The 71,228-nt window shown below is 48.7% G+C and overlaps 1 protein-coding gene across 1 annotated transcript; it reads left to right on the forward strand.

Moving 5' to 3' along the window:
- The first annotated feature begins 924 nt into the window (after positions 1-924).
- On the forward strand, positions 925-57,616 carry SFRP1 (secreted frizzled related protein 1). The gene is made up of 5 exons (XM_077773124.1): positions 925-1,044; positions 3,264-3,420; positions 13,200-13,706; positions 18,605-18,682; positions 54,025-57,616. Exons 1-5 carry the CDS (start codon positions 925-927, stop codon positions 54,345-54,347), a joined length of 1,185 nt encoding a protein of 394 aa, XP_077629250.1. The 3' UTR covers positions 54,348-57,616.
- The last annotated feature ends 13,612 nt before the right edge of the window (positions 57,617-71,228 follow it).

Below are 71,228 nucleotides of genomic sequence, written 5' to 3' on the forward strand. Positions count from 1 at the left end.
ACACGGCTGAGGCTGCACAGGAAGAGAGAAGCTGGTCTCTCCTGGCTGCCTCTGCTTAGGCTGAGGCTTCGTGGGGGTTCTCCCGTGGGATCGTCTAAAGCATTTTGATATGGGGCAAGTGGAGGGCAGAGGAGCTGTGGGTGAGGCTGGCGACATGCTCTCCAGGGTGTCTCAGATCTGCACCCCCCTACACCGGGGCCCGGAGGTGGGGCAGGAAAGCTTTTGAGGAGAATAAGGCTCTTCACTCACAGGCTGATGCCCTCCAGTAGAGCCAAGGCTGGATCGCAATTAGAGCGAGGATTCCTGCCAGTGACGGCGGAGCTCTGCCAGGACCCTCATTAGTTTGGCAGGAAATCCTTGCAAAGCCTTTCTGGATCCTGCCACATGCCCGGACACGCTCCCCGACGTCCGAACCACCAGGCTCTCTACCTCCTCTCTCTCATTGGATGACACATGGTTTGTCCAGCATTTCCTCAGAACAAACACCCCCAGGGCTCTGCACACTCGGGTGCTCCCTGCGGTACTCAAGGAGGCATTTTCACCATCCCTCCCGTCCTGGGACAGGGTCCAGTGCAAACGGGAAAGGTGTGTTTGGTGTGGCAAGTTATTACAGGATGAATTCCAGCCGTCCGGAAAGGGCGGCTGCCAAGCACTCCCCTGGTCTGACAGGTATATGACCTTCCAAGTCTCCCCTCTTGGCATGGCCGTCTCATGGGTGGATTACCCCGGGGAGCCCTTGTTCCACACCCAGTATGGCCGCCAAGGTGGAGGGACCCGAGGCAAGTGGCCGGGCATCCGCAGATAACCCACAATGTGACCTCAAGCAGACTGTTTAACTTCTCTGAGCCTGTTTCTAACCTTCTTATGCTCCCTGATCACAGTTAAAGCAAGTGGAGGAAGCTCAGAATGTCTTCTCTTAGGGAGATGCGTGGTGCAACGATCAGATGCCCAGACAGGACCTGTGGTGCCCTGAGAGGACAGGGGGCCCAAGCAAAGCAGATTCACATGGCGCAAGATGACAGGGAGCAGCTGAGGAGGGCATGTGTAAGAGAGGGGGAGAACGCACATCAAGAACAGGCCTTTGCACATAGTAGGAGCTCATTAAATATATGCTGATTGATTGCTGGCCCAAGGGTTCTGACTCCATACTTCGCTTCTGTGTGGTCTGGAAGAAAGATGCAGAATATGACTGCAAATGCATCCCGACCTGGACAATGGGGGCAATTATCCAGAAATGTGAGCCCTCGCTCACTCCCCCTCCCACACTAAGTCTTTTGCAATAATTACCTGACATTTCAAATGAGGCAGGATTTTTAAGAACCTATGTAATTGAAGCTAGTATTAGAGACTCACATTGTTCCTTGTGCCTGAGAAAGACAGTTATGCTATCCACCCATCTTCTCTTCTTTAAAATTAATATTTATACTCTTACCTTTTTTTCTCAAAAATTATGGTTATTATATAAATTTTGGAAAGTGAAGAAAAACAAAACGAAGACAGTTCAAACTGCCTATGATCCCAACAAGCAGAGATAATTAACATTTCAGTGTACCTATCTCCAGGCTTTTAAGCTTTTTTCCTTCCTTCTTTCCTTGCCTGCCTCCCGTCTCTTCCTGCTGTTCTTTCCACAAAATCTGAATCATATTACATAAGTTTGTATTTTACAGTCTCTGACATTCCTTCCTTCCTTCCTTCCTTCCTTCCTTCATCATTCAGCAAACATTTATTAATCGAGTGCTTACCGGGTACCAGAGCACTGCTCTATGGGATACAGTTGCGAACAAAACTGATGCAAATCTCTATCCTGGGGAAGCTTACATTTTGGTAGCAGTGGTGGTAGAGGCAGACAATAAAATAAATGATCAAAACATGTGTGTTAGAAGATCATAAGAAGTAGGTAGGGAAATAAAATAGGAGAAGGGGATAGGATTTGGTGGAAAAGGGCATAGGGAGAGACTGGGTGCAATTTAACTAGGAAAGATCTCCCTGAATAGCTGATGTCTGAGTCTAAACCAGAAGGGCAATATTCTCTCCAAGGATCCCCCATTTTCAGGATCCAAACTTTGGCATGATTTTGTCAGGCGTACAAAAATCTAGGCAAAATTCTTGTATCAGCTGTACTGATAAGGCAATAGCTAGGGAGAAAAATGCCAAGAAATGCGCTCAAAGCCTGTGGCCAAGTCCTGAGTCTTCTCCTCAGGATGATCCGAGTATGTCCACGGCAGGAACGAGCACACTGTAAAGGAAGGAGGGTTTGGTTTGCGAGGGGGGTGCAGGGGGTGCGTTGCTGGTGTCACAGCTATGCCAACGTGGTGGCTCTTTCTCGCCTCCCCTCTTGGGCAAATATGGGAATAAAAAAAAAAAAAGCACATTAGAACAGCTCCCTTTTGGGTGCTGGCATTGCTTTTCTTCACATTGATTTTTGCCAACGGTCATGATTACCACTAACATTTCTATTGCACTCTACAGTTTTCCAAGTGTTGATATTTCTGGAGTTCCTGAGGCAGTATGGGATAGTAAAGCGAAGGAAGTGTGGTCAGAGTTAGCTCTCCCCATGAAATTTCAAAGTTTGAAGGGGTCTAGAGCCTGTCTGGTCCACTTCCTCATAAGTTAAGGACCTGAGGGTCAGAGAAGTGAAGAGATTGGAAACGTTGCTCAGGACCTCAGGCCGGAAAACTTTTTAGCTCCGTGTTCCATCCACGACAACAGGTGTCTCCCATAGAGTTGATGTTATTACGGCATCATTCCCTTCCAGCAGCCAAGTTGGTTTTTCTGATGCAAAATTCCAAGATTGTTTCGGAATGAGCCACTGTGCCAGGGCACTCAAATTAAAAATGAAGCTGTCTTGCCTGCTTTAAGTAGCAGTTTCTTTGCCTGCCTTTTGGGCCCATGTGGGCTCTGTCTAGGGATGGGCCTGGGTGGCTGGTGTTAGCCTCAAGTATCATTCCTGGATTACTTTGAGGGGTGGGGAGTGGGGGGTCCCGGGAAGTCACCTGGTGCTTGTGCCCCAGTGTCCATTAGCCAACCCCGTATGAAGTCCTGAATATGGACTTTGTCTGGTGAGCTCCACTGTGCTCCGAATGGACTAAAGCCAGTCATTTGGCAAAAATCAGCTCAGTTGCCGCCATTGTTCTTAAAGAGGCAGCGCTGAATGGGCTGTGGACTAATGTATTCTATTATGCCCCTCAGGCTGGCCTCTGAGTGTTGGGGAGAGGGCTGCATTCCACACACGCTCCCTCCCTCCCCTGCACTCTGCTCTCCAGCCCTGCACTGGCCCCAGGGAGGAGCTGCTCAGCCAGCCCAGGGGCCATGGGTATCTCACCTCCCAGGAAGAGCCCTTGATAATCAGCTGTGGGGAAGGTGTCCCTTCTGTAACCCTTACGGTGGGAGGAAAGGGTGTTGAGAGCGGCCAAGAGTCCGGTAAGCGAGCCAGGAATGGGCACGGAAAGGCGGGCTTGGGTGCTGAGAGGAGCAGGCATGTTGCCCTTGCCCCGCCCTCCCTCCCCCACATCCACCCATCATGCAGCCTGTGTCTGCTGCCCCCTCTACGCTACAGCCCATTGCCCATCAGGAACATCCCTCCTCTGGAGAACAGGACGGGTCATGGGATTTGTTTTGAGCAGCCTGCAGATCTTTCATTCCAGGGTCAGTTATGCCCCAACCCGGAGAAATATATGATGTGTGAAAGATAAGGGGAGAGGACTTGGAGACAGAGAGCCTGGGTTCACACACTTATCATATATACCCTGGTAAGCACAAAGGAGAGGCTTGTATGAGTCTTGCGACGCTACCTCTTATTCCTCGTGTTTTGCAAAGCTAGGTCTTCACCCAGGATTTCCCTTCCCCTTGGAGAACTAGAGGGGACCTCAGCCAGGGGAGTGAGGACAGAAGGCAGCATGTGGCCAGCTGGTTTAGCTGTCTTCCCTAAGCGGACAGAGGTTTGCGAGAGTGTCCCTCCTGGCTCTGGGGCTGGGTGACCTCATTCTTCGGAGCCTTCTCTCCTTTTTGGACTCCACACTGCCCTGCTCTTCTGCCTTGCCACCTTCGTTAATCTGCTGCAAGTGTACTTATGCTCATCGACAACAGCTACCCAATCTTTGGAAAGCTACCGGAAGGCTGAGAGCCTACTTGTTTAGGATAGTTTGGGTGGGGCCAGGGCTGGGGAGGAGGACAAAATGATGGAGAGAGAGAGAGAACTGTCCTCGAGTCTGACAGAACTGTAGACTTGAGGGCTATGGGGACCTGCATGTACCTAATGTCACAATGAGGTGGGTTTCTGGTTGCTTGTTCTAGGGCTATGGCCCTAGCACGGCCGTTGGCTTCTCTGAGTGGCTGGGCAGGGAGTGGGCAGCTGAATGCTCCCAGATAAAGCATGCTGTCCTGACTGAATGTGACATCTCCTCAGCCCAGACTCTTCTCACCTCCCCTCTCCGGAACACTCCCTTCTGCACTCAATCCCACTTGGTTGCTTTGATGCGTGTCTTTCTTTCCTACCTCTATGCTTTTAGGGGTTTGGGAATACAGTAAAACCTTGGTTTGTGAGCATAATTTGTTCCAGAAACATGCTTGTAATCCAAAGCACTTGTTTGTCAAAGTGAATTTCAAGAATCATTGGCTCAGTTGTGATCATGTGATATTCAGTGTCATGTACTACTTGTATTGCAAGACATCGCTCGTTTATCAACTTAGAATTTATTAGAAATGTTTGCTCATCTTGTGGAACACTCACAGAACAAGTTACTCGCAATCCAAGGTTTTACTGTACCTCTTGGATGGCTTTTCTTTCTCATGTGACTCCGTCCAGGCAGAGGTTATAGTCAGGAGAAAAGAGAGAATGGAATAAACTCCAATCTGAAATCCCTGCTAATTGCAAGGAAGCAATTTCCTCGGGGAGGGGATGGAAGTAAAAAATCTGGGAATGTGGGTGAGTTAAAATGGTGTGGGATGGAGAACACTTCATCCTCTAGAAAGAGTAATTTATTCTCCTGTCAAGGCGCCAATGATAATGGCAATAAAAGAAAACATAAGTGATGGTGGTAAGGATTATGTGGCAATTTAGGAAGGAGCCAGTTATATATTTATGGACCGAAATGGCTGGAAACCCTTCACACCCGAGGAGTTAATGCGGAACTTGGGAAGCACTCCAAGGCTGAGTGGCTCTACTTGGGAAGTTGTTATTTATGGAGCTTTAAACTGGGTATTCAGTAATTTGGTGGTCTAGGCTCCAGTTAAAAATAAAGAACAAAGGGTTTGATGGACAAGTTATGAGGGGTGGGGGCTATGGCTTTCTTATAACACTCTGAGTGTTAGAAGGATTGATAAAAAGCAATGTTTGTACAGTGACAGATATTAAATATGATAGAGTGTGGAACTGCTAGAAGATTACAGAAGCCTCCAGATATACAGCTGCTTAAAATATGGTGCGTGGGGAAGAAGGCAGGGTCTGTTCGCTCCTGGCTGCTGTATAGTCAGCTTCAGAGAGGCCAAGGGACAGCACTTCTTTGCTGCCTAATCTTTACTTGCTAACAGCTCTGCAGCGTGGCTTCCTGAAGAAAGGGAGTTGCCCGTCCACCCTTTCTGTTAGAAAACCTAATTTCATTATTAAAGAGTTGTCTGAGGGGCCCCTGGCTGGCTCAGTTGGTTGACCGTCTGATGTTGACTCAGGTCATGATCTCGAGGTTTATGAGTTCGAGCTCTGTGTCTGGCTCTGTGCTGACAGCGCAGAGCCTGCTTCAGATTCTCTGTCTCTCTCTCTCTTTGCCCCTCCCCCGCCCACGCTCTGTCTCTCTCTCTCAGAAACAAATAAACATTAAAAAAAGAGAGAGAGAGAATTGTCTGAATGCTCTATACCTGGGGTGGCTGAGGAGCTTGTCTGTGACTTAGTCTCCTGTTCACAAAAGTGGGTCCTTCGAGCGGAATGCTAAATCGAGGGCTATAGACACAGGCAGTGCATGTTGTGAAACAAATCCCCCGACACTTGGAAATAGGGTGCTTTGCAGCTATCGGAATCCAAACAAGAGAAAAGCAGGCACCTGGAAGGATTTCTTAGGATGGTGCTTCTCAGTCTTAACTATGCATAAAATTCATCTGGGAATCTTGTTAGAATGCAGATTCTGATTGGACACGTCGGGGGAGGGGCCTGAGAGTTTGCATTTGTGACAAGTTCCCAGAAGATACTGATGCTGCTGGTCTGGAGACCAAACTTTGAAAAGTAGAGTCCTAGGGGACGAGTAAAAATTAGAACTTTAAGCCTTTGAGTTTTCTGTCTGCATGGGGAGTCCCTAAACTACAGATCTGTGCCAGTTAGGTTTGTTTGTAGCTGTGTGAAAGAGAAAACCCAAATGACTTTGGATTTCAAAAAGTGAGAGGGAGATTATAGGTCTCACCTGACAAGCATCCCAGGGCAGGCCATCCAGTCATTTCTTACAGACCAGGCTCTCTCCATCTTTCCGTTCCTCCGCCTTAGCATGTGGGCATTTATCTTCATGGGTGTGGTCTCATGGTTGGGAGCCAACTGCTGTACCTCTTGAGATCCCACCTGAATTCTAGGCAGGAAGAAGAGGGAAAGGTCAAGGTGCATGCCTTCTAAGGCTGGCTATTTTAAAATCTTTCCAGAGTGTCCCACTTACCAACCTGCACTTAATTCTCAATGCTTAGAGCTGGGTCAGAGGACCGATCTCCTTCGATGACCTCAGGCCCACTGTGCACCTGCTGTGTGGCAGGCACTGAACTAAGTCCCGGAGACGGAAGGACAAAACAGATATAGTTACTGTCCACAGGAAGCTTTTTGAGGAACTCCAGGCAAAGAGTGTTCAAGGAGAGGTGCTCAGATAGCCTTGGTCCCCAGGGGCAGACACACGCCTTCCTTGGCCCCTTCCAGCTGAGAGGCTCTGGGGAGTGGCCCGCCAAGAGAAGGTGGAGAGCTGAGTCTTGCATGATGCCGGGGGGTCAGCATGAGTTTAGGCACAGAGGCAGGAGGCAGCATGGTGCATTCTGGGAACTGCATATCCACTCACACCGCTGTTGGAATTGTCCCAGTGCTGGGAATCAGCCTGCACAGGTGTGTAAGGCTGCACAGGTGACTCTCATGTGACATGCAACCCAACTGGTCATTCCATCCCGGATTTTAAAGATTTTAAATATCACCCCTCGAATGATCATGGAGCTCTGGAAACGTGTAGGCCCTAGAGAGGACTACAGGAGGCTTCCTGCCTTACACCCTGGATCAGATTTTGTATAGTCTCTCTCTGTCTTTCTCTCACGGTTATATAGTGAGCCTTCTCTCTTGGCGTGGCTCACAGTCTTTTCTCCCTTGGAGCCTTTCTTTTGGGCATCCACATGATGGCAGCCCAGCTATGCATGCTTGTTTGTTTTTTTTTAATTTTTTTTTAAATGTTTTATTTATTTCTAGGAGAGAGAGAGAGGGAGTCACAGACTGAAACAGGCTCCAGGCTCCGAGCTGGCAGTCAGCACAGAGCCCGACGCGGGGCTCGAACCCACGAACTGCGAGATCATGACCTAAGTGAAAGTCGGACGCTTAACTGACTAAGCCACCCAGGCGCCCCCAGCTATGCATGTTTTACGGGCAGCTGCCTGCACAGAGCACTGAGGTCACCTCTGCAACCCCGGCCAAGCTAGAGCACCTGTCCTGGCAGCAGTCCCCAAACCCCCCACTTCTTTTTTTTTAATGTTTTATTTATTTATTTATTTCTGAGGGAGAGAGAGATTGAGAGAGAGAGAGAGAGAGAGAGAGCAGGGGAGGGTCAGAGAGAGAGGGAGACACAGANGGGTCACCTCTGCAACCCCGGCCAGGCTAGAGCACCTGTCCTGGCAGCAGTCCCCAAACCCCCCCACTTCTTTTTTTTTTATGTTTTATTTATTTATTTATTTCTGAGGGAGAGAGAGATTGAGAGAGAGAGAGAGAGAGAGAGCAGGGGAGGGTCAGAGAGAGAGGGAGACACAGAATCTGAAGCAGGCTCCAGGCTCTGAGCTAGCTGTCAGCACAGAGCCGGACGCGGGGCTTGAACTCACGAGCCATGAGATCATGACCTGAGCCGACGTCGGAGGCTTAACTGACTGAGCCACCCAACCCCCCACTTCTGATGTCTCTATGTACTCACTACTCTATCTTATTCTTTTTCTGTCCTGGGATCCCATAGGAAAACACCCCATGAACTTGTCCAGACCTTCAGACCTCTATCTCCACCTTCCCTCTCTTTCACTGCTATCTTTTCCTTCTAGCTGGCCTCTTGGAAGAGTCTAATAAATAAATTCATGATAAGACATTAAGGACAGCCGAAGGCTCTGCAGGTTTCTTTTGCCAGGGAAGGACATTGAGCAAAGGCAATTCAGCCTAATGCAGAGTCAACAGGATTGGAATCCAAAGATCCGAGTTCCTGATCTGTGTCTGTCCCGCGCCAGAGCGTGGTGGTGGCTAAACTGGTGGAAAGGGACCCATCACTCGGAGACTCTGGGTTTTTTTATAAAGTGGGAATAATGAACTTCTCTGACAGCTCCGAGGGTTTTTGTGAGGCTCCAAGGCGATAAGGCAGGACGGGTACAAACGGAGAAAGCCTGCAGGAAGACAGCTTACTCTACTGGGCGGGCACTGTGCCTTAGCCAGTGGAGGCAGCCTGGTACAAGAGGCAGCCCGCTGCCCAGATGCGGGCCCAGGGTGATCGCTTTCCCAGCCCTGCAGAGGAGACGGGGAGCAGGAGTGTGATGATGGCTGTCTCCTGCTCCTCCCCCCAGCACCTCAGTTTTATCCCAGCTGTTCTTGAGAAAGGTGGTGGGGCTGCCTGGTGTGCCGGCCAGGAAGGGTTAGGTCAATCCGCACAGGGCTCCTTGGGGAATGTGTCCCGCCTCTGGGCCACTGCCCTCTCTGGAGAAATCTGGGTAGATTTCTGGGCTGCGGTCATGGAAGCATGTGCCACTTCACCTTTACTTTCCAGGGAGGGGGGAGGGGTCCCTAAAGGCCTGTTTTTCCTTCCCAGGGAAGCTTTGAGCTCTGAAGCCAAAACCTGGCACTAGATGTTAAAGGGCCAGAGCCCCTACTAGCTTTTCTTGGCCACTCCACTCCCAGGTATTATCAGAAGCTTCTGGAAACCTGGACTTCTGGGTACCAGCCCCTGTTTTTAAGATGATTATCTTAAGAGCCTGGGGCTCCGTGTTCACTACAGTATCCATGCAGAATTTACCAGAAGCTCTGCTCTCTTCCTCGGATGGCCCGCTGCATTCAGCAACCCACCCGCTGCCCATCTTCTAGAAGAGCCTACTCTGTGCGTGCCCTGGGGAGAGAGAGGTGAGTCTGCGAGCATCTGTGCACCAGGTCGGGTGTGGACGTGGACCTGAGGAGGGTCAATACAAAAGCCCCACACCCTCTTTACAGTCTTTGCGTAAGGGGCTCCTGATCATTTCCTTTGGAATTCAGATCTAGGAAAGATTTTTCTTTCCTGCAGACAAGGAGAATGACGTGAGTTATTCATGCTTACTTTTTACCGTGGTTCTTGGGAAATGCAGTGCAAAATCAATGCTGAGGTATAACGCCTCCCTTAGCTTGAGTATTTCACATACCTGCCTCCCTGTACTGTGTATTGATGGCGTTGTTTGTGATGGTGGGCCTCACTGAGCTCTGGTTGTGTGCCTGGAACAGTGACAGATGCTGGGGATGCCCACGTGAGACAAAATATGACAAGATCCTGGCCTTCCAACGGCTCACAGTCATGTAGTAGAAACCCCACAACACCCATGTGAGTGTTGTAACAAAGTGCGCCCGCACACTCTGGGTGCAGGGTGGAGAGAGCAGTTCATCCGACTGAGGGTGCAGAGGCAGGTGATGGAATGAGAAGAGTTCAGGCGAGGCTGCTGGGAGGAGGCGATGCTGGAAGGATGGGTGTCGGGTTTGCCCGATGAAATACAGGACACGGAAGTTTGGTTTAGGAACACCTTATAGTATGAGTATGTCCCATGCCCTATCTGGGACATACTTATACTAAAAAACTATTAAAAAGCCGGCACTGTATTTTATTTTCTGGAGTAGCAGGACAGGCATTAATAGTTCTGTTTTACAGATGAGAACCCTAGGGCCAGAGGGATCACATGTGAGTCATGCAGCCCGTGAGGAGCTGGACCAAGGCATTAGTCCATATTTCCTGACTCTGGACCAGAATACTCTTCTCTGTTTTGCACCAGACCCACCACCACCCAGCCATAGGCAGGACACCTTCTCGGCCTGGATGATGGAGAGGATACTGAGTGTATCTTTGGGGTGTCAGAGAAATCACTGATGAATGGAACAGAAGAGGAGGAAGAGGCTGAGGCTGAAAAGCAACCCCCACTTTCTCGGCTTTTTCTAGGAATGGGCAGGAAGGAGCTCTGTGTGTAAGAAAAGGCCATCAGGCAGGCCTCTAGGAGGTCCCTGTGTGGTCCTGCTTGGCCCCAACATTTGGGTTTGGGCAATGGGAAGGTAGAAGAATGCCTCCTTCAGCTGGTGTTATGAAGCAACAGGGAACACATTTCCAATTTTCCTGTATGGGCATCTGGCAGTATGGGAAAATCAAAACTTTTTTGAGATGAAAAACACAAGTTTCAAGTTGTATTTTGCCCCTGCTCATTTAAACCGTTCAAGGAAGGGAGGTGTGCCTCCTGGCTCACAGCTCTCACATTCTAAAACCCCGGTTTCTGGGAGCTCTGTCACATCAATAGCATGTTTAAGGAATCTTTGTCCTAGAACTTTCTCCTCTACATATACAAATGCTTGTCATTAGGGAAAGGGAGACGAGACTTTGAAGTGCAAAGTTTTGATAATATGGAAAAGGACAGAAAACTGTATGCACCTCTAAAGTACAGTTTTCAGGCTTCTATGCCCGGTGACATGTGAACTGGTTGGCAGTGGGCAGTCAGTCACTCTCCAGAATCCCAGGTGCGGGTTCTGGTCTACCAGTGGTGCTGACCCCGAGTCTTTCCTTTCCAGCTGGGCCTTTGGAAGAGACAGGAGTGTACTGGGTTTAGGATTCTGGGTTCTTAGTTATACTCACACTCCCTGTCTGTCCTCAAGACAACTGTGTCCTTGGCACAGCCCAAGAGGCCTCTCTCCCAAGCAGTAAGATGGGGTGGGGGTTGGGAGTTGGGGTGATCAAAGTCCACAAGGAACAACTAGGTGCAGACTAGGTCCTCTCATGAGTGTTGACTGTGAGATTTACTCCTTGAGACCCTCCGAGACTGGTGGAATTCTACTACTGAAAGTAGCTCCTTTCCGGAATTTTCATGGTGGATAGACGCGAGGTCCCACCATTTGGGGGAAACTGCAAACATGCGTGAGAGGTCAGCTAAGCGTGCATTCAGAGGTGAGAGGATGTTATCTACAAACGCAACTCGTTCCAATGAGTGAGTAAACAGACACATTTGGTTTGGGACCTAGGGCCTGGCTGGAGGAAAGAAAAGGACCCCCTACCAAACAGCATTTTTCTCTAAATGCCCCTTGAATTGAGCCACAGTTGCCCAGGCTCCTGCAGTCTGTTCTATGTGAGGAATGTCTTCCCCAGCTTCTTGGGCTGAGTATCACCAATTGTTTTGAGGATTAACCCTTGGCCATCCAAAGTCTCGCTCCATCTCTCTCATCTCTTTCCCTTCATTCTGACTCTCTTGCTTTGGTGCACCTTTCATGAGCCGAGAAATGACAGACAGGATGACCGTATGCAGCTGCTTTCGGTGTGGATGGCCGAATCACAGTCGCTGTATGGGCATGAGTGCTTTAAGAAAAGAGCCTTGCTGCTTCATGAGCTCTGGTAGTTGCACTTGGAACCTGTCCATCAAGAAATTAGGTCTGCAGAGTCCAAAGCAAGCTCCCCAGAGCTCTACAAACAAGCTGGCCCAGCAAGGCAGCACCTCCTACAGTGCCTGCCTTGAGCTCTGAGATCTGTGGCCCGTTTGCCACATGTGGTAGTATCACACTGCTCAGAGGTGGGGTTTCGGCATCCTTGGCCTCCCTCCATCCACACTTCGAGATACAAGTGGTGTGGAGACCTAGCGAACTTCATGAGATGTTTGCTGTTGTCACCTGTCCTGGGGGTCAGTCATTGTCACTCCCAGCTCTCCCTCAGGGTAAGGTTGGAAATATACAAAAAATTCCCAGGGGCTCTGAGGGCAGGGAGACTTCTGTTTCTTTGGGGGAAGGGGGTTTGCCTACAGAGAAGGCCTGGCTGTCTATCTACTGATATACTCTTTTGCCTTCTGCCTTAATGGGGACCCTGGGTTTTGACTTGAGGTTCCTGGGCCAGCTCTGAATGTAGCATGTGTGCCGGAGTGATGGACTTGATATTTACACAAGCCACACTGATAAGTGCACATGTGTTTTTAATGTTTTGGCTTTCTACACCACAAACATGTCAATGTGCATATGTGTGCACACAGAAGACGTGCTGTCGGGCTGGGACTTGAGTAGGTCTTTTCTTTTTTCCCCTTTCCTTTCTTTTCCTGTCCTCCCAAAGCTAACACCTTAGTGAGAATTATTTCTTCCCACCCCAAGCAGCTTTGGGACAGTTACCTACTGCCTCCGGTTTTGTCTGAGGTTGGCCACGGTCACGTTGTCCCACCTGGAGAGGTGCTGCATTTTGAAACCAGCAAGCAGCCCCAACTACACCTTCGCCTTGGGTTTGCAGGAACCGAGCCTGGACGGCTGGGGATTTAAAAGCAAACCTCCCTTGGTTCAGCCGTCCTGAGCCCCGGTTTGCTTGAAACGGTCTGCCTTTGTACTGCAGCTAGGGAGGACCAAACCGGGGAGGTGGGCTGGCTGCTTGACCGGTGGGCTGCTGCCTGAAATGAGGAAAAAGCTTATTAAAAAAAATTTTTTTTTTTCATTAGGTCATGGATTCGCAAGTACTGTTAAGGTTCCTGGCTTTTCTTCAAGCCGACTCAAGTTGACCAGCGTTAACTGTGCTCTTGATCCAGCCCACACTGTTATCTCTCCCCCCTTCCTTTTCCTGTCCGTTTCTTCTTCTTTTCCTCTCCTTTCCCTACTTCTTGTGCTGTTTATTTATTTATTTATTTTTGGTTTTGTTTTTTAAGGGGTGTTGACCTGGGTTTAGTTCTAGTAAACCGAACCCTCTTGCAAGTGAAGCGATTGGTTAATTGCGCCGGTGACTGACGTGCTAAATGAGTGCGGCTCGCAGCAGCCGGGAGCTGATTGGCTGCGCGGGGAGACTCCGAGGGCTTTNTGCTGGGGCTGGCTGCCGGGCTCCTGGCCGCGGGCTCGGCCAGCGAGTACGACTACGTGAGCTTCCAGTCGGACATCGGCTCCTACCAGAGCGGGCGCTTCTACACCAAGCCGCCGCAGTGCGTGGACATCCCGGTGGACCTGCGGCTGTGCCATAACGTAGGCTACAAGAAGATGGTGCTGCCCAACCTGCTGGAGCACGAGACCATGGCCGAGGTGAAGCAGCAGGCCAGCAGCTGGGTGCCCCTGCTCAACAAGAACTGCCACATCGGCACCCAGGTCTTCCTCTGCTCGCTCTTCGCGCCCGTCTGCCTCGACCGGCCCATCTACCCGTGCCGCTGGCTCTGCGAGGCCGTGCGCGACTCGTGCGAGCCCGTCATGCAGTTCTTCGGCTTCTACTGGCCCGAGATGCTCAAGTGTGACAAGTTTCCCGAGGGCGACGTCTGCATCGCCATGACCCCGCCCAATGCCACCGAGGCCTCCAAGCCCCAAGGTCAGGCCGCCCCCTTCCCCACGCGCGCGAGCCCCCCAACCCGGGCGGGCGGGGGACCCGGGGACGGGGGGCGGGGCAGCCCCTNGCTGCCTCCTTACCTGAGACAAAGCCTTATGCTCCGCAGGGAAGGGGAGCCCTTCTCCCGCTGGGAGGGAGCCGAGTCCCCATTCGAAGTTTTTAACACCCGAGACGCGATGCCCCAGGAAGAAAGCACCCAAATCCACAGTGCAGAAAGCCCAGAAAGGCCGAGAAAATGCTGAGGCGCAGCTTCGTGTACTTTCATGGGTTCGATGAGGATTAAAAAACCCCCTAAAGCCAAACACCCCTCGCCCCCCTCCAGCTTTCCTTGGCGAGTCACGCGGCCTCGGAGCTCGGGGAAGGCTGCAGAGCTAAGCGGGCTGAGAAAAAAAGTTTAGAAACTGAGGATTTCTGTTTCTCCACCCTATTCAGGTGAACCGCTTGGGGAGGGTTGGGGGCTAGAAAGCTGCTCCTCTCACCCCTGCATACCCCCTGCTTCTCCCATTTACACAAATCTTCAGGTAATTAGAAAGATAAAAATGTAATTAGCTCATTGTTCATCTCTCCTTGGGGAGTGGGGCTCCGCAAATTGGAGACTTTTCCTAACAGCCCCAGAGGGGCCCGAGCTTCCTCTCCGAACCCCTCCCGTTTAAAGGGCAGCTCTTGAGTGGGAGAGAAAAAAATCCGGGAGAGGCCAAAAAAAAAAAAAAAAAAAAAAAAACAAAATAAACGAGCAAAAAATGCAGCGCTGTGGCCTGACTTTTATAGAAGTGAATTCTTCCGAAGCGGAGTTGAGGCTGAAAGATGGGCACATAGTCTAGGATGAGGGACACCAGGGCACGTGTCCTGAGGGGTTTCTGAGGAGGGGTTTAGGGTGGGGGACCAGCTGCTTGCTGGCTTAGCCCATCTCAAAGGGATGCCGGAGGGAAAAGTGTCCTCTGAAGGGCTTACTCTTCCAGGCTAGCATGGGGAAAGGGGGCCCCAAATTTCGGATGCTCCTGGTTATTCTAGGGAGGGAGGAGACTGGTCCAAAGAGATGGACATTAGGTGGCATGGACCCCTGCTGCGTGGGAAAGGCGGCAGCCTGGCTGCAGTGACCAGGACACCTCTGCTCCCCACTTCCTGGGTGTCTGCACAGGGTTAACCTTTGGGGAAGCGCGCCCTTTGAGAGCAAGAGCCGAGCAATTACCTAGAGCAAACAAAGCACTTTGTGTTCTGCCGGTGAGGAGCCATCCCCTGCAGCCCACAGATTTTCCTTCTCCCCTTCCTCACAGGCCAGGAGATTAGCCCAGCTCTGCCCCAGCGGCCTCTGCTCCACTCCCGGCTGCCTCTTTCTGGGACAGCCCAGGCGCATGAGATGGAGCCCGTGGGGGGAGCACTTTCAGAGGGGAAGATGGGGACTGGCTGGGTGCCTGCTTTATAAAGGGAGAAGCAAAGCCCACAAAAGGCTGGGGTGGAAGTAGGGGAATACCGAATAATTGCTGTCTTGCCTTTGACTCCTTGGCTACTGTTTTCACTGTCTGCTATCTCCTCAGTCTGGGCCTCGGTACCATGCTCCTCTCCCCTCTCCTCTACCCCAGCAGTGCCTAGGCAGTCACCCTCTGAAGGCCAGCTGCCCAACAGAGACAAGCCCTTGAGGAGCAGTCAGATGTGGGGCTCGGGGACTGGTTCTCCCCTCAATGTTTTTGGTGAGAGGCCCTGCCCAGAGAGAGCACCCACTCCTCCCCAGCGCTGCAGCCCTTCAGTGGGAGGGAGTCCCACAGGACTTCCCCCGAGGCTGCCTGGCCACTGTCAGCTGAGGTGGGTCTGGGAGGGCTGTGTGTGTGTGTGTGTGTGTGTGTGCGCGTGTGAGAACGTGTGTGTGTGTAGGGGCAGGTTGACACAGACCAAACTACCACATGGCTAGTGGCTCCAGAATGGAACCGCTACTTCTGGGTGAGAACAAACACACATGTGCTACTTTTATTCTTTCTGTTGATTCTTTGAAATCAAAACCAAATTTTCAAAGCAACGCGGATCTCTGCATGCTGTAGGCTGGTTTCTGTTCACGTAATTGGTCATGTTTTGGGGTACTGGGCAGGCTCTTGTGGCCATGATAAACTTGACAGTGAGAGAGGAGTCAAAAGATGGTTTTCCCTCCGAAAGGCTGATGCCCCAGCTACATCCACATCTGTTACCAGAAGAGGCATAACTTCATAAACTTTCCAGGAAAGATGTTTCTAAATCTTGCACTTACATGAGACCTGTATGGTCCCAGGCCGATAAATTATTGGGCCTCCTTCCCGCTCAGGTGTCACTGATTTAAGTACTGTGAAGGAGCACATCGTTTTAGTTTTGTCGCTTAGACCTGCTGTGCATTAAACCAGCCTGGCTGTGTTAATTGCAGATTGTAGAGGTCATGCTGCCCTTGTCTCGAGAGCCTTTCTTACTTAGGGTCCTTTCTTCATGATCAAGGAGCTGGTCAGGGAAGACCTGCTGTGCTCGCGCGTGTGCACACGTGTGTGTGTGTGTGTGTGTGAGAGAGAGAGAGAGAGAGGGAGAGAGGGAGTTTGTGTGTAACTGTGTGCATGTGTTTGTGTATCGGTGTGTGCGTGTTGGTGTGTGTGTGAGAGAGAGTGAGAGAGAGTGAGAGCGAGCAAGCTGGGCGCCTGTGTGCATTGATTTTTGTGAAAGATCACTTAATCGGAATTCCAGTGTGGGACTTTCTCCTCTACTCTCCCTAAAATATTAATGAGACACAAAACCTTTCAGGTTTTGGTTCCTTTGCTTTAAATGTTATTTTAAATACACCCTCCACCAGTGATTTAGTTCTCCCTCTCGGATGGTGAGTTTTTCCTGCTGAGACAGCCTGCAGGGCCCTGAGGACACACCAGAGGGGGCGCAGATTAATATTGCATTACACATTCCTCCCTTCCCCGGATCGGGCTGCTCCAGAGTGCCGTAAGAAAAGTCGAGATGGGGGTTAGCCCTGTGGAGAGCACACAGAGCTCACCCCAAGAGCTCTTTCCACCTTGAGTGGCACTGAAGGTCAAGCATTAATTGATAGGACCGAGAAAATGTCCCTGTTGGCTTCGGAGCCCTCAGCTGCCGGTCAGATCAGGAACTCAGAGGGTCCAGAGGAGATGACAGCGGGTGTGTGTGTGTGTGTGTGTGTGTATGTGCACGCACGCGCGCCAGGGCGGTGGTGTTGTGTATTCTCACAGCCCTGGCCCTGCTACTTGTTCGGTGAACATGATATTCGTAGAAATTTGCAGTGCAATAACGCCCACTTAAAAAAAATAATAATAAAACACGGAAAACTCCAAAGCACAGTTCACATTCCTGGTATAGGTCCTTCCCATGTCGCAGGACCTCCTTTCCTTGTTTTCCTCCCCATGGAAGCAAGACCCATAATGCAAAATTCTGGGTAAGTGTTTCCCTTTGTCAGAAACTGTCCCTCCAGAACCTGATTTCAAGTTCTGGCTGAAAAGCAAATTTCCAAGTTCTGGGCCAAAAGGCAGTCACAGTCTTCTGCTTGGAGTGCAGCTGTGGTTCTTACAGACCCGAGGACGTAGATGGTGTTTGGCCCTGGGTACAGAGTGAAGGTGGAGGGGTGTGGTCTCTGCAGGGCCATGAGGGGACCCTGCCTGGAAGTGGGAATGACCAGCTGCAGACCATATAAGTCCTGGGGGCAGCCCTGGCCCGGTGGGGCTGTGCAGCTCCCTCCACAGCGTCTGCACTGGGGGAGGCTTCGCCCGTTTCACTGAGCCACAGGGGAACTCCCAGGCAGGAGATGTTGCCACGGAAGCCACAGAAGCCAGAGAAGCCACAGGAGAGGAGAGGGTGGTGACGGGGAGGACCCAGGGCCTCACCTCTTACCATGTTGCCTTGGGGTGGCTTTCCTGGGCTCCTCAGCTCCAGCCGGGCTTGGCCTCTGGTGGTTGGCCAAGGTGCAGTGCCCTTAGAATTTGCGAATGCTTTCCTGGGTCGTGGGTTCGACTCCTAGAGTCTGATAGATGATGGTGGGGGTGGTGGTGATGGTGAGACGCTACCTCACCCTTCTGGGGGATTCCACTGCCCCCTTTCTGCCTGTCCTCTCACAGAGGCACTTTACCTTCCAGGGATCCCCTCCAGCAGTATTTTGGCTCAGAGCAGGCCTCTGGCCCCGGCCTCAGAAGCCCTCGCCTGTGCCTGGTGCCTGGCAGTGGCCCTCATGCCTGTCGCACACACACCTCCTCTTCAAAGCCCTTCACTGTGTTGTGAAAACGCCTTCAGAGGGTCCCCCGTCCACCCCCGCTCCCGGCTCTCCCATTTGGCTGCTCTTGCTAAGTCGGTCCCCAGCCCCCACCGGCCCCCCCAGCTCCCACCCGGCAGGCAGGAACTCGCACTGCAATAGCCCTTTTGGAGCGGGGTGTTCAGGGCCTGCGGCTGGACTTTGTGAGTCTGGCTGTGTTTCCTTCTTGGCTCCTAGAGAGCAGGTCAGATTGGTCTGCTGTCCTGTTGGGAGTTTGGGAATGAGAAGGGGGCAGGAGTCAGAGAGGGATATTGAAGGGAGAGGGGGGAAAGAACCAGAAACAACTGGAATAGATGTGTTTCCCAGGGACCACCACACCTCATCAGAGTTCACAGACCCAGCCCCCACCCCCCAGCCCTGGATAAGTTTGGCTTAAATAGTTGTGCCATATTCAACAGGTTTTCAAGAAACCGTGTCTGTTTGGCTTTAGGTCCAGGCCTTCAGGACTCTTCTCTTGGATTCTCTAGTTGCCCTTTGGAAATTCCAGAAGACCTTTCACTGCTTTCAGCCTGGCCCTGGGACCCACCTCTTCCTCAGGGGCAGCTCCTTCCAGACCCCCTAGCCCTGGAACTCACAGCTCCTTTTTCTTCCTCCTTTCCTTTCCTAGGCACAACTGTGTGTCCTCCATGTGACAACGAGTTGAAATCTGAAGCCATAATTGAACATCTCTGTGCGAGCGAGTTTGGTAAGAAAGCGCCCCTGGCTGCCTCTGGGAGGTTTGGCTTTCCCTGGTTCTTCCTGATCTGCATCCCTGGTGAACACAGAGCCCGTTGACGCATCTTATTGGACCTTTATGTTCTCTCCCTCCATTCGCCCCGAATGGTTGCTGTTCTCGGGCCCGTGGAAATCTAGACAGGGGAGAGGGCTGGCTAGTTTGTATCAAAGTCAAACCTGGCATCTGCCCTTCTGTGTGAGGGATCACTGGGCAACTCTTGGGGACCTTCGCTGGGAGTAGAAGGTAGACAGATGGAGGAGTCAGCGAGACGACACCACTCCTTGGATGCCTCCCGGAGGTGCACCCGGGGGGTCCTGCACACAGCTCTGTTGGCCTTCCCTCCGTCCACACTGGCTCTTTCTCCACCCACCCCTAGGTGTCAGCACCACCATGCCCACGCTCTGAAATGACTACACGGGGTGTCCTCCCGGGGAGGGGGTGTCTATCCAGGGAGGCTGTTGTCCAATGCTGAGGGCGCTCAGAAGGGCCACTATCAAGTCCTTCCTGGCACAGACAACTGACATCCCTCCAGTAGCGGGAATTCTCTTCCCTTCCTCCCAAGTCACTCTGGGTTAAAAGGGGCTTCCAAATCAGCACCTGCAGCCCCAGGGGGAAAGGGCTGGCTGTGGCCTGGGGAGCGGATCTCAGGGGGCCTTTCAGGGATGGTTCCTTGTAGTCAGTCTCATAGGAGACCTGACACCCTGAGACTATCTTCTCTGGGAAAGGTAACTGTCAACCGCACCCACCTGGAGGGCCGACGCCTTCTATTTTATGCGGATGCTGAAAAGTGGCTCGGCTCAGGCCAGGCCCACCTTGCTGAAGGAAGGTTCAGCCTGACACTGAACAGGGCATGTCTCGAGATTCCTTAACAGGAGAAGCAAAACGGTAGGTAACGTGAGTCTTTGTCCATTCGGGGCTGCCAACGCCATGTTTTCATTAACCAAACACAATAAACGGTACGAAAGGGTCCTGTGCTGGCAAAGCGCTGGGCCTAAGTCACACAAATAGGGCCTGCACATGCAAGTTGAAGGAAATCGTATATGTGACACATACATTCTCAGGACTGTCATCATGACTGAAGACCCCAAGTGGGAGAATTCGGACCCTTTGCCGCAGAGAGCTTCCTGAGGACGGCTATGTCTGGCATGCTTTATTTCTGCCGTAGCTGTCTCTGCCTCCTTTGTTCTTGGTGGAGGAGCGCAGGGCCTCTAAGATTAATCTGGTGTGCATTTTCCCGCTTGTCTTTGACTTGCAACTTTTTTCTTATTGCCACTTTATTTCTTTATTAAGTTTACTTATATATTTTGAGAGAGAGAGAGCAAGAGCGCATGTGTGCATGAGTGACAAGGAGACAGGCAGAGAGAGAGGGAGAGAGAATGCTAAGCCTGTTCTGTGCTAACAGCCCGGCGTGGGGCTCTATCTCAGGAACCGTGAGATCATAATCTGAGCTGAAATCAGAGTTGAACGCTTAACCGACTGAACCACCCAGGTGCCCCTCTTTTTGCCATTTAAAATGTAGTCAGATGAAATTGTAGAGCGTGCCTACATTGGTATGTGCAGACTCTGGTTACCCTTCCATCTACTGGTAGTGACATTTGCTTCTTGATGCTCACCTCCTTGCTTCATCAGGGGGTGGTGAAAGCCCAGGGTATCATGATATGTCTCCTGCTATAGCATCTGTGGGTGCAGAGCCCCACACTGCATTAGCAACAAGCTTTTCTTCCACAAATGGGGCTGAGATTCCTTCCCGAAGATGCATTTGGACATAGAGGAAAACTCTCTCAGAAACCCTGACGAGAAGCCTTTGGCTGCATGGCTGGGGCAGAAGGAATCTGTTAAGATGTGGCTGTGATCCCAAGGAATCCTTACAAGGGATACCCAAGGGGCCACATTTCGATTTCACTAATCCTCTTCAGATACTGTAAATCAGCACGCTCCCTTTTAGAAGTTGGCCCCCTGATACTCTAACAAATCGAGGGAACTGTATGAGAGTAAGCTCTGAAAGGTAATATATTAGATGATGTTTTGTGCTCAGTGATTTCTATCAGGCTCACCTCCTGAGGGAAGAGTGATGGCAAATTCTGGAACTCTGTGTGTACAGGCGATTGGCTGACTATGCCTTCCTATTCCAGAACTCAAATTCAATGTATCTGATCATTCATTGATTCCTGTGTCCCTTTTTTCAACGTTTCTTGAGAGCAAAGCACTGTGCTAGATACTGTACTCAAAAATACTTACCTAGAATAAATTAGAATTTAATTAAACACTTTTTCTTAAAACACTAGTCAGTGATTTTCTAGAGAATCATGGAGTCATGACCTAACTCAACAACTGAGGAGCGGGCCGTGGGAACTCAAGGCTAAGTTAATGTTAAGGAGGTGTGAGAAGAGAACCCATGTCTTCATGCTCAGATTCTCTGTCTAGAACTTACCAACCTGAACTTGTCGTCAGGTCTCCTCCCTCCATTTCCACTTGCTCACCATAATTCCGGTGATTAGGGGCTTTGTGGCAACTAGTTAAACTAGAGACATTCTTTTTTTAAAATGTTTTTTATTTATTTCTGAGAGAGAGAGAGACAGCCTGAGCAGGGGAGGGTCAGAGGGAGAGGGAGATACAGAATCCAAAGCAGCCTCCAGGCTCCGAGCTAGCCATCAGTGCAGAGCCCGATGCGGGGCTTGAACCCGCGAACCGTGAGATTATGACCTGAGCTGAAGTCGGACGCTCAACTGACTGAGCCACCCAGACGCCCCTAGAGACATTCTTTAGGGGCTGAAGAGATGAGCTTTGGAAAGGAATTTGAATGTGGAAGGTTGACCTCACGGTATAGGGCAGGGGTCTTGAGGGTGTCACGTACCCATCTGGGGATGGACATCCTTTTCCCCTGTGTAGTTGCTGCCTGCTGAGTCAGCAAGTCACCTGCTTACTGCTTATGGGAGGGAGGGACAGATCTTATTTTAATAACCAATCAGGTCTTGGCAGATCGGAGCGATTCTTTGTTTGGGACCGTTCCTCCCACCCTGCGACTATTTTCTTCTTGGGTTCGAGAATTTTTGAGGTCTTCCTGGACCCTACAGGTCATCGTATCATGTCCACTTGTTTCGTAAATAAGGAATTTGACTTTGCCACCTGGAGTTCTTTTACTCTCTGTCATGCTGCCTTCCTCATTTAGGAGAAGAACGGCCGTTGGGCTTTGCCCTGGAGGCCTTTATCCCTTCAGCATGGTGGGTACGGTGTATGCCAGGGTTCTTTGAACTGGATGCAGGAGAGATTTTTTGCGTTTTGTTTGTTTGTTTGTTTTTTGTTGTTGTTTGTAATTTTCTTCGAAGGCAATAAATAGGATCTTTTTTTCCCCCTCACTCTGCAGGAGCTGAGCTGAGCTCTGCCCTTCTCAGCATCCTGGAAAATGCAGCCTTGTTGAGAAACTTGTTTCTTAGCTCAGTTCATTTCAAGTAAGTGAGGCAGTCAGCCACGCTGATGGGATTCAGTTAGGAAACAAAGAAATTCAGCAATGCAAGCTGACACACAACAGAGAAGAAAAAGAATGTTTTACTCCCTACGCCAGGGATCAAACTTTGCATTAAGTGGCCCTGACATCCCTGGCGGGAAGGCATCAGGTTGTTGGAAGGCTCTCTGTGAGCTCCAGGAATAAGGGGGTGCGTTCCTTCTGGGTCAGCACACACACTCGCCCTCCTGCCAATGCGTCCTCAGACTCCTGCGGGCTCCGGGGAGCTGGGCGTGCACAACCCGTCACCTCTTTCCCAGGCAGTGCGTTTTCAAATCCCTGGCAGGTCTGCTTGGCCGCTAGTCTCTCCACTGTACCCCCTCGGTTCAGAGCGCATTTTTCCCCCGAACAGGGAAAAGCATCAGCAGAAACACCTGTGTGCCGGTACTCAGGAATGCAGCTGGAGCAGCCTGGATCAAGTACCAGATGTGGAAAAGCCAAAAGTTAGATGGTGCAGAGTCCCTGAATTCAACATGGTGGCCAGCCTGCCGGCCGCGCTTAAATTAGGACGTGCCGCTCTGCCTTTTGTTCTCTCTGCTTTTCCTGCTATGTGACAAGGGGGTGCCACTCCTTTCTCTTAAACAGGCCAAAACAGTATTTGCAAGCGGCCACACCAGCAATCCTGCTGGTAACAACTCGGTGCCCCTAGTCATCTCTCCTTCACGCTAGCTTATCCCAGGGGTGTGGGGGCCTGGTTTATAATTGCTGTGGGGTTCGGACCCCGCCTCTAGCCAGTCTCGTTAGCTTCTCCGGTATCTGTAAACACCCTTAAGCTCTCTGATAGAAATGTGCGTGGTGCTGTACTTTTGCTAAGATAGTTCAGACCTTCCTCCTGGACTGTCTTCTCCAGTTTTTTGAGCTTGAGAGTTCAGGTGGCAGCGTCCTCTACCCTGGTATTTTCTTGCTGTGGAAAAAAGATTTCTTTGCCCCCAGAAATTTTCCTTACCTTCTGGAAGGATTTTTCCCCCTATTTATATGTTTCCTCATAAAGAGTAAAACCATACTGTGTAACACCAAAAGGAGTCAAATAGGAAAGAAAAGAAATCAGCTCTCACTGTTAGCATTTGGGAGTATTTCCCAGGAAAGAAATATTTTCAGAGGTTCCTGAACCTTCACTAATTTGTTCTCACTCTGCCTTGCTCTTCTTTCAAGGTGTCTTGGCTGTGTTGCTGTTTGGAGGCCTCAGTGTTGGACTCCACAGGGCAATTTGATCTCTTGCACAAAGTTCAGCCTTTCCAAACTAAACCTTGGGGTTCCTCCCGCAGGTGAGGAACGCGCGCTGCCAATATGGTCATTACAACATCTGTAAGCTGCTTGAGAGCAGGGTCCGTGTCCTGGACCCTGTTTTACCTAATGTAAGATGCCCACTAATTATGAGACGCACTATTCGTTTGTACCAAACTGACAAAGGAAACATACCTCATGTTAAACTGGGAAGATAATCCGTGTATTCGAATGAACAAAACAAGGCCTCTTTGTACTTAAATAGTTCCTGGGACAGTGTCTTCTTCTCCCTGGTCGGCATGAGATGCAAGTTTGTCAGATGAGTATTTGAATGACAGAATGGTAGGTATAATGGAAACTGGGCTCCCCTTTTTTTTTTTTTTTTTGTAAAAGGAGAAGGTTCCTTTCCAAGTGACTGTGTATAACATGTTTATTAATTTCAAAAAAAGCTACTCGCCCCGTTTTAGGTGAGTGAATGTATATGCGTGTGTGTAAAAACAAAACAAAACACATTCAGAAATCTAGTTCGGTCAAAGTAAAATTAAATAGATGTGGGGAAGGGCACTGCTACCCGGCGTGGAGTCAGCAGGCTGAAAACAACTAGTTTTTAGTGTCATTGAAGATCTCTAAAATGTATATCCCAGCTACAAATCTGTAACTATTTGGAAGGGATTGTTAAGGCATCTCGTGTGTGGGAAAACGGCTCGGTGCTTTAAGTGCATGGGAAGCGTCGCTCACAGCCTTGCAGCCTGTGTCCCACGCGAAGTAGCCTTTCAGGCATGGAGGTGTGCCGTCCAGAGCAGAGGCCGTGGCCGAACCAGAAGCCTTGAAGCCTTCGGTTGGCTGGGCCAGTGGTGATATCACTTCCCTGCTCACCCAAGGCCTCAGATTGGAGACTCTCTGAGCAGGCCCCAGACCTGGGGTCCTGGTCAGAGAATCAGGCCCTGGGCAGTTTGGGCTGAGGTCACACGGGTTCTGAAGCCACTTCCAGGGCACCACAGGGAGAAGGTGGGAAAGAGCCACATTTCCCCTTCTGGTGAGCCTGGTGCTCCCAGTCTCCATCCCTAAGTCTCTCTTGGCTACAATGGCAGGAAGATACTTGATAAAGCAAATTTCAGTTGGAATTACTCTTCTTTAGTGTATTTGAACCTAAGAAAGTATACTAAAGTATGACAAAGGACACAGAAAGCGAGGGTCTGTGGATGGGGCACAGTGCTCCCTGGAGCTGAGTTTAGCCCTTCCGGTGCAAGTGTATGCATTCCTACAACACTGGTCAAATCCCTTAACCTCTCTAGGCCTCAGTTTCCCCTCTAGTTCATAGACCCAGGCATAGGTTTTGGTGAGCAGATGAGGCGGCCTGTCAGGAACCCAGCGCTGGCACACAGGCTGGTCTCACTGAACGTTCATTGTGGTGTGCCTTCCAGGGACAGAAGTAGCCCAGTGACCTGTCCCAGGCAGACGAGGGAGGCCCTTGTGACTCTCCCCAGAGAAACGAGAGGTGCATCTTCGAAGCCCTCTATCCTCCGCTCTCAGCATATTTATTGGACTCTTTCCCACTCCTAATTCTGTTTTCAGCCCTGACCCCTCCTTGCATCATATTGAGTGATTGCTTTTCTTTGTCCTAAAACTGATTCCCCCGTGGGCACGACTGGTTCAGGACTGGCTGACACAGGACTTCCCCTCCTTGTGGTTAAGTCCAGGTCTGGTTGGGTTACTCCTTGGGGCAGTCAGTTGCCAAATGGTGTGGATGGATGTCCTGTGAGGTACTCTCCTGCTGGTGATTCTCTGGTTGAGTGGCTCTGCCCCATTCCTTAAAATTCCTTTATCTTTTTAAATTCGCCAGCTCTTTAGGTGTGCCGTTCAGTGGCATTGAGTACCTGCCTGGTGTTGTATAGCCTTCACCACCGTCCACCTTAGGATATGTTTCATCCTTCCAAACTGAAGCTCTGTCCCCACTAAACACGAGCTCCTCCATTCCCACTCTTCCCAGCCCCCTGAAACCACCATCTAATCTCTGTCTCTATGAATTTGACCTTTCTGGGTACTTCATATAAGTAGAATCCTACAACATTTGTCCTTTTGTGTCTGGCTTGCTTGACCTAGCAAAATGTCCCCCTTATCATTTGATACATGCATAAACTGTCATGGAGACGGGGAGCCAGGAGAAGGCCTGACCCTTAACTTCACCTCTGTTCTGTGAAGCTTTCCTGGGCGTGGGTGGAGAAAGGTGGAGGGGAAGGGCTGAGATAACATAAGGGGGCTGTTCACAGCCTGCACGTGTGGCCCATTTCTTTGGGTGCTGCATCGCTCCTTCGTATCCCTTTGTCATTCTAAAGACAAGCAGAGCTGGATGGAACCTCAGAGATCAGCCGGTCCAGGGCTCCTCTTACGGACTGAGAAAAATAAGACCCAGATAAAGGAGTTAGTCATTTGATTGCCCAAGGCTGCTCTGCTTGGCATCCGTTACAGTTTCCATTCCCACCAGCACTTACCTGGGCAGCCAGTCCAGACTTCATACCCTTCCTCCTTCACATGCTCCCATCCTGCTGGGAGTGCTGGGGAAGCTCCCTGGGAGGGGGGCCTAGGGTGCTCCTTCACTGCTCTCAGCGCTTGTGGATATAAATGGACTGATATGTGTGCCTGCCCCACGGAAAGAGCTCAGCAGTCATTGCTGTCTTTCTTTGTGGAGAAGCAGGTAGTACAGTAGAAAGAGCATAGGCTTTGGGCCAGACAGACTTGGATTAAATCCCAACCCTATAAACTGAGCGGCCACGAGAAAGTCTCTTAACCTCCCTGAATGTGTCTCCTCACTTGCAAAACGTGAGTGGTGATTCCTGTGTTACTATGTTGTAGGGAGAATTGAATCAGTCAAGTGTGTGGCGTTCCTGGAACATGGCCGCTGCTCAATCCGTAATAATTATGATCTCTTCTTATTGGAAAGAATTATTTCAGGATGGAAATTAGCCTAGGTAGAAGGATTCTGGCACGAATGAAATCAGCTTGTTTGGCAAAAGATGTTTTAGGAAATGGAATGGAATATTCTGGTTAATTCTCTGGTGAACAGAGGAGTCAACTGAAGAAGCCTTTTAAGAAGCCCATTTGGAAAAACTTTAAAAGCTTTGTGTAGCTTCAAGGTGCTAGAGTTAACCCAACCCAACCCAACCCAACCCCAAAACAACCCTGCGTGTACTAGAAGTTAGATCTGGTTTTCAGTCTGATGATACCCTTGAGGCACCATCAGAGTGGAAGTCCCTGGAAACTTGTGACGGCAGAACTCATGGAGCTTGGGCTGACTGTATACAGCTCCAGAGCGTATTTCATGTGTGTGTGTGTGTGTGTGTGTGTGTGTGTGTGTGATTTTTAGAAATCCTACTCCTGATGTGAGTTTTTCTATTCATACTTTGTTGGGTTCTGGTTAGGAAAGGTGTTAAAGCCCTTGTGTATTGTGCTGCCCTCCGCCCTTTTCTTTTTCTTAGGCTGTGTCCCCAAAACAGCCGTTGCTGCTTCGCCTTGTGATATTGGTGAGATGTACCCCCGCCAGCCAAGAAAAACAGGCTGTGTTCAGAGAAGCGAGTGAGCATTTAAATATTGGTGAATTCTGTCCAGTTTTGCAGAAATGAGCCAGGAGCTCCAATCTGTTTTTTTTTTTTTTTAAAGGAGAACAAATGGCCAAAGAAATGTCAGGCCCTTGCCCTGCCCTAGCCTGCTTCGAGCAGCCAATTAAACATGCATTAGCTTTGGAAGGCTTCTCAAAGGCCTATAGATTACGTTTGAAATCTTTGTTTAGTCTTTCAGGAACACTGTCACACGGATGATTTATCAAAGAAAGTTGTTTATCTGGCAGTAAAATAAACTCTGGGCCTGTTCAGACGAAAATTTCCCGTGAATTTCTACCAAGGTAAACACTGGTAACGGGCAGGTTGCAAATTCCGTGTGAAAGCCAGACACATACAATAAATATTTGAGCTATAGCTTTGCTGTGTAAGAGGCCCAGCCTGTCACTGGCACTGTCACCCCCGCCGTGGCCCTGAGGACCTGGAGTAGGGACTGGCAGGGCCCGTGCGTGGGCCTCCCTGGCTGGAGTGCCACTTAGCACTGGCACTGGGGGCTTCCTGCTTCAGAGGGGGCAACCTCAGGACGGCTTCTGTCAGCACCACACAGACAGCCTGTGATGTGTTACGAGGGAGGTGAACCTGAAGCGGGCAGCTTAGGTTTCTTGGAAAAGAGGCATTTGTTGGACCAAATTGGCAGAGGGCGAGGCCCTGTTGAATGATTTGGGAGCCGGGGCCAGGACGCGGGGGCCAGGGGGTGGAGTCTCCTTGTGAATTCTGCCGAGCTTGGATTGTAGTGGCAAAAAGTGCTGCGGACGTGTCCCCAGGGCCTCTGGCTTTGCTCACTGCTGAGAGATCCGTCTGGAATAGCGGGGCCAGATGTGGCTCTGGAGGTGCCACGGTAGTAAGTGCCCATGGCATGTTTGAGTGAAGGGCTGAGCGAACAAGCGAATGGCAGTGAGAAGAAAGGAGATGAAATAAAGCCTTCTAAGCCTTTCAGAGGAAGCTATTGTGGTAATTGTTTATAGTGGCTTTTCAGGGAGGGACTACTGAATGATAAACAGCTCGTTCTCTGAAGATCCTGGTCCCGGAGTCTGGAGCTTCTAGATCACCCTGGCCTTGGGCCTTACTGCAGGACTGCATTTACAGGTGTTCCTAGGCACCTCCTGTGACTTAGGTCCTTCTCATTCTAACTCCCTTGGTAAGTCAGGGAGACGAAGCAAGGACCCAGGAGAAGAGGTGACACTTGTGTGATTTGCAAGAGTGTTTCGGGTTGAGGTCTGAGCTCACGTGCAGAGAGAGCATCCACGCTCTCTTTTGAAAGAGAGTTAAGTCTTGAGCGTGAGTGGTGTTGGGCTTTCTTGGCAGAAGGGGCGGTGTGTGTGTGTGTGTGTGTGTGTGTAGGGCCGGCTCTCTGAGGATCAGTGTGCAGGTGGAAGATGCATACTGGCTGGCAGATATTTAGGGGAATAAAGGAGTATTTCTTCAGGGCAGGAATTAAGGGAAGGCGTTTACAAATTCTGAAAGGATGTCTGTGAGTTGTAAAGAGATGCCAAAGTAGTGCTTTGGCGGTAGGGAAAAATGAGGAACCTGCTTCCCCACACTGTGTTCTCACTCACTGAGGCAGGATCAGGAAGGCGGCTTTCTCTGGCTCTCCCTCGCCAGAAAGAGTGTTCATCGGCGTGTTCCCCCAGACGGCTCCCTCTGGAAGAACCTCGGAGGTCTTCTTTGTGAGCCCTTTGAAAATCACTTCACACTGGTGTGTCTTCCACGACAGATCCATTCAGCTTCTGGGAATGGCTTTACAGCAGAAGGAACCCTTTAGCTCTGTGTCTGTGGAGGGAGCACTTTAACCCGCAGAGACAGCTGGCACCTGGAGGGTGAGCACCCCCAGCCCGCCATGCTTACCTCCTGGCCCCAGGGACTTGCCTGTACTCCTTCAGTCTTAGCTTTGAGCCAAGGACCTGTTTTTTTGTCCTCAACAAATATAGGAATCTGGTCAATGAGGCAGGCCCTTGGCCATGCTCACTTGTCTGTGTTCTCTGGGAACTTCAGATGCTCTCCCGCGTTGTTTCAACTCTCAGGCCTGAGGAGGGAGGGTCTTCTGTGGGGGCTGGAGAAATTCAGGGAACTTTACGAGAGGAGATGAGTATTCTGACCTCAGACAAGAGTAATGGAGAAAGTAAAGACAGGGATTCCTGGTGTCAGAAGACAAGGGCCGGGAAAGGAGTCAAGACCCCAGACAACTTGTAATTCTTAAAATGACAGAACCTAATTCAGGTAATCAAATATGGGTAGAGAATATCATTTCTCAGCTCTAGCAACTAAGTCGGCATCCTGTGTTAGAGCTTAGCCCTGGCCAGAGACTTGGGCACGCAAAGGCTTAGCTGAGGTGTGATGGAAGGAGTTGGCTTTTGGGATGCCTGTGTACCCCGCTGGGAGGGTGGGGGGGTCCCTGGCACTGGGCCTGCTCCTCAGGGAGCTGCAGTTAGAATGAGCTGGTGTGTTATGGTGATTACTCAATCAGTGTGGCCATGGGCCCATGGCACCCCCTCCCCCCACAACTCCCCAGGCGGGGCTCAGCTACAGAAGGAAAGGAGGTCAGTCATTAAGTATTGCTGTGTGCCGTGGGCAAGGTGCTGAGACATGGAGGCGAGGCAGCTGACCTGACGAGGGCAGCCTCTCGTAAGCATGACTCTTCCGCCCAGAGGGAGCAGGGCTAACTGGAAAGGGGCCCTCTTTTCTAAGATGCAGGGGCACAAAGGGGCTTGGATGCCTGCAAGGCTCAGCATCCAGGAGCTCAGGTTACAGCTTCGTTACTCTTAACCTTCTTCATTTAGAAACAGGTATATGGTGTGTGGGTGTGTATGTGTTTCTTTTGCAAATCAGACTATCTGCAGAAGGTATGCACTCTTGCACAGATTACATGCAACACACACTGGTTGAGCCTCTAGCGAGTACATGGCCTTGCTATTGCTTTGTACTGCGTATGCTGACTTTGGGATTCACGCCCAGGGAGATTCCAGTGGGCACACACAAGTGTTTGTATCCTTTCTTCGCAGGGCTTGGGAAGAAGGGAGTCCCATAGTCAAAGCCAGAGAGACTGCCTCTTCCTCCCCACAGGTTTTCTGAACTCTGAGGTGAGCCCTTGGCAAGGAAGGTAAAACCCTAGCTGGCCAGAAGGGAGCTCATCGCTGTGCAGATAAGTACAGGCAAGGGGAGATTTGTAGTGGGCCCAGTTCTGTCCCGTGGTGCCTTTTACACTGGATCCTAAGGGAGAAGCCATGCATAGAGCCACCAGAGGAGGTGAGAGCAACCAATTTCTCCTGCCTCTATCTGACTGAATAGGAGCGGGTGAGTTTTGGAGGTGGAGTGGGGGGTAGATCTGTGGAAAGGCTCATGGGAGACTGGGACACCTCACCCCCCCCATTCCTGGTGCCATGTTGAAGCCAAAGCTTCAAGTTCACCATGGGCTTCCTGAAGGTGCTTCCGTTCTGCGTCCCAGGCCTGGCACTGAGCACTTTGGTGCTACTTCATATGCTATTTCCTGCCTTTGAGGTGCCTCAGTGAACTAATGGCATGTTAGTGTTAGAGATTTAATAAATGTCTGTTTTGAGGGTGTATCACATGTCTGCCTTGGCACTGGTTAGTGCACGTGAGAATGGTTGGGCAGGATGGTTGGGATGTCGTGGCTGTCCTCAGAGGGCTTACCATCTGAGGGGACATGGAGGGAAACCCAGAGACACATAATGCCGTGTCATCATATGCTGAAGTTCCTGTAATAGGTAGGGGGCTGTGGGAGCATGGAAGGGGACAGTTCTTCCTGGGGAGGCGTCAGAGGAAGCTCCAGAGAGGAGATACCTTGTGTTGTCCTCCAAGGAATTGGTAGGAGTTTGTCAGGCTGAAGAGATGGGCGTAAGAAGAACATTCTATGTGGAGGCCCAGGGGAGATCCAGACATGGAGGTATGACATTATCTGTATATTGGGAAGCGGTGAGTCTTTTTGCAGTTAGCTTATAAGGTAGGTGGAGGCAAACATTTCGAAATGAGATTGACAAAACAGGCAAGGGTCAGTTTGTGAAGGGCCTTGAATGCCATGCTAAAGAATGGAACCTTGGCCTTATTGGCAATGGAGAGGCATCAGGAGCCCATTTAAAAATGTTAACTTTACTCACATCGTAAAAGAAGACCTTGGGTAGGGAAGGGGACCAGAAAGAGAAGGTACTCAGTAATCCAAAGCAGTAGGTGCAAATGGCAGAACTTCAGGCATCAGCGAGTGAGATATTTTGGATAGGGGGTCTGTGGGCAGGGTGAGGAGGGGTGAGAGAGGAGGCCCTCAAGTCACCTGTTTTAAGGGAGGGCTCAGGGCCTGGGCCAGCTCTGGGCCACCACTTGAAGGAGCCCCCCGAAGGCCGGCCTGATGAGGTCAGCACGCATCCCTGGCGGCCAGGGAAGGGGCCATGTGCTGCGGTCAGGGCCCCCGGGAAACCTTTGCTCTGGTCGTGGGGAGTGGGAGCTAGAGCGCGTAATCAGCTCATACTCGGGTCGCTGCGGAGCTGGTCATTACCAAGAGCACTCATCATTAGGAGCTGTCATAAACTGCCCTGACTTTTCTCTCCAGACCTTGTTAGTGGCCCAGGCGGGCAGCAAATGTGGTGTTTCCGGAGCCAGCCCCGTAATCGTTGGACTGGTAATGGCATGAGCCAGGGCCTGAGGGGCTGGGTCAGCTGGGGCGTCTGGAGCTTTCTAGAAGAGGGAGGTGAGTGGAGCTGTAGCTACAGCAAAGCACAAGGGGAGAGGCCACAGATGGGGCACGTGTGTGGTGTGTGTGTGTGTGCGCACGTCTGCATGTGTAAGGCTAAGTCTGAGGCATGGGCACAGGTGCATGTGTGTAGCCGTGGGGCGCAAGCTGTGTGCGTGTGTGCATGTGCGCTGCGTATCTGCCTGGTGGGAGTGGCCACACCGGTCGGCCACTTGCGCAGCTGAGAGAAGCCACTCTTACAGCCACTCTGGCTTCTCCAGGTGCTTAGTCTCTTCTGGTGAGGTCAGAGCCTTTCCCCTCCCAGCGGGCACTTTGGAGGGAGGCCTTCGAGAACATGCAGTGGCTGTCCCTCACCTCAGGAAGGCTTTAGGGAGGTCCGTGAGGGATTTCTCCACAGCATGTCTTTGTGCAAACCCAGGGCCATTTTGTAAGATTGGGGAACACTCTTGAAATCTTGGTGTTTTGTTTGTCATCTCCACTGCCAGCGAGGCCTGTTTTATTGAGGTGCTAGTGATTGCCACGCTGGTTCTGTGGGTAGGAGTTACTTCTTTAGCAGAGTCCAGTGGTCGGCAGGGAGTTTCATAAAGGGCAGGGGGCAATTTCAAGAATGTTAACAGTGTGGGGCGCCTGGGTGGCTCAGTTGGTTAAGCATCCGACTTCGGCTCAAGTCATGATCTCACGGTTCGTGGGTTCAAGCCCCGCATCGGGCTCTGTGCTTACAGCTAGCTCAGAGCCTGGAGCCTGCTTCAGATTCTGTACCTCCCTCTCTCTCTGACCCTCCTCTGCTCACGATGTCTCTCTCTCTCAGAAGTAAATAAAAAACATTAAAAAAAAAAAAAAGGATGTTAACAGTGTATTGGAAAAAGTATACATACACTGAAGAGTCATACAGCCCTGAATCCGAGGTCTGGTTCTACCACCTACTGTGTCAGCCCGGGTAAGCCACTCAACTTCTCTGAGACTCTGAGTTTCCCCACCTGTCAAAGAACAAAAATAAAAACTCTGTGCAAGAGAGACTCTGTCATGGGACAGAAAACAATTTCCAGGGTCCTGGGATCCAATTCCAACACTGACACTCAATAGCTTTTGTGACTCTGGGCGAGTTCGTTAAAGTCTCTGGGCCCATTTCCTTAAGCAAATCGAAGGGATTCCCTGAGGTGATGATCTCTAATGCTTCTTCTAGCTCTGAAATTGTACTGTTTTTTCCCCTCAAATACTCTGACGTGGTTTCCCTATCGATTGTCATTATTGGCACCTCCCTGCTCCCCAGGCATGTTCACTGGGAACACTGAGGCCTCATCTCCGGCACCTGTAGAAGTGAAGCCCGTGTCTAAGTGCACAGCAGAGGGAAAGTGAGTTCGATGCCCTAACTGCAGAGTTGAGTTGGCGCTGCAGGCCTGCTGCACAGGGCAAGGCATCGTCGCTCTGTGGATCAGCCTTCCCCAGCAGCCTCTCTCCTGAGGGGACTGGTCACACATGGAGAGCCCTCTCCTGCGCATATTCCCAAGGGCTCTCAGTCTTCCCGGGGTCTCCTCAGAAATCCAGGAGTAGAGGGCACGGGAACATCCTTGCCTGCATGGGGAAGGAGAGGCTGTTGGGAAAGCAGCATGGGAGCCTGGAGCACGTGCTTTCTAGACCTCAGAATTGCACTGTAATTCCAGTTCCAGAATTTTCCAGCCATGAGACTTTGGCCAAGACTCGTTATTTTCTCATTTGCTGAGCAGGGATAATTGCACACACTTGGCAGAACTGGTGTGTAGACCCCATGAGGCTGTACTGAAGTGTCCCTAGGAATGACAAGTGCAAATTCACATCTAGTCTGTTACTCTGTGGCAGCTGGTCACAGGTGCCACCTTACGGTTCTGCTTGGCATCCCCAGGACAGGCTTTCGGTTCAAGTAGGGGCTGTCAGCACGCCCAGTGTAGCCGCATTTCGCTAAAGCACTCATAACAGAAAGCCACGTTTGGGCTTTCCTTAAAAAAGAAAAGAAATAAAGGGTGAATATGCGTTTTGGAGATATATCAAATCTGAACCAGGATGGTACTGGTAATATTGTCGGTCAGAGAAGTTTTAGAGTTTTAGAATTTTTTTTAATTTTTAAAAATTTTTGAAAATGTTTATTTATTTTTGAGAGAGAGAGAGAGAGAGAGTGCATGCACATGTGGGGGGGTGGTGGAGAGAGAGAGGGGGAGGGAATCACAAGCAGTGCAGTGCCTGATGCAGTGCTTGATCTCACGACCCTGGGACCATGGCCTGAGCTGAAGTGAAGAGTAGGATGCTTAACTGACTGAGCCATCCAGGTGCCCTGAGTTTTGGAAGTTATGTAAAATATAGGCTTATGTAGCCCCTGGTCATTTTTGGGCTCCCTGGGAGCAAATCTTAACTGAAAACTGATATCCAAGGCACTGGGTGGGAGAGGACACTTGGAAATTCTAGGTCTGAGATTTCATGCCAGCCTTGCCCCCAAAGAGGGGACAGTGGCCATGCCAAGCCCTGGTGCAGATGTGGTATATCTGGGAACCTCTGTCCTTCAGTCGAGAGTGACTTTTATCAGCAGTCTATGCTTTTCCCTTGCACTGAGACCAGCATGTAGACCAGGGAGATCAGCACCCCTTTGGTCTAGGATACAATGGCAGATATTTTTTGCAAGTAGGGGCTGTGGAGAGGGGGCAAAGTGAGCTGCTGGGCCGTTGCATCCACGTGTTGTGGAGTCAGGTTGGATGGTTCCCACTCTCCAAGGGGCCTGGCAATTCTCCTCCCAGATCCTCTTTCAAGTGGGTGAGTCTGTGTGTTTAAAGATGTCTGCCTCGAGGCGCCTGGGTGGCTTAGTCGGTTAAGCGTCCGACTTTCGCTTAGGTCATGATCTCGCGGTTCGTGGGTTCGAGCCCCGCATTGGGCTCTGTGCTGACTGCCAGCTCAGAGCCTGGAGCCTGTTTCAGAGTCTGTGACTCCCTCTCTCTCTGACCCTCCCCTGCTCACGCTGTCTCTCTCTCTCTCTCTCCTAGAAATAAATAAAACATTAAAAAAAAAAAAGAACCTGGCTTGTGGAGGAAATAAAACCTTGATCAACAAGGTAGTGGGGTCTCAACCACAAGAGCTCTTCAAAGGCCAAATGGCCTCTGGCCATGGTGGGTGAACTTTCCTTCTCATCTCAAGTCATATGATTTTCCTGAGGAAACTGGGGCCCCAGCTCATTAGAGCACCTAGCAACATGGAAAAGCACCCCAAAAATGTGTTTCTATTCAGTGAGTAGACCTTCTTTTCAGCAAGGAAAGGGGCAGCTGCTAGGTATGCAGAATCAATCCCAATGTCATTCTGATGATGTCATTCCAATGTATGTGTCTGTGGTGAGGCCCAGATGGCTTGGAGCATTCGGGTGGCTCTTGGGGACTGGTCCTCCAGTTGCCGGAAGGGAGGCCCAGTAGCCTGGGAATGAAGTGCAGACCCCAGACCCCGGGCTGGGCCTCCCTCTTCTCCTGCCTCTCTCTCCTGCCCTTGCCTTCATACAAGCAGAGCCATCTGGTCCACCCCCACTCCCTGGTATCAGTTTTCCTGGTGACTTCTTAAAAAATCCTTTTTTGCCTTCACAGTTGTGTAACTGTGTGTGATGGGGGAGGGCGGGGAGAAGGTTGAGCACGAAGCTGCCCCTTCACTGGGAAAGGAGAATCAAGACTGTGTTGATTTTTCTCTGTGACTGACAGCTCTTTGCCCGGAGCCTTCTTTTCTTACAGACTTAATGTGTCTTCTGGCAGATTTCCTTGTTTTGAACGATTACCCGAAGTAGAGAGCAGGCGAGCCTAGCAAGGAACTCGGCGCTTTTCTTTTGCTCATCATCCCCACCCCTTCCTCCTTTCCTGATGTTCCTCGGGAGTCGGTTGGTGAAGCAGGATCTAGTTCGGGCCAGCTGCAAATTCTCTGTGCCCCTTCCTCGCCCTCCAAGTCTCTTAGAATGAGAAACGCAGCTTGCAGTAAAGAACCTGCCTGTTCCTCCTACGGAGCCCGCAGCATGGACACTCCCGCTGGGCCCACGTCCCAAGTGACTCTGGCACTGGACACCAGGGGACGGCTACCTCGGGAGTGGCCGGCAAGGGGGGTGGTGGATCATTGACACCCGCTGCAGGCGTGATCTGGTGGTATGCTCTCTGGCGAGGGCACTCTTGGGAGCCCATCCGTCTATCTTAGCCCCTGCCTCACCTCAAAATGCTCCTCACAGGCAGGCAGGTCAAGGGCTCACCTGGCCAGACCCTGGGATTGCTCAGTTCCTGAACTGAGGGATGGAGTGCTGGGGCCGCAGCCTGCTTTTATCTGATCGGCGGCCCTGGACCAGAACGAGTGCCGGGCTGAGTTCCCTCGCTTCCTCCCGAAGGGCGTGGGGTGCTGGCAGAAGGGCCTCTGGTCCCGGCTTTCCTCCTTCAGTGCAGCCACATTTCTTGCAGGAAATGACTTATCTGATAGTGAGCTGGGGTTGCACTTCTTCAGCCTGGATGGAGCTCAGTTTTCCGGTGTTTGGCATTTTGTCCTGGCATTGAAATAGTGAGAGGAGGGTCGCTTGCGTTTGGAGGCAGGAAGGGAGGCTGCATGGTCCCCTGCGCTGGATCCGGAGGGGCTGGGGGTGGTCTTTCTGAGAGAGGGTGGGTACGAAGAGACAGAAACGACAAGGACAAGTGCTTGGGAAACGAGGGGACGGGAAACGTTGGCCATGGGCAGTTGGTGGCCTCGGTTCCGGTACCTGACCAGCTGCTGACAGCTAACACAACAGTTTTCATTCCTCTCAGCTTCTGCGACGAGATTTTGGCTGGATGGTGTCTTCATTCCCCTTCTACTCTAAGAATCTGTACCTCTTTATGTTTTAAGATTTTTTTTTAACATTTATTTATTATTGACAGACGGAGACAGAGGATGAGCATTAGAGGGGCAGAGGGAGAGGGAGACCCAGAATCTGAAGCCAGCTCGAGGCTCTGAGCTGTCAGTGCAGAGCCTGATGCGGGGCTCAAACTCACAAACCATGAGATCATGACCTGAACTGAAGTCAGTCGCTCAACTGACTGAACCACCCAAGCACCCTTAAGAATTTGTGCTCCTGTGTCCCAAGTTAGTGTTCTTTAAACACACGTGCAGGCCATGGAGCAGAAACTTCCCCTCACAGGAAGCCTTACCTTGAACTCCATTATAGAAAACTGGTCAACACAGGCTGCTGGGCTGAAAGAGAAGGGGACCTGGAGGGGACTGGCCTGGTCACTACAAATTTCTGGGGCACATGGGACACACAGTCTGTTGTGAAGTTACCAGGACCTGGGGCAGGGTGTCTGACCTCAGGGAGGAAGGGCTGGGATTATCTAATGAGACACTCATGCTCTACTTTCCTCCTGGACGGACCATTGGGGACTTTACCCGATGTCTCCTGGCCTAGCAGCCTCTGGGTACAGATGGTGACAGTTCCATCCAAACTGCTAACCTGCTAGCCTGCGCTTACTGGCAGTCTCACCTGCCCACCAAAGGCTTTGGGGCAGGCTCTGCAGGACTCTCCTCCCTGTGCTGCCAACGCAGGGCTCCTGGAGTGGGTCCCCATGGACTCGGGCCACCTGTCCCTGCTGCTGCTGGCTGAGCTGGTGATCCCCGGGCATTGCCAGCTCCACTGTCAGACTGAGGGTCCCAGCTCATGGAGAGCCAGATGTCCAAAGGCCCTAAAGCAAGGGTGCCTGGCCCCTAAGGTGTCCCTGCCTCTCGTGGAGCAGCTCTCTGATGTGTTTACATGGCATGTTTTCCCCACAGTGTGGCTGGTCCACACACCAGCCTCACCTGGAGCCACAAGCCCCTCCTTCCCTCAGGTCCGGCTTCTGAGTCGGGGCTAATGAGCCACACTTACTTCTCTTGGACGTCTCGAGTGGCTTCATATCCTTGCTCAGTGATGTGGCTCCTGACAGTTCCCCTAGATGTGCCTGCTTATGTATGGGCCCCACTAAGAATCTTAAGAGTTTCATTTTCTCCAGAAAATTCCATGCACTCATGTAACCAGTCAGTTGCAAACAGGTACTGGTGGTGGGGTTGGGGGATGGTGAGCACAGCTATCACTTGTGCTTTGGCCCAGCTAGGGCATCTGTGTACAATGATAGGCTGGATGGGGCAAAGGAACAGGTATGTTAGTTGAACTAATCAATAGATACAAGAAAATTGGAGGAATGCATTTTTTTCCTCCATCTAGAAGTGGTGTTGATCTGGGAGGTTTTTATAAGCTCAGCTGCTGATTTTGCTCTTTCTGATTCCTTCCATTGGACTGCCTTTAAGCAAATCTTGAGAATGGTTGGCAAAGAGCCCCTCTGATGCCTGCATGTTGTCTTTCCAGGGATGATTTCCCTGGGTTTCCTATCCAGCTACCAGGTCTGTCTGGTAAGGAAGACTTGACATGTTCCCAGGAGAGGGCATTCAAGATCATCCCATTCCCATTTCAATTGGAGAACCCACAAACTTTGTAGCGGACACAGAGGGGGAGAGAAACTTGAGAGTCCTTCAGGAACCCCTCTAATTCCAATACATTATGGAGAAGTACTTTCTGTTGTAGCGAAGATGAGGCTGTGTCCTGGAACTCAAGAAATAAAAATAGTGAAATCTAAACAACAGAAAGAGAAGGAGAGCAGGGCAGGAGATCCTTGTCAAAGGTCACATCATAGAAAACAAGGATTTAAATTTAGCAGGGCTCTTATCTGTCAAGTCATTGGAATCTTCAGGCTTTGGGAGTGTGATGAAGAATGAGATTGTGCACAGTTACAGAGAGCTTCTTGAAAGACCATAGGGGAATGAACCAAAATTCTACAGCTAGGGTTAATTTGGCCTAAGCACAGTAGAAAATTATATTTACACTACGCTGCCTCTCCTGAAGGCAGATAGGTGCTTACAATTGAGAAGAAGTTCAAATGAATGAGCAAAGTATAAATAAACCATTAATTTATACATATATGCTTACTTATATATAAATTAAATGTATAATTTATTTTGGATTATGTAATTCGGTTTTGAAATGGCAATATATTCACCTGGCATAAAATAAAAATGTTCAAAACAGTAGAGGTTTAAAAGTATAGGAAGAGTTTGCTTTCTCATACATGAGTTTATTTTTATATTGAGCCTACCAGTGACCCTGTGATGTATGGAAAATAGTATTATCCTTCCTTTTAGGTTGAGGAAGATGAAGCTCGGAAAGGTTAAGTGACTTGCCCAAGGTCACACAGCAGAGCTGGAAGTCAACAGGGCAGCGGGGCAGGAACCAGGTTACAATCAGGTGTAACTGATCATATCCCAAAAGACTACTTTCAAAACCACATTGTAAGGTTACAGCTGGACATGAATTTGGGGCGAACACTATTCAACTCACTACAGAGTTCTAGAGTCAACTTTCCTGGGATTGAATCGTGGCTCTAGGTCATTTCCTAGCTGGTATCTTTTGGGAAATTATAGGCCTAAACCCACTTGTCTTAAAAGGTAGATGATAATAGTACCTAGCTCATTAGGTTGCTGGGAAGATGAACCATAAGGCCCTTAGAACAGTGCCTGGCACTTGACCGTCAGTTCCAGGGATCCCTAAGGCAAACTTTTGGTAGGTGACAGTACCGCGTGGTCATCAGAGGCATTATGGACTCACAGCTACATGAAGCAAAGCCAGCTTCATGCAGTGGGTACCGATGTGTGAATCTTCACTGGGTTTCCAGTGAAGAAAGCATTGTCAGCCTGGAGTGCCTGGCTTGACAGAGGAAATTCTAGGCATGAGATGGTAACCCAAGCGGTGCTGTGTCCCACACGGCAGAGCCTGGCTCCTGGTGGTTACTGGGAAGCAGGGAGCAGCGTGGCATAATAGCTGGTGGCTCTGATGTGTAGCTGCTGGAGACAGGGGTGTCCTAAGGCCCACTCTCTAACGTGACAGGCATGCTTGTGAATGCAGCGAAGAAAACCGAGAGCTACGAGGTACACTTCTAGAACACCTGAGGTCAGAGGACAGTTGCTGTGCAGCCCAACCTGGGAAAGTCAGATGCAGACATGGAGGGCAGTCAGCATCCCAGAAGGTGCTTGAGAAGCGCCCCCACACAGCGCTTGGAAGCTCTCTAATGAGTTGCTCCGACAGCTCAGTAAAATAAAGGCACTTTGATAAGTGTATTGGTTGAATGTTAGGCACAATACTTGCCTTTTGCTGGAGGAATCGTGATCAGGGTAGACTTGAACACAAGAAAACAGTCAGCAGCTTTGCACAGGGATCCTAGATCTTGAGACTACATCTTTATGCAATTCTTCATACCATCGGGTGTGTCGGCTCCTCTGACCGCTGCACACAGCCCCTCAGGCTACTGATCATAATCAGCTCAGGCGTGCATGCCATATAAAGGATAGTTTCTCAGCAAACCCTCAACTTTTTATGGATTGGCACTGCGGCTGTTATGTATATGGTGTCTCTCTGTACACATTTGTCCACAAAAGATATAAACTGGTATTGGTGCTTGTATAGTACCCCACAGCTGACAAGATGCATTCCCACTTACCAACTTATCTGAAATCTTTGGATGGTAGCCATGAACTCAAACATTTTGTGTTATGAAGTGACTGCAAGAGCTCTAACTATGTTTGTATGCAAGAGAGGGGGGAGATTAACAGGGGGAGCATGATTGGGGGTGCGGTGGGGGTGGTGTGATGAATACCTCAGAGCGCAATCCCAGAGGCCTCCCCCTAACTCGCTGGGTGGTGCACTGAGAGCCAGGGAAAGGAACTAGGCCAAGTGAGTGTGTTTTCGGTGGGCGGATGGAGGGGGGCTCTACTGCCCCTCTCTCTGTACTGGGCACCGCTGTTGGGGGAGCTGGGTGCTCACAGGACTGTCCCATGGGGCTCTGAGCCAGAACCACTGCCCCTAACTCCTGGGACTTTGTCTTCAGTAGGAAGGGGTGCATCTACGTGGAGAGTACTGGGGCACATTAGAAGAAAACCTGCCCAGAACTTGGTAAATACCCAGAAGGCATCTGCTGCCTGAATGGTAGGAATGCACTTGCTCTGTTCTGTCTCTGCAGTACCCTGAGTCTTTGCCTATCCACCAGACTTCGAGTGGCTCTCCTTTGGGCCCGGGGTTATTTGTCCCTTTTCTGCTGCCCCGGGGACCACTGCTTTCACAGCGAGGTAAGTGGCAGTCCTGAAGAAACAGAAGGGAGCGCAGTTGGGGGCAGGGAGGCATAGGCATCCCTACTGCCTTTGTTTCCCTGGCACCACGTGCTCCTCTTAGGCTCTCAGATCCCACGGATGGGGAAGGTGTGCACTGGGAGCCTGGGTTTAGGCTGGACCTTGGTGCCTGTGAAGGGCCACCGTTGGGCAGGTTGCTAGGGCAATGGGGCCCTCTGAGTATCCCTCCTGTTTACACAAAGCCTAGNCGGGATCAGGTCTTGAGGCGAGGCTTCTGTTTCTGCCTCAGAGCAAACCGTGTGTTGGTCAGAATGAAGGATTTCGGGCATCAGCCCCTGTCGTTTGAGCTTTCTTAGCTTGGTACTTTGGAGAAGTTTGTGATGAGTCAGGGAGGTGTTTCCCTCTCCGAGTCCTTTCACTCCTGGCATGCCCTTGAGGGGGAGAAGGGAGACAGGGAGTCCTGAGTGAGAACGTTCCCTCACCTCAGAGCTGAAAAGCAGCTTGCCGCAGTGAAGGGAAGACACCCCAAGACACAGGTCTTCTGTTCTGCATGTTATACCTCAAATAGCTTTGTGCCTCAAATACTGACTGGGCATTGGTCTCCTCACTAAAGTGAGGGAATGGCCTAGGATCTACGGCTGTGTCGAAGGTTCCTACCAGCTGAATGGCTCTGTGTCTACTGGACTCTGCTTTCCCCCAGGCAGGGCTGTCTCTTGCTGCCTCAGAAAGGTTGGGAGCTCCTGGGTAAGATAAAGTGTGCCTTATTCTCTGACCTGTGCACCTGCTGGCATCTCTGGGAGCCCTGAGAGGGAGAAGGTGGGGCTCTGTCGCTTCCTGTTCACCAGACTCCTCACCACCAGCTCTATGCCAGTCATACCTTTATTTTTTTTTAAGTTTTACTTATTCAAGTAATCTCTCCACCCAATGTGGGGCCTGAACCCACGACCCCAGGATCTAGAGTCACATGCCCTTCTGACTGAGCCAGCCAGGCATCCTGTCAGTCACATCTTTAAAACATGCATGCACTCTTTACATATGGGCTAGTTTCTTGCTAGGATGTCCGAATGTTCTAGTTTGCCTAGGACAGTCCCAGCTTATCGCTGCTGTCCGGGCATAATAATCAATTGCCTTCTTTCTGTCTCAAAAGTGTTCTGATTTGGAAGCTCACTTACACACACCCATGGCCAGGGCATCTCTGTGGTGACCTCCCCTGGAAACTTCGTGACAGAGCAAGGAATTAAAATCTTTTCTGGGTGGGAAATCCTGCTCAAATGCACACACAGGACTAACAGACAATTAATTTGGTGGCCCCTGGGATTTCTGTGAAAACCTGCTTCCCCTCCTGAAGCAGCAGAGCCTCTTAGAAGGAACAGAGAGTAACCTCTGAACACCTGTCGATGAGCCAAAGAGTCACGAACTGGAGATTTTGAACATGTTATTTGACCAGATAATTTTCCTTATGTGACTTACTTCTTTTTTGGAGAACTTTTTTTTTCTGATCATAAAATACATAGTTATTGCACGAAACTTGGAAAATCGTGGAAAGCATATAAAGAGGTTCGACATCACCCATCCCCTCAGCACCCAGAGACAGCTCCTGCTAACCTTTGGGGTGTTTCTCTCCCCTGCATCATTGATGTGCACAATTGCGCATAGTGATTTCTCCTCAGTTAACTCTCAATTGTAGGTATTTTCCATCCTGAAAATTACTTTGCAGTTTCCCCCATTCTAGGCCCTTTAAAAGTGGAAATTCTTACTTGCTGTTTCACTATATCAAATTAATATCATCTTAATTACTGGTACCATTCAAGAGTTTCAAAGGCATCTCTCTGTTAGGACTTCTTAGGGACAGTGTTCAGGATGAACTTGGAGAATGTTCTCTGCATGTTAAAGAGAAGAAATAGACCAGAGGGCTGTGATTGCCTGCTCAGGCCTCATGCGAGGTCTGCTTGTTCACAGGGACCTTTTTGAGCATTTCCTATGCTGGAGACATCGGACAACAATGACCTTGTCCCTACTCCTTCTGGCAGAGTTAGTTCCTCCCCCGGGTGTGATTCACATTCGCTCATATTTGAGCTAGACTCCCTGGGATCAAATTCCGGCTCTGCCATTGACCTGTTGGTACATTACTTGAACCATTTTGCCTCCCCATCAGCAAACTGCTTATAATTAGATGATTTACCTCATAGGGTCGTTAGAGGATTCATGGAGTTAGCATGCAGAACCGCCTAGACCAGCGCCTGGCTCGGGCAAATGTTCAATAACTGTTGGCCATGGCTGTTGTTACCAGTGCTAAAGCAGAGGTTTGTGCAAATAATTCCAGTTTCTCTAGTGAGGCTGTGAAGTTTAGGGCAGTGAGTTTGCTGTTTACATCTCTTTATTCATTCGCATAGCCAATAGATGTTAGATTGAGCTCTGTGACACGATGACACTAGTCAATGAACACAGATGAATGCGGTCCATGCCCCGCACGAGCTCATAGTGGGGAGAGGGGCAGGTAAGGCACACTCATGAGTAATTATCACGCTATAGTGAATCATGGCTCAGACAGGGAGGGTCATGAAGGTCAAAGCTGGACCAGGCTGGGGAGGCTTCAGGGAAAAGATGGGCTGTAGCTTGGCCAGAAGGATGGGTAGAAAAAGCATGAATTTTGTTTCAAGTACACCTTCTGCCTTTGGAGAGATCAGCTGAGAAAACAATAAAGGGATAAGAGCTAAGGTGTGCCTGTCCCGGTTGCCAGAGGGACCAGACTCACACCTTCTTCAGAGATATCCCAGCCAAGGGTCCAGGGACAGCCTTGGGGTCAGGGTACACCCTAGGTCTCTTCTCCCATCTGTCAGATGGGATAGCATGAAAACCTGTCAACCACCATACTTGGAGTATGTCAGATTTTCTGGAGTCATCTTTAATTAAATTTTTATTTGTGTAGAGTTGACACCCAGTGTTACATTAGTTTCAGGCATACAACAGAGTGACACAGCTTCTCTATATGTTATGCTGTGCTCACCACAAGTGTAGCTACCATCCGTCACCGTACAATGCTATTACACTGTCATGGACGATACTCCTTCCTCTGTATCCTGGGCTATCTTTGAGTTTAGACAACTTCACAACCAGGGCTGGACTCTCATGCCAATGTGTGCACTGTGGGCCTGGACTATGGTTGATTTAGGTGGGGTCCCCAGGTGATGTAAGCAGGTGAGGGCAGTGGTTACCATGTGAGATGGAAGATACTTTTCCTTGGTTGATTAGTGTTTCTATATTGGCTTTCAAGACCGAGAAAGGAAGTATGATGACGTAGAAAGATTGCCAGTGCTGAAATGGAAATTGAGGTTAATTGGTCCAAGTGGCCTCATGAAGACCTAGAGAAGTAAAATGATTTACCCAAGTTTATACGGAAAGTTAGTGATGGAGTCTGAATTAGAAGCTGGAGTCCTTTCCACTGAGATGTACTGCCTCTCGGTACTGAAGCCTTTGTGTTCCTGATATTGCAAGACCCACCTTTGAAGACCGGGGCCCCATACACCTTGGTGATTCTGAAAACGGTGCTACATCAGTTTCCTCAAGGTCAGCTGGGTCTTGGACACGTCTGTGTTGAACTTGCTGACCTCAGCCGGAACTTCAGTGAGTTTGGAGGGCATAGAGTGTGTCGGGCCTCCAGGATATGTAAACACTGTCCATGAAAGAGTCCTCAGAATGCACCGCTGTGTATAACCAAGGTGACATATCTGAGAGCCCACCCTATCCTTACCCTCAAATCCTTTCAGACCAGCAGCATCAACATCACTTGGGAACTTTTTAAGAATACAGATTCTTGGGCCCCATCCTATTGCTACTGAATCAGAAACTGGCTCAGTAATCTGCATTTTTTTAAACGTTTATTTATTTTGAGAGAGACAGAGACAGCATGGGGGGGGGCGGGGAAGGGGCAGAGAGAGAGGATCCCTAGCAGACTCTGTGCTATCAGCGCAGAGCCCAATTCGGGGCTCGAATCCGTGAACCTGAAAGATCGTGACCTGAGCCGAAGCCAAAAGCTGGCCACATAACTGACTGAGCCACCCAGGTGCCCCTAGCGATCTGCATTTTTAACAAGCCCTCTGTGATTCTGGTGACCCCAAAGTTTGAGGACCTTTCTTTTAACTATCTCTCAGAGCTGGCAATAGCTTATGGCTTTGCAGACCCACTCCCCATCTTTTTTCTTCCAAGGGACCAGTCCACACTCCAACTTGCCATTTGGGCAAACATTGCAAGGTAGAATGGAGAGGAATGGAAACCCAGTGACCTCGTGGCAGGAAACACTGTTTGCCTTGGCAGGTTTGCCTGGACTTGGAGCCAAGATTCAATCAATCCTAATGATTGACTGCATTTAAGCAATTCTCCTATTCTCCTCTGCCTCCTGCTTGGGGATGGGGAGGAGGGCTATGGGGCTTACTGGGAAGGAGAAAGGCCAAAGCCCCTCTTTGTCCCACTTTGAGGCCCTTGTCCCTGCCGCCACGGCCGCCAGTGCACACGTCTTCCCAAATAAAACCACACCAGGCAGCTCTTTGCTCTCAAAGTGGGGTTTTCATTTGCACCATTAGCTTAAATCAGTGGGGATTTAATGCAATCCATGAAATCAAGCAATTAGGCAGCGGGATTCCGGATGGCTGACACGGATGCTGGTGTGCTGCGTGTGTGTTTCTGTGCGGGTGCTGGGGAGGGTCCGTAAAGCTGCAGACTTCTCTCCTACCTGACGCCTCCACCCCCAACCTCCCCAAGACATTTGGGGTCCAAAAACCAGGACAAGTTCAAGTAAGTCATTTGCCCCAAATAAGTCACTCAGGAGCATTTTCTACATTTGTTGTTTTCTTGTAAATGAGAGAAAAAGAAAGCTGCTTTCAATCGTTGTGTTTGGTAGTGTATGTCCTGCAGTTAGAAAATGCATGTAAGTGTTCAGCGTGTAACGGTTTGTGGCCAGGGGACAGAGTCTGAGTTGTTGTGACCAAGTGCAAGCCTCTTTCTTTGTTAAATGAATTAATGATGCCAAACACCGGCTCCCGCTGGGAACAGGGAAGTCTGTTAAGCCTCCATTGCAGGGTCTTTGTTAGTAGGACTCATTGAGCCAGCTTGCCTCCATGCCCAGACCCTCTGCTGCATGTTGGAAAGAGGCTGTGCTTTCTCACAGCCAATCCCTTACCCAGCGCCGTTACCAAATCTCATCTGCATTGTTGGATTTGGGGATAGCACTTGCTGCCTCGGGGTCGCCCACCCGAGAGATTTGTGAAAATGGGGCCAGGAAGTAGAAATCAGGTCTTCTCTGTCATTAGTGCTTAGTGAGGTCTTGCTGTCTGAGTGGTCTTTTCCATTTGGAGGAGCGGTGTAAGCCAAGCCCATGGGGCTGCTGCATGGGTTGCCCATCTGTGGGCCCTCCTGATCCAAGGGGCTGGTAACAGGTCAGTTTGTAAAGAGTTTTCTAGTCTTACCCCCTGCTCCTCAAATCATCTGTTTGGGATCTTCAGGCTTCTCCACAGGAGAAAGTAACTGAGGACAAAAAGCAAGTTACTAAGGAGTCAGGGTGTGTGATCTCTTACCTGTCCTGGGATGATTTGTCATTGCTCAACTGCCCCCAGAATCTGCCAGGACCCTGTGCACCCCCTTTGCTTTCTTGCTCCCTGCTTGGAGGAACTATGGAATACAGCAGAGAGCTCTAGATGGAGAGGCAGGGAGCAGAGCTCTTATTCAAACAAAGCCCTTGAGAAGCCCTAACTAATGCCAAGCTGCTTCGGTTGAATGGAGAATAGAAGATCTAGAAATGTAATATTTGCGTTTCTTTAAGATCTCACATTTTTGGGATTGATTTAGAGTTTCTATACATTTAAGTTCTTTGTTGGACTATAAGCTTTTTTAAAGCTTAAGTTTTTTTGAGTCAAAACAAATGCAATTTAAAAGTCATAGTGTTGAAAGGTCTCTAACAAAACCTCTGCCTGATGCTTTCCCACCACTAATTCTCACAACCCAGAGGGAGTATTTTCCCACTAATTTAACTACTTCTTGTGATATTTAGCAAAATGGGGTCAGTAAATAAGTTTTCATTTTCATTTTCATTTTTAGTTATTCCTGATTTTCTGTTATTGAAGACAACGACTTATGTGTCTTACTATTGTTTCTTAATTTTAATTGTATTTTTCAGACATCCTTTCTGAACCTTAATTTTTAGACATTGGTTTTTGATTTTGAATTATTAAAGACAGAGATTTATCCAGCTTGTAGCTCCACTTCTCCCCATTTTTTGATAAAATTATATCACACTTTTGGTTAAATTAATAATGATTAATTTATTACAATAAATAAATATGATTCACAGCTGAGCCATGTACTGTTCTGTATTTGTATTTCCTTTCTTGTGTACCTTTTTATTTTCCTTTGAGATAGCAATGGTCTCATTTTATTTTTCCAGTTCTTAATGTTTACAGCATGGACTCAGCCCTGAACTTTTCTGCAGGTAATCTGCCTGAGCCCTCTTCCCTCCTGTTTCAGTGTGGACTGACTGAGCTTCAGGCCTGCCACACGATCGTTCTGGAAAAATCATTTTAAGCCTTCCATCGCTTTTATCAGATGTTAGATCTTTGGTTTCCTGAATCTCGTGACTTGTTCTGCACTTTTGTAAAACACGTCATGGAGTACGTTCCTAAGAAAAGATCTATGGAAGACAACTCTGTTCTACCGATTGAACCTCTGAAGACGTCTTTATTTTGCACGCATACACTGATTGATAGCTTGGCTCAGTGTTGAATTGGGGACTTCTAAAGGCATTGATCTGTTATCCTCTGGCTTCTAGTGCTGCTGTTGATAAATCCAATGCCATTCTGATTGCCAGATCCTTTGTATTCGATGTATAATCTCTTTTTCTCTAGAGGACTGTAAACCTTCTCTTCATGTTGGTGTTTCTAAATGTCACGATTTGTTTGTTGCGCTGGGTAACTGTTAATCTGAGAACTCATGTTTATTTCTGGAAATTTTTGTGTATGATTTTTTTGGTGTTCCTCCCATCCTTTTTCTTGTTCTCTCTTGTTCTGTGTCGTCTTCCTGTCTCCTATTTCCCAACTCTTTGTCATTTTGTTTGGCTTCCCTGGAAACTGTTTTCAATGTGTCTTAAAGCATTTGTATAGTGCTGTTAACATTTTAAATTATCAAATACTCTTTTTGTTCTCTGAATGTTTCTTTAAAAATTTTTAACGTTTATTTAGTTTTGGGAGACAGAGAGAGACAGAACATGCGTTGGGGAGGGGCAGAGAGAAGGAGACACAGAATCCAAAGCAGGCTCCAGGCTCTGTGCCCGACGCAGGGCTCAAACTCATGAACCATGAGATCATGACCTGAGCCAAAGTTGGACGCCCAACTGACTGAGCCACCCAGGCGCCCTTCTGAATGTTTCTTCTAAAAGGTTTCCATTCTGGTTTTGTGAATACAATGTCTTATCTAATATTATCTTTGTAGAAGGGTTTCTTATGTCCCCTACATGGTCTCTGTTATCTCTGAATTCTTTTTGCTTGTTTAGTTTGTATGTTTTGGTCTCTGCTGTTCACACTTAGAGGCTTTGCTTAAATCCTTGCTGATACTTGGCCAGCCATTTGGAGAATGAAGCACTATATTCGACACTCTGTGTGTGCATGCATGACCTGTGCTTTGTTGGGTCTTGTTTGAGAGTTTTGATGGTAAGGGTGCTGTAGGTCTTTTCTTTAGGGCTACTAGTTTCTTTACATAGAAGCCCTTCACTCCTCTCTGGGGGATATAAATGCAGGGTTCTAAGACCTGAGGACTCACTATGTATTGCGCAGACTTTCACTTAACCCTTTGGACTCAGTGTAGCACCTTACCACCCTGCCCTCTTTGTGTCTGGTGTGCCTAAGCCCAGAACCTTCTTGGTCACCCTTCCTATTAGCATCAGGCTCTTGGCTGTCGTTGGAGTTGGTGAAGGGCTGTTACCAGATTTATGGCCCAAGAATAATGGATCTGAATGTCCTTCTACAGACAACTAATCCTTATATTTAATACGACCTCTGAGGTCAGAAATACCCAGTGGCCCCAGTTCGTGAGTGTTTCTGGGTCCTGCAATGTGGATTGGCTTGTTTCTTATGGGTACCCCTATCTGTAAGTGCTAAGTTTCAGCTTTTCCTCTCCCTGTCAAGCCAGGTTTCACCATCCATTTGCTTTCCATTATACTGCATGCTGATATGTTCTTGTTTTCTTGCATGTGTTTATAACTTTTTTTTTAAACTTTAATTTTAAACTGACTTCAGAATGGAATGGAAATGATTGTGTGTGTTCAATCTAATATGTTTGGCTAGAAGTAGCCAGTGGTAACTCTTCACAAACATTCCAGAAGCGTGATGGTTGCCAGTATGGCATACCTTTTCTTTTCACTTCCCAGTGGTTTTTGGCTCTCTGGAATTCATGCCCAACCCTTCGGATCAGGATCCGGGCCTTCCACAGGCCATCAGTGACCCCAAGTCACCAAGTTGAGCTATCTCACCTCACACTCATGCTTAAACTGCAGCATTTGGGAGGGAGGGCATTTCCTCTATTTGAAACGCCCTCCCCTGGCCCTTCTGAAACACTTGGCTGCCTGGTTTTCCATCTGCACCTCTGATCATTTTCACAATAACACGTCCTCTCTCCTCAGTGATGGTGCTCCCCGAGGGTCCACATTTTCTCTTTTCCCTTCACTGTAATCAGCTGACTCACAGATTTGATTCCTAACTCAGCCCTTTCCCAGCTTTTGTATCAAATCCTTCTTGAGGTCCGGCAGCTATTCCACGTTATTGGCTGTATGAATGACTGGCTCTCAGCCAAGGCTTGCCATACATCCCAGCACCCTGTTGAGGGAATTGGACGAATGGCGGCACCATTAGCATTAGAGGGCCAGGACGGAGAGATGGTTTTGAAGAGGGTGTGGGTTTGAAATGGGTGTAGAGTTTCCTGTTCTCCTTTTAGCCTCAGAAATATGGCCAAGCTTCATGGGGAGGCTACCAAGGAAGTATCATTTTGGAGCAACAAATATGGTTCCAGGTGACTAAAAGTGGGATGAATTTTTAAGGGTCTACCTGAATATAAGGGGTTATTTCTTTTAACATTGACCAGAAAGACCCAGACAAACCCTAATGGCATCCTTACCTGGGGTTTTCTACGTTTCTGGGTCTCTGAATTCTTGCTGGCAGTGACCAGCAAGGTGAGGGGTAGGAGTAATATTCTACTTTCAGAAGATGTAAAGTTGTTGCTAAAAACCACTAAAGTGTTTTGTTTTGTTTGTAAGTTTTGTTTTAGTTCGGGGCCCAAGTGTTACAAGTAGCTGAGGTCAAGGGCCGGAAGTAGTTATAACATTTCCCCCCCCCCCCCCGGGGTGGGAAGGGCACACAATGAAGAAGACCATGTATGGGGTGGGGGATGCTAGGGTTGAGGTTGCTGGGCCCCCAGCATTGCCCAGCACGGGCTCTCTGGATACCAAGCCACTAGGTAGCACTGTATGCTTTACAGATGGAGAACTGAGATTCAGAGAAACCAGATTTTGTGGTCACACTGAACCCAGGACCCAGTACTCTGTCCAGTGCCCCAGCTGCTTCCTCCTGGGGCTTCTCCTCCCTGCCCACACCATCATTTGCCTTGCAAACTGTGAACACAGTCTATGGGTGAATCTCTGGGGCCCAGGCACTGTCTATGTGGTGCAGGCCGGGTAGGGGAAGAGGAAGTGGTGATCGGTTCCAGGCTGCTCCTGGGCCAGCACCCACCCCTGTCCCAGAAGCCCCTGGATGTGGTATGGTTGGGGGCTGTGCGTATATCCACAAGGCACGGAGAAATCAACCTCGGCCGGCTAATCGCCTATCCAAACATTGTTGGTAATCTGCATCCCTAAAATAAACCCTTAAAAGATGGAAAGATGTTAGTAATTTCTGGCCATATGTGCCTCCTCCTTCCTTACTCTCCCCACCTCAAAAAAGAAACTGAGCCAAATGGCAAGAAATAAAGAGTCTAATGCATAACACATTTCCATCATTTGATTTCCCCTCTCCCCTTGCTGTCCCCCACCTATGTAAACTAAATTCCTTTACACGGTCATGGCAAAGGAACATTAATTTTTGATTTGAGTTGTGATTAAAAGCAACACAATCAAAAGAGTGAAATAGTTTCCACTGAAGCAATATCATTTTAAACCCAGTCATGGTATAGTAGGAAAGAGTGTGGTCTTTGGGGTTAAGTGTGGGTTTTAATTCTGATTCTATCTCTCTTACATACTGTGGCTTCATGCTGTCATTACTTGACCTGAGTCCTTCTCCTTGATTGTAATAAATAATAATGATGCCTTCTTAGCAGGAGTGCTGTGAGCATGAAATAACGCGCCATGCATAGAGCAGCCTATGTGGAGTGTGGCACTCAAAGAAATGATGGCTCACTTCTCTGCAGAAAAGAGGGTGCCCACATTGTCAGCTGGGGCATGCACTCATCTCTCCTGGTGACACAATCCATTGCTTCTACAACAATGCTTGGTTGCCAGCCTTAGGTTTTGGGAAGTAGCTTGGGATTCATCCAATATCGTGGGGCCGCTTTATTTAGAGGGTCTCGTGAAAGGAGCAGAATTGTTCTTACTGTGTTACCCTCCTGCACTGTTCTTTTCTTTGATACGTGGTTTCTCCCAGTTCTGTTTTCTCTGTTTTGCAGAGAGGAGGCTGGGATGGAAACTTGACTTTCCCTAGGCCTGGGCAGCGAATCTCCTCCTGCCGGCCCCTTCTTCAACCCCACTGAGAACTTTCTTCATTTAGCGAGCCACAGGCCAGAACAGTTGAAGTCTTTTCCCAAGTGAACCACCAGGCACGGAGTTTGTGAGCCAACAAGGGACACTAACCCAAGTGTAGGCCTGTGTAGGCATGTCGGGGGTGAAGCCCTGGACAGGTAGTTTCTGTGCTTTCTGTTCGCCACACTCCTGCCTTCTGGTCCCTATGCACTCTGTCCACCGTGGGGGTGGGAATTAAGCATAATCAGAAGCACTGGGCAGTGGCTGGTTTGGGTCAGGGAGAGCTTAAAGAAAGGAACTCATTGCGAGGCTGTGCTCAACTCACTTCCATGTGTGCTGGGAAGCCTGGACCAGCCTGAAAGGTCAAGGTTAATCCTCAGCAAGAGCCTTCTGCTGCTTAGTGCCCAGTTCCTGAACCTTCTGCCGCCCTTGGGAGTGAGGCATTTCTTAAGGGATACCAGGCCGGGGTATTATATGAGATTAAGTAGGCTGCAAAATCTGGAACTCTTTTTGTAAGGAAAAGAAAGCAATGGGAGCGTGTTTAATTTACTGACTTTGACACATTCATTAAAGGTTTGTTCCTAGGATTTTCCCCTCTCCTTCTTATTCTTAGGTTAGCCAAGGGTATGTTGTCTAATCAGCTAAATACTAAATAATAAAGCCTTTGCCAGAGCAGTCTCTTTCAACCAGGAGAAACTCTTCTACCATTTCGTAAATGAAGTCATTTTGAAATGTGGATAAAACCAGGAAGTGAGTCTGAGCTCCTCCCATTTTCTTGATCCATTTAGCTGGTCCTCTAAATATGGGGTTCATTATGAAGAATTTTGCAGCCATAGAGTCTGCATGGACTGCATGGTGATTAAAAGTGCACATTTAAGACATGGGTTTAAACTGAGCATTAGAGACTTTGGCCAAGTTAACTTAACCCCCTACACCACAGTTTTCTCATCTATTAAATGGGGGAAAATAATTATACCTTCCTCATGGAGTTGTTAGATTTAATTGAGGAAATTCATGGAAAATACTCAGCGCACTTCCTGGCATGCCATATGCTCTCATAATTGTTAACTATTGCTATTCTGTTCAGATTCAAGCCTTTCCTCATGAAGCATGGGTGGGAATTTTGAGTTACCAAAAAGAGGGGTCTTGCTAATTTTGAAGTTAGAAGAGTGCAGGGGATGTGCAAATTATCTGGTGACTAGCATCTAGAAAATGATTTTCATCTCCTTTAGAAATACTTGGGCTGGCCAGCCTGAGGGGGGAGTTGAGTGTCACAGTGACGCCATATTTTTACTGCATTTACATCGTTACAGAATGCCTCCACGTGTATTTAATTATCTTCACCAAGAGACCTTGTGTAGCCATCACTAATTTTCCTGTCCATACATTTACATTAAAATCATGTTAACTGAGGGTCTGCAGAGACAAAAAAAAAAAAAAAAAAGAGAAGCCAGACTCAGTGGATGGGCTCTTTCCCTTCCTGCAGATAGCCATGCTGAGGAATGGAAGCCCATGTCCTGTATTAGACTCAAGGAGATCATCTCTCGGATCTATCTGTCAAGACTTCACCAGGACTTGCTCTAATCTGTCAAGAGCTCAAAGCAGAGTTTGAATGTGTGTGGGTCTACCCAGTGGAAGAAAACATTAGTGGCACCCGTTAGTGGTTGCCTTGTGGTTGACAGAACATTAGCAGTACCTGCTGTCAAAACTCCCCAGAGGCACAGTGGTACGGACTGTGATTTCTCCGATGCAGAAGTTGGACACTGATTTTCGATGCACTCAAGCATGACCATTTGATGTGCTGTTTAATTTCTCCATTGCCACGTGTGCACAGATAGATTTTGTCAGTCTTGTTTACAGGACCCAACTTTCGAGGAATTTTAGGTCCCTTGGATGTTAAAGAATTAAACCAATGCCTTTCTCTTTAAAAAAAAAAAAAAAGTTGGGGTAAAATTTTTTTGAATCCTGAGGTCTATAGCATTAGATTATATGGATTATATTCAATTATATGATCCCCTTCTTCTCTTAAAGCATTGTAGGATATTTGGAGTCATTGAATTTTAAAAAAGAGAAACATGGTTTGGCTCTGAAAATTTATTTGAGAATCTCATGGTGTCCCAGGGCAACTATTAAGTTACCATTAGACACCACAAAACTAGCGGGCAGAACATGAAGATTAACTGAGATCTTGGTGCTTATCTACAAACCACCTCTTTCTTTGACTTGCCGGTTGTGTTGCATTTCATCTCCCCCTTGAGCCATAGCTTGGGTTATTGTTTCAGATGGAAAGCTGTGTTCTAAAATGCTTTTTCTCCCTCCTTCTCTCCTCTTCCCCCACCTTGCCTGCACCATCTGTAGCTCTGAGGATGAAAATAAAAGAAGTGAAAAAAGAAAATGGCGACAAAAAGATTGTCCCCAAGAAGAAGAAGCCTCTGAAGCTGGGCCCCATCAAGAAGAAGGAACTGAAGAAGCTTGTCCTATACCTGAAGAATGGGGCTGACTGCCCCTGTCACCAGCTGGACAACCTGAGCCACCATTTTCTCATCATGGGCCGGAAGGTGAAGAGCCAGTACTTGCTGACGGCAATCCACAAGTGGGACAAGAAAAACAAGGAATTCAAAAACTTCATGAAGAAAATGAAAAATCACGAATGCCCCACTTTTCAGTCGGTCTTTAAGTGATTCTCCCTGGGTGGGTAGGGGAGGGAGCCACGGGCTGGGGTGAGGGGCGGGGCTGAGCATACAACCCTGGAGCCTGGAGGTCTGTGCTCACTGCTCCTCTGGTTGGTAGAGGACATTGTAATCCAGCTGGCTTTGCTCTGGCAGCTTCCCCACTCCATCCCCTCCATAGCCACGCTCCAGACCCCAATACCGCCAGTATTTAAAGCCGCATGCGCAGGTAAGGAAAACCATTTAGATTAGGAAGTCTTTTAGGATCTACCGTGTGGAACAGCACATCACTGAGGAAAAGTAGGTGTAAACCATTTCAACCAGGCACAGTTACTAAAAAAAGAAAATTTTGCCAGTAACAAAGAAACCAACCAACCAGCCAACCAAGAAAACCCAAAACCAAAAAGCAAAGAGACTGGGCAAAAAGTGAGAGAAAGCAGCAGAAAAACTAAGTTCTGCAACTTCGTGTTGTCACAAATGGCTTGTGGATCTATCAGCTCATCTATGCCTTTGATGTGTCACTTTCAGTTCCAGAAACTTCTGTCTCTGTCTACCTTACCCAGAAACAAACACACACCACATTTACAACTGAAGATCAAATCCAGAAAGTTAAGAGCAGGGAAGAAAAGCACCAGGACAGCATGTAATAGTGAAAACACAGGGAGGCCGTGTCTGCCCTGCCTCTCCACGTGATTGGCTTTTGATCTGAATCAGCTAGTCTCAGATGCCATGTAAGTGGCAGTGAACATCAGCCTCAGTGCATGATCTAGCCTCCAGACATGCGGAGGGCGGCACGTGCCTGCCTTTGTGTGAGGAAGAGGAAACACCAAACCCACGGCATGAGAGAGACCATGATTTTCAGCCTGAGAAGGCAATGGTTAGTGGTTTTCGAAAAACATAATGAGAAAACAAAGAAAAAAAAAATCAGGAACAGCCCAGCAAATTGCCAGTCAGTGTGAACTGTAATTGGGTGAAGAGCTTAGTGTTCAATTTCATCTGCTTGCTCATTTCACTTTTGTGTCTGGTTTTGTTTGTTTGTTTGTTTGTTTGTTTTTTGTTTTTTAGAGCACAACGACAAAAACCCTATTTACTTTTCAATGTTTTATAAAAGAAGTCAACATTAACATTTGAAAGGGGTGCTGGGCTGAGTGAGGGTCTTTTGATGCATTTGAGGCTACTTTCTAGCAGAGCAGCTCTCTCATGGGGCTTTTGGGTTGGGAGGTGGATTTGCCTGAAAGCAAACCACAAGGTCCTCTTTCCTGAGGGGTTCTGGGTTGCCCCGGCCCCAACCCAGTGCCTGTCAGAACCCACAGTGCTTCCCGTGCTTTTCTTTCCTGTGAAGAAGTGGATTCCTTTAAACTTGACTGTCTATAGATCAAAGAAATTCAGAACAGCCAGACTGCCTGTCCTCCTTACACTTATAACAATTTTTTAAAAAATTTCTGCAAGGGAGAGTTAGGTCAAAAATGTCGCCATCCAAGGAGAGAGTTTCAAAGACACCACACATCTCTTCAGGTTTCCCTGACTGCCCGAAGATGTTTCTTAAACCCCTTGTGTTTAATAAGTGATGTACATAAGCTCATTCACAGAAGCAACTTTACTCCTCCTGGTGAGTATATAAAAAGTCATTCTAAGCAATTAATGTGAATTTGTTCCTCAAGCCTGATTCTTAATTCTCTGTAACACCTGAAGGTGGTGAGCTAGTGGTTGTCCTTCTGGGCGAATGTTTATACCCAATCCAGAAGCTGCAGGGGGCCTGGGACGTGTCACCCCCATGGCCCTGGATTGACACAGAAACAGTGGAAGATTCTGTTAACTTCTGAAGGCTCCTGTCTTGAAAATAAGCATGCCAACTTCATTACCTACCTGAGGGTGATCCTGATATAATTAACCTCTCACCATTAGTGATCCTATTATTTTAACACTTTTGTTTTTTGGTTCTCTCTGACCTTTAATCATAAAGTGTTGGGGATCTTAAGTGATTTGCCTGTAAGTTTGGATGATTTTTAAAAAATGTGTATATACATTAGTTAATTAGAAATGTTCTACTTTACTATTGTTAACTGAAATTCAGTACAATTTCATGAGTGCATGGTTCTGGGCCTTAGTTTTGGTTGATTAACTCAAGAGTTCAGTGCTTATATGTATCTGCTCCTTTTGACAAAGAGCATCATGCAGCAGGCGTCTGTCCAAAGCTGGGCCTCGGCAAGGGTTTTGTGTGGGGCGTTAGCTGTTACCACAGAAAGACTGGAAGATTAGGCGGCCATGCTGTGCAGCTCTCTACATGCGAATCCTCAGACGGGAAGTGACATTTTCGGGACGAGTTCAAAATAAATTGGAAATGTGAACTGCAGCTGAACGTTTTACCCCAACCATACGGTCCCAGGACTTTTGAGTTTGACTGTGGATTTGAGATACACACTCTCTTTGTCTACAACTCACCAGCAATTTGAGGATGCAAAGGGAGGCTATGAGCCCAAAGCAGCATTTTTATCACAAACCCTGTTTTTCTCAACAAAGGGTAGAACAGAACCAATGTGTAGACTATTGGCTTGGTCATCGGTTTCCAGAAGAGGAGGTCTGTATGTAATTTGTAATTATTGCTAGGTCAAAGGTCCTATTTGTAAAGGTGAGAAGTAATCGTGCTGGGTAGGATCCTGTGACGTCATTGGCAGAGCTCAGCTCAGTCTTTGAAGATTACTAGTTCTCTCAGAAGATGGAAAGTGAGATGAGAGCACCCCCCCCCAAACACTTTACCTTTAGAATATCCCCTGTGACACTTGGCTCATTGTCCCGATGCATTAGCACCGAGGTCTCCTGGAGGCAGAATCCATTCAGAGTTCTAGTTTTCACTTGGATGTGTGCATTACAGACCCCCGTGCCCAAAGCTAGAATGTGTATTTCTCATCAGACTCCAAGTAACTCATTGCTCTGTTGCAAATTCACAGCTGTCTTCGAAGCGCACCTTGGGTAACTCCCACGGAATAACGTAGTGGCCCTTCTGATCTGTCACCAGCGGATACGTAGGGCACAGATGAAACTCCCGTTTCCCCTAGTCCCCTCACATAGAGTCTAAGTCTCTTACAAAAGCTTTGAATACTGTGAAAATGTTTTACATTCCATTTCATTTGTGTTGTTGTTTTAACTGCATTTTACCAGATGTTTTGATGTTATCACTTATGTTAATAGTAATTCCCGTATGTGTTCATTTTACTTTCATGCTTTTTCCTGCCATGTATCAATATTCACTTGACTAAAATCACTCAATTAATCAATGATAATGTGAGTTGTGTCTTTCCCCCTCACCAATCCCAGTGATAGACCACTCAACCCTCTTCCACCGTGCATACAGTGGAACCTGCTTGAGTTTCTTTAGCAATGTTTTCTGGCCTTGGTTTTACAGCTTTCAAATGATAACTGGGCGTGGGTGGGCTGGAGGCACACCTGGCAGGCACTGCCTGCTATGCTCACCCCCATCCCACATTGACCATCTGCTCCCGTGAATAACTTCCAGAAGCGTTTCGTATGTGTTTCAGAGCAGAGCAAAGGTTAAATACTTGTTCTACAAACACTGTGTTTTTCAATTCTGCCCTTCTTTTCCATGTTTTTGGTTTCAGATGCCTTTTCCCTTCAGCCAATTCTGTGTTAAAATTACCAACTAAAAGTTGAAAACTCTCTGGGATCTGGAGTCTTGGACCCACATAAGATCTTTAAGGAAACCACGTCCAACTGTTTAATATATAGATGGAGAAGCTGATAGGGGAGATGGCTGGGGTTCACAAGGAGTTTGGGGTTCCCAGGTCAACGGTGTTGCTGGAACCAGAACCCAGGGCTCCTAAGAGCTAGACGCGTGGGAACAATGTCTGAGTTACTGCCGAGGTTCTCTTTGGACCCCGAGTGTGGCACTTGCTGAGCCCAAGCTGTTTCATATTAAGTTATATGCTTGTTGCCCAAGGGATTCCTCAGTGTGACTTTTAATTCCATAAGCAATTAGGGTGACAACTTCATTTGATGTCATTCCCTGATTAACAGGGCACTCCCCAACTTCAGACAACTGGCAATTTTACCCAGAAGTGAGTAACTACTCCCAGGTCACCCAAAACCATACCTAAGCACAGAGACACCATTTCTCAGGCATGGTAGGAGGATTTAGGAAAATCCCATTAAAGTGCTCTAGTATCTAAAGATCTTCCCATATGAACGTACATGACTAGAACTAGTGATATGCTAATCAGGTCAAGGCCAATATCGGCATTTTTCTTTTTGGCATTTTTCCCTTTTATTCCCCGTGGTTAATGGAAAGGAAAGTCTCTTTTAGGTTGGGTAGGATGTCTTTGTGACCCTGCTGAAGCGCCATCACTGCAACCCATAATTTCCCACTGCTGTTTTGAATTTTTTTTTTAACAAATCAGCAAAAATATGATGAAGTATGTACAAAGGCATCTTGGCTTCTGCTGCTGGAGTCACCCTGTACGGTGGGGTACCCAAGAGTCGGGACTGCTTGAGCCTTGTGCCCTAGACATGCTACTAACACCGAGATTGGCAGCCTTAACCTCAGCTCTATGGCATCCACATCTCTTCAGGGAATTGTACAGGTGCTCTTCTACTCAGGGGCAGAAAGAGATGAAGGGCCACAATATTATATCTAGGTTAGGTTGCTCTTATTTCTTTTTTTAAAGTTATTTATTTATTTAGAGAGCACAAGCAGGTCAGTGGCAGAAAGAGAAGGAGAGAGAGAATCCCAGGCAGGCTCTGTGCTGACAGTGGGGCTCAAACTCACGAACCATGAGATCATGATCTGAGCCAAAACCAAGAGTCAGATGCTTAACTGACTGAGCCACTGAGACACCCAGGTCACTCTTAACTCCTAAGGTGATCTCTCCACAGTGGGGTCCAGAAGTATTAGCAATTCACTTTTGCTCCTGAGGAAGAGAAACCTGTACCAATCCTCTAATAGTAATAAAAAGAAATGGAATCACTCTGAAATTTTAGCACGGATCCCTAGAACTATCTAAGAGATGCAGGTATGGGTTCATTTTATTATTTCCCCAGGAATCTAGCCCATTCCAAGCCCCACATATTTATCCATGCCCTTCAGAGAGAAAAGAACCAGAAGGAAGTTTCCGATTTATTTCCCCGTGTAAGGGAAAGTTAAGGAACACATCTTTGATGACAGATAAACCTCAAAATTTCATTGAAAAAAAAATTTATTTTTAAGCATAGGTCACCCAGGAGAGCCTGCTAACAAGCAGTTTCTGACATCCACACCTGGAAATGTCAGATTCCAAAGGTTGGCCGGGGGGCCCTAGAATTGGAACTCTGAACTAGTGCTCTAGGTTTCCCAGATGCCAGCGGTCTCCTGGATCTTACTTCGTAAAACATTTTTGTAGGATGTGAGTGACCTGGGGATGACAGTCAGGCTATTATTTTGGTGTCCCCTTATCCTCACCCCATACTCCATATTGCTGCAGCCCTTTCTAAAGTTCTGAGTTATTCTTACGAGGTATTAGTTAATAGAAGAGATCAGTTAGAGACATGAGGGCAGGAATGAGCCTCTTCCCTTTAGCCGGCCACATGTGGCTTCCCAAGTAGGGCTTCTCAGACTTGAATACACACAGGAGCCACCAGGAGACTGTGTGACAATACAGATTCTGATTGGGTAAGGGGGTGGGGCCAGAGTCCCGCATTTCTGATGGGCTTCTCCTGGTGGGGAGAGGCCGACTTCTGGTCTGCAGAGCACACTTTGAGGTTGAGGCTGAAAGGGGCATGTGAGAAGGGCTGTGGGGCTCAGTAGGGTCTTTGCTTCCTGCCACAATAATGCCACGTTTGGGATCCCCGTGTACAGCCCTTGGGACTCCTTGGGATTCAATATTAACCATGCTGTGGGTTGGAAAGAAAATCGCACTGTGGGAGAGCCCCAGTTGGAAACCCAAAGCTGCAGGCTAACCTTCCCAACCCACTCTCTGGATTTCACTTTTGTCCCAGACTTGACGGTTGATTCTTCCTCCGCCGACTCCACCTATTCCGGAAACTCACAGATCCCTTCTTTTTTTTCCTTCTTCAGCAAACTATGAGCGCTCCAAGCCTCTGCCCTCTAGGGAATCCCCTTAGTTCCCAGCCCTAGACCACCAGAGGTCGTGGAAGTTGACCAACTGGTGGTATTTACCTCGACCACTGAAGTCATACCAGAATTTGACAACAGAATTGGGACTTTTCATGTTCCGTTTGTTCACATAAGGGCAGTTTCAAGCTCAGGTTATGGAAGAGGCCATGAAGAGGGGAAAACTGAAGTATTTGGAGGGGAAATCCCACCTCTTTGATAAATTGAGGACAGCCTGCCGAGCAGGGCTGATTTACTGAGGAACAGGCGTTAGGAATTTCTGTCAGCGAGGGCCTTTTTGTAGGTTTGGAGAAGATGGGTACCAGAAAGAGCTTCAAATAGGAGCAGAAAGCTCCTGTGTCTTTATACATCTGTGGACTATTTAGATAAGAAGGAGCTGTATTTAATCATGGAGAGAATTGTTTGCTTAAATAAAGGGAGGGAAAGTTGCATGTGTGTGTTTAAGGAGAGAAAGAGGAGGTGGGAGGAAGGAGAAAGGATCCAGCAATTTTCCACAGCTGAAACCCCACCACGTGGTTTTAATTAGGATGACCTTCCCATCACCTGAGCGCCAGAAGTGGTGGATGGGGGCAGGGGTGATGGCTTTGGAATTCTCATGGTCTCGTCCTTGGGATTCAGCTAAGCTCTGTCATGGGCAGCGTGAGCTCCAAGGAAAAATTCTTACCTAGAAAACTGGATTGATGGTGTTGTGAATCTTGATGGAAAAAAAAAAAAAAGGATGGTAGGTGGGTCCAGTCAGTTTGGATCCTAGCAAAATTTCAACTGCAGGGAAGGAGAACCAGTTTTACGTCAGCCCTTTCCCCAAAGTATCCGAGTCCTGGGCCCTACAACCATGTATGCTCAGGAAGCCTGTTCATTGGCTAGCCAGGTGGGGTCCCTGGCCAGAGCCTCTCTGAGATTCCTTAGATGTAAGGGCTTAAAGACAAAGCAATCAAAACCCAGAACTTAGATTTCCTTTCAAAAAAGAGAAGTACAAAGAAGAGCCCCTGTTGAAGCGCCTTCTACATAATCTCATTTCTTGCTTGTTTTGAAAACTCACACCAGCATCCACTGTCACTATTTGTACCAGGAATGAGTGGGGGTGGGGGCTGGGGTAAGGACCTCAGTTTCCAGTTTTGCTATCTAGTTCTCTGGAGAGTTTAAGCAGATCTGAGTAGTTTTACCTCTTTGCCTAGAAGATTAAGCCTATAATCCGAAGGAATAAAGGCGACACGTGCCAAAACCCACGTGCCTATTTCACAATGTGGCCCACATCAGCCAGGGTGGGTTCTACAGAATTAACTGGATTCCTCTGGGGTCAGCACTCCCTCCCAAGGCTGGCAGCTGAGGCTACTGGGAATCTAAATTTGGCTGCTACCCTTGGCAGGTGACTCAGTGACTTCTAGCTGTGGTACAACCTTCCAGCATGATAAATCAGGGCCTGACCTGGGCCAGGCCTAGAGGGGGCCCCAAGGGCTCACATGGGTGTGAGGGGAGAAGGAGGCAGCTTGTAGTTGGCTAGAGGGAAAAATAAGCACCAGCCATAAACTGCAATTAATGTCAGCATGACGCCTTCCGAAGTCTGCCCCCGACTTGCCAACTGCTGTCACGTGTAAACCCTTAGCATACTCTGATAATTCTCTCAAGCTGCCTCCTTATGTTTGGATGCCTCATCTTTGCAATGCCAGGAGTAATGACTATTTATGATATGGAGGCCAGAGATGGGTGATAAAGGCATCCCACGATGGAGGCTAAGCAGGGACAGTTTAGAGATGTGCCAGATCCCACAGATTTGCATCGATTTCCATTCAGTGAAAGGAAAGAACCCACCTTTAAAACCTTAGACACTGGATCGATGGAGCCGTGAATCTTGTTTGAAAAAGGACAGCTGATGTGGCCTTGTCCTTTTGGATCTTAGCAAGATATTTCTATTCAAGACCATCCTCACTGTGACCCTACCTCAAGTCCTGGGCTGGAGAGCACAGTTCTACAAGGGGAGAATGTTCTTTTCTCCAAGTCTGAACATTTTCCAGCAATCCTCAGACTGAACATACAGCAGGTCCAGAGAAACTCCTGGCCTCTTTTCTGACTCACAATTTCCTCCCTGCCTGGTGGATGGAAATGTGTTTGCTCAAGAGAAGTGGTTTCCACTGCAGGGGAAAGAGATCCAGCTTTAAATCAAGTCAAATGAAATTCATGTGTTCCAAAAGGCGTGTGTGTGCGTGTGCGCGCGCGCGCGCGCGCACACACACACACACACACACTGTCCGCATGTGCCAGGGAAGGTCACAGCTCTCACAGCTCTGCCCCAGGAGAACTCTCTTTTCCAAAGCACAAACTGCTCCGGGTCTGAATTTGTTGCTATCATTTTTATAATCACTGTTATGTGTTCTGATGATTGTGAGTGGCGTTGGGAATGTTTGTTCTCATGTAATTGCTTGTTTCCTACTGAAATTTCCATGTCAGGCCCTTTCATTGTTCTTATTATCGCTTGCCTCACATTCTGCCTGCTGGGGAAGACCCATCACAGCGCCTTTGGTATTGTTGGTATAGATTATGGAGTCCGGGAGCAGGACCCCCCTCCTGGGCAGGCCGTCAGGCGGCTGTCACGAGCCAGCCACAGGAATTCAGGGCCGGGAGCTCTAGCTCTGTCCTTGCCAGCTGGGGTTCCTGGTTGCTGGGCCAAACTTCAGGGCAAGGGAGACTTGACAAGGCCTGGCCCGCCTCCTAATTTGGGATTAGGCTAAATTCAGAGTGCATTTTGCACCCCAAGTATTTTAGAGGGAATGTGACCCTTGTGTTTCAAACTCACTCACATGCACTTAACTCATTCAAATGTTGATTTACAAAGGGCCTGTGATGTCCAAACAAACCTCTAGGGCTTCTATTCCTAGCCAGCCTTTTTTTCCCCTTCTTAGGACTTTTTGTGAATAGGGTAGGTGGGAGGAAGGAATCAAATATTTCGTCTTTGAACCAGGAAGCAGCTTTCCATTAGGAATGAAACTCGGTGGGGAGTCCAGGAACACAGACCTCTGGAATTGAGTGGGTTCTCTACTGGATGAGCCGTGTGCGCTTCTCATCTCAGCCAGAACCACCTGGATCTCCTCAAGGCCCAGTCACTGTCCAGGCAGCCCAAAGCATTTGAACTTGACCTGTGCTGAAAATGAGCCAGAGTACATTAAAAGACCATTATCTGTTTACACAAATAAATGCATGTCCATGGAGAACATTTGGAATTCTGGAATAAACACCCCGCGCTTGCCTCTTCTCTTCATCTGAAGTTTCAGCAGCCGCCTCCCACAAACACTAATTCAGTCTTTAAAAAAAAAAACCCAACCCTTTCAGGAACTTAGGGTGCATTTTCTTTTGGGGTGCACTTGAAACCTGTTTGGGATGCGACAAAGGGGTGATGACATATAGGTTCAACTGTGAGTGCTGTCTCGGATCCCCAGACCTCTCTAGGAGACCCTGGGCTTTGGTCCGTTTCCCAGTTCTTTCATGAGGAACTAAAAAATAATTTATCCTTGAATTTGTGGGTGAAGAGCACATCTCTTTTCAGGGTGTAGTAATGTACGGATGGGCATCTGTGTGTGGGTGTGGGTGTCTGTCAGGGTCAGAGCACACAGCTGACGGTTTTGGGATATGTGTGCTTGCTTTTTGGGAGGTGTCTGTGGGTGATGTGGCTTCAACATCAGATCGCTGGGATCTCCCTTCCTCACAGACCCCTCCTCTGCAATACTCACCGTACTTGCTGTCTTGTGGAATGTTCAGCTGCGTGATACCAAGTCCATTTCATACTGATCACTCTTGTTTTGGGGACATCTTTTTTCTTTTCTTTTTTTTTTAAGAAGTATGTTTTTTTAAGTTTGTGTATTTATCTTGAGAGAGAGAGAGGGAGAGAACTGAAAGGACAGAGAGAGAGGGAAAGAGAGAGACTCATAAGCAGGCTTTGCATCATCAATGCAGAGCCCAATGCAGGGCTCAAACTCACAAACCATGAGATCATGACCTGAGCTGGATCCAGAGTTGGGATCTTAACCATCTGAGCATCCAGGGGATATCTTTTAATCACTTCAACCTATCTGTAGGCACCATCAAGTGTATTGCCAGTAGAATCCACGTTATATGTTACAATGCATTATACGAGTATTATACGTGTGTAATTCAGTTCTTTGCTGTCCTTCACCACTGCCATTGCCCTTGGCATTGTGCTGAGGCTTGCATTGAAGTTACTTGGACTGAATGGTTAAGAAGGAAGAGGGATGGATGTAGACAACTGGACGTGACAGCGTTGCAGGTTGTGGCCTAGGTGGGGCATTCCAGGAGAAAGGAACGTTATGCTAAAGGGTGAAGAGATTGGCAGCATTCCAACAGCTTCACTGTCTCTGCACACGAGGCCCCTTCTTGTCCCCTGTTGGCACGATTGAGTTGAAAGTGTCTTCAATAAACTAGCTTTTCCCCCCATTATGAGAGGACGATGGTGAACTCATGCCAGTAGATTTGAATGGGTTAAGATTGGTCTGGGTTCGCAGATGATGTCCATCAGTTGCTGACATAATCAATGAAATTAGAGAAAAACTAGTTTTCCAGTATTTCTTTGGCAGAGGACCCAACAACTGACATTGGATCTGAATTAAGGCTCATAGAGCATAGAGGCAGGACCCTGAATGCCAAGCACCCTCTTATAAGATGCTTTCCACTTCTTATCTTTCTGAACAGTTCAATGCCTGCAATTGGCTCACTTCTTTTGGGAGCATTTATTGACTTTTTAGGATGACTCCCTTCTGCTGCAAATAGTGAAGATCTGAGCTGGCCAGAAAACCCGGGCCATTTTCTCCTAAATAAGTGGTTCATTTTGGATTTTTTGTGGATAGTTCAAGAGTCCTTGCTGTAGAACCCAACCAGCAGCAACAAAACAACAAAAGCCAAAAGCAAAACCCTAAATTTAGCATAGGTCTGCAAAGTAAGAATTTCTTTTTTGGGAAAAACTATTTATTTATTTACTTATTTATATTTGAGAGAGAGAGAGAGAGAGAGCATGTGCAACTGAGCAAGGAGGAAAGAAAGAAAATCCCATGAAGTGCAGAGAGAGGGAGGAGAGAGAGAGGGAGAAAGGGAGGGAGGAAGAGTGTGGAGCCTGGAGTGAGGTTGGAGCTCACCAGATGTGCGGCTCTAATTCATGAGCCGTGAGATCATGACCTGAGCTAAAGTCGGATGCTTAACTGACTGAGCCACCCAGGCGCCCCAAGGAAAGAATGTCTGATAGGCTTGTGTACAAACTCTGACAAGAAAAGAAGCAGAAAGGAAAAGTTCACTCCTAACCTGGCCCATGCCTGCTCCCTTGGGGCTGGCCTGAGCTACAGGGGCACATACATTTGGATTCACTGGGACAGGGCTCTATCTTGTTCTTTCTCTTAATGGCATCTTGAGAAGAGCTATGGTATTGAAGTTGGCTTAAAATGCTATTCCTTCCAGGCAAGAAAAGAAAATAAATAGATTAAATTGGATGATTTCCAAATTTAAAAACTCTGTGCATCGAAGGACACAATCAACTGTGAACAGGGAAAGGCAACCTATGGAATGGAAGAGTTTGTAAATCATATATGTGATAATATAACATCCAGAATATTATAAAAACCCCTACAAGTCAAAATCAAACAAGGAAACAGACAAAAAACAACCTGATAAAAAACTGGGCAAAGGACCTGAATAGACATTTCTCCAAAGAAGAAATACAAGAAAAGAAGACGTACACTCATGAAAAGATGCTCAACATTACTAATCATCAGAGAAATGCAAATCAAACCCATCACACACATTAGGATGACTCCCATCAAAAAAACTAAAGAGGGGCACCTGAGTGGCTCAGTCAGTTGAGCGTCTGACTCTTGATTTCAGCTTGGGTCCTGATCCCAGAGTCATGGGATAGAGCCCTGCATCGGGCTCCATGCTGAGCATGGAGCCTGCTTGGAATTCTCTCTCTCTCCCCTTCTGCCCACTCACACTCTCTCCCTCTCTAAAATAAATTTTTTTTAAATCCCAGAAAACAGCAAGTGTTGACAAGGATGTGGAGAAATTGGAACCCTTTTGCACTGTTTATGGGGATGTAACATAGTATGGCCACCATGGGAAATAATATGGCCGTTCCTCAAAAATTAAAAAGAGTTACGGGTCATCTGGGTGGCTCCATTGGTTAAGCATCCAACTTCAGCTCAGTCATGATCTCACAGTTTGTGAGTTCGAGCCCTGCACTGGGCTCTGTGCTGACAGCATAGAGAATGCTTCAGATCTTCTGTCCCCCCTCTCTCTGCCCCTTGCCCAGTCATTCTCTCTCTCTCACTTTCAAAATAAGCTTAAAAAATGCAGAGTTACCAATATGATCCAGAAATTCCACTTCTGGGTGTATACTGAAAAGCACTGAAGTCAGGGTCTTAAAGAGATATTTGGACTTGCGATTGTAGCAGGATTATTCATAAGGGCTGAAACGTAGGTAAGTGGATAAATAAAATGTGGTATATACACACAGTGGAATATTATTCTGTTTTAAAAAGGCAAGAAATTCTGACACTCGCTACAACATGAATGAACCTGGAAGACGTTATGCAAAGTGATATAAGCCAGTCACACAAAGACAAATACTGGAAGATTCCACTTCTATGAGGTGCCCGGAGCAGTCAGATTCGTAGGGACAGAAAGTCGACTGGTGGTTGCCAAGGGCTGGCGGAGAGGGAATGGGGTCTTGGGGTCTCGATAAACAGGTACAGTGTTTCAAACTCTGCAGAATGAAAGGAATTCTGAAGACTGGTTGCACAACAGAATGAATATACCTAACGCAGTTGAACTGTATACTTAAAAACATGGTAAGTATGGTAAACTCTGTTATGTGTATTTATCACAAAAAATAATTTAAAAAAATATTGTCCCTTCTCTCTCGGGCATTCTGGGACAAAAGAAACTCTCCAAAGTCCAGGAATATATAAGTTGGCAGCTATGTGTGCGGCAGACCCTTATTTCGGAATTACTTACGCAGTTTAGTGGCCTCCTAATGGAAAAAAACTCTGCGGAGTGTTTGTTCCGCCTCCTCTGCTCACCACACTGGGGATTACAAGAACAAAACAGCTACACCCAAATCAAAAGTGATCGGAACTCCTGTAGCGGCAAGATTTTCCAACCCTGGCAGGAGAGTTCCTCATTAGTCCCTCAACACACACGCATACACATGCACACACACACACACACACGCATTCTTTCTCAGCCGCACGTGTGAGCACACACACATGCACATATACATGCACCTACACGCACTCTCTTGGACTTGCACACGTGCACACACACGTACACACACATAGGCACATGAACACATGCATCCACACACCTACACACAACACACACATGCACACATGTGTGCGTGCACACACACATGCACACACGCAAACACACATACACACATATACATGCAACACACACATACACATATACACATACACGTACACACATGCACATACACACATGAGCTTTTCCAGACACCTCAGCATATATATTTCATGAGACGACACCATTTTCTGGTCTCTGTGCTGCGCTGGGGCGGAGCCCTGAACTTGCTTCCCAGGGCCTCCAGGACTTGGACTGCGGAGGAGCAAGAGGAAGGGACTTCTCTGGGCTTCATGGAGAGACTCACAGCTTTCTCTGCAGAGTCCTGCTCCTTGCTGGTGGGGTCAAGGCCTCCACCTTGGAGGGGGAGCGCGTTTAAGAACCATTTGCATCAGTCCACCAGGCTCCCTCAAACTGGACCACTAACGTTCTTATTTGCCAACTCTTCTCTCTAGCTTTTAAGAATTTCTCATTTTCTCTTTTTTCTCCCGCTCACATTTTCTGCCTTTCCTCTTTTCCACTTTTGTTTTAAAGAACCATCTCTCTTCGTACCTTTCTCTCTGGCCCCTCCCAGCCCCAGCCCCCTGCAATCTCCCTACTTGTTTTCCTATCCGCCCTTCTTTCTCTCCTCCCCGGCTGGCTCTCTTTCACAGCCAGATGAGGATCCTCAGGGCCTAGCTCAGGGACGCCATCAGGGAACCTGTCCCTGCCCCAGAAGTCCGGGCAGCCTCCTTCACCCAGGACAAAGCCCGCCCGGAGGCTGTCCCGCCTCCTCACGTTTCTCAGTCGCCTCGTCCAGACTGCCTGTGACTCGGGGGCAGCCACGCCTGATTTATGGCAGGGCCACGGTGGGGGAATGAATGGCAGGCACCGGAGCCTCTCCAAGGGGCTGGAGGGACGTGGCTCTGGTTCCCGCAGGTATGAAATGTGGCGCGTTGAGCTCGCATGCTGCCATCCGGCCGGTGCACCCGGGGATGCAGGAGCAAACACAGCCCAGGACTGTTCTCCAGCTGGGCGGCGCATTCCTTCCACAGCTCATCACCCTGTAATCAAGCCTTGTGCCTGTCGTGCACACGGGGGTCCAAACAAAAGCGGTTTCCCTTCGCACAACGCTAACCTATCTTCCATCTGTCAAGTCTGCTTCCCCATCTCGGGACAACTGCCATTGGGCTCTGACACCCCGCTGGGCAGTAAGAGGCCTAGGAGAGATGAAAAGAAGCGCCTGCTTGACTGAGACAGGGGACAGCTGGTGTCCTCATTTTCTGAAGAGCTTAGAGAGGCATGGAGCCCTTCAAAAGGGTCCACTTAGCAACCAGCCATTTTCCTCAGTGTTGTTGGGATTTCTCTGGCTGGGGTCCATCAGGGCCTGAAACTTCCTGGCACTTGAGGTAGGAAGAACAGACAAACGGCTATTTGTCTCTGCCCAGCTGGCTCTATCCAGACTGAGGAGAAGGTTCTCTTGTTTTCAACCATTGATAAAAGCCCAACTTTATTAGGTAGCCACCGTGCTGACTACTAGGACGTTTGCAAAGGTAAAGCAAGAATGAGTCCTGTCCCCAGGTATCTTCTGGTCTCCTAGGGAAGGTAACACATGAGCATAAATCACCACAGTGCCGGCAGGATGTGAACTATGCTTGAGACAAGTATGGCTCAGCCCCCTTGAGATGCCTCAGGGCAATGCTATCCAGGAGGATCGGAAAAGTGGGGCAGGTGGCCCTGAATCTGGGCCCATGCAGTAGTGAGGACTGGAATGCCAAGTCAGGAAGGGGGTATACCGGGCAGAGGGAGTAGCATGATGTTTGAGAGAGAGAATTAGGGCATGGAGCTGATGCTGGAGGGCCCAGAAGGTTGATGCTTGGAGATTCACCCCATCAGAAGTTGCCCCAGGGAGGCTAGAGAGACCGGCAGGAATAGATTAAAGGTCTCTTGGCTTGGGTCTGTCAAAATCCTGCAAGTTTTAAGGACTGGCCAACCTGGAAGTGCAATGGCTGCCATTTACCTGAGCCCAACTAGTGCCACTCACAGCGCACTTGGATGTGCTGGCTGTGACCTGGCTGCCACTTACACACAATGAAATGAGTGCAGAAATCGCAATTTAATGGAGTAGCTTGGTGTCTGTTGAATTGAATGCGTTTTACAAAACGTAGCCCCATGATAGCCTAGAAAGAAGAAACAGCTAGTCTTTCATGACACCGTTTGAATAGAACCCACCTTAGCATCTCCCTGCCATTCTTCCTGAAAAAGGTTCCATTTTCCCTTGGCAACATGTGTTCCCACATCATGCTGTTTGCTGAGGCCTGTTGTCTGAAACTAATCTTCCCTCGTTCCCCGCAGAGCGCAGAAAGCATATGTCCTGTCTGCACTGTGCTGTTGGAGTTCCACATAGTGGGGCAGAGTCGCGAGTCTAAGGTGTCTGTGAGAGCAGGGGCTGAGATTCCGGGCCTCACCCCCAGGGGTGCACACTCACAGGTAGGTAGTGAGGAGGATCTGACCCCCAGCCCTGCCACTGCAAGGCCACTGATGTGGATTCAGGAGAGACCTGGCCACAGCCTGATCTTTGTCTCTGATCTCTAGAGTCCCGTCTCTTTTCCTATAACTCATTGAGGGTGTGTGTTACATCCATCATGGGGCTCCATGTACATCCCACAGGTCTGACCTGGGCTTGGGCCCATATTTGGATCTCAGTGAGGAGCTGCAGTTTGAAACGGGGATAGTCTTTTTGCAGTCATCCGTACGTACCAACATTCCCAGCACCAGCCTCTCCCAGCCCTCTGTACTCCCCAGGAACAGCTTCATTTCTTTTCCCTCTTTCCCTTTCTGTCCATGTCTCATTTTGAGAGAGGATGTGATTTTCATCCTGGGCACAGAGGGACCCAGTAGGAGGCAAGAAAGAGCATCCAAGAGTCCTGCTTCCCAGTCTTTTGTCAAGTGCGTCTGTTGGATCTTACAGGCCCTTTGGGGACCATATGACACAGGCTGCCGGATCAGTCCCCAGTTACACCTGTTGTCTGCCATTGTTTTAGTAGCGTTTTCATTCTCAGAATTTCTAATTTGAATGATAAGTTTCATGGTCACCCTAGAGGCCCATGGGAGGAAGAATCAGACATTCAGGATTGTTGTTAAGGGTTGAATTGTGTCTCTGAAAAATACATGTTGAGCTCCTAGCTTCCAGTACCTCAAACTGTGACCTTATTTGGAAATGGGGTCAGTACAATGCCAGTGTGATGAGATCATACTGAAGTAGGGTGGGCCCCTAATCCAATATGACTGGTGTCCTATAAAAAGAACCACGTGAAAAGACAGACATGCACATGGGGAGAACGCCAGGGGACATGGAGGCAGAGATCGGAGCGGTGTATATACAAGTCAAGGAACCTCAAAGATTGCCAGGCAATCTCCAGAGGCCAGGGAGAGGCCTGGAA

Source organism: Crocuta crocuta, unplaced genomic scaffold (assembly GCF_008692635.1).
Source record: "Crocuta crocuta isolate KB4526 unplaced genomic scaffold, BGI_CrCroc_1.0 scaffold177, whole genome shotgun sequence".
Taxonomy (NCBI): Eukaryota; Metazoa; Chordata; class Mammalia; order Carnivora; family Hyaenidae; genus Crocuta; species Crocuta crocuta.